Source organism: Danio rerio, chromosome 7 (genome assembly GCF_049306965.1).
Source record: "Danio rerio strain Tuebingen ecotype United States chromosome 7, GRCz12tu, whole genome shotgun sequence".
NCBI lineage: Eukaryota > Metazoa > Chordata > Actinopteri > Cypriniformes > Danionidae > Danio > Danio rerio.
The window spans coordinates 71,972,074-72,044,162 of record NC_133182.1 but is presented as its reverse complement, the minus strand read 5'-3'; the positions used below and the strand labels follow the sequence as shown (position 1 = coordinate 72,044,162).

General features: G+C 37.1%; 1 protein-coding gene across 4 annotated transcripts; it reads right to left on the bottom strand.

The window, feature by feature from the left end:
* Nucleotides 1-40,572: 40,572 nt before the first annotated feature.
* tmem176l.3b (transmembrane protein 176l.3b) lies at nt 40,573-51,169 on the bottom strand. 4 transcript variants are annotated; one of them, XM_009303594.5, is made up of 7 exons: nt 51,130-51,169; nt 47,403-47,630; nt 46,062-46,136; nt 44,750-44,806; nt 44,551-44,655; nt 42,374-42,481; nt 40,573-42,276 (listed from the first exon to the last, which is right to left on the bottom strand). In XM_009303594.5, the coding sequence occupies exons 2-7, from the start codon at nt 47,574-47,576 to the stop codon at nt 42,211-42,213; spliced, it is 585 nt and encodes a 194-aa protein (XP_009301869.1). In that variant the 5' UTR covers nt 47,577-47,630; nt 51,130-51,169; the 3' UTR covers nt 40,573-42,210. The 4 variants fall into 4 exon arrangements, with proteins under 4 accessions (XP_009301869.1, XP_073763634.1, XP_073763633.1 ...); XM_073907533.1 differs by having other exon boundaries at nt 47,403-47,627; XM_073907532.1 differs by lacking the exon at nt 51,130-51,169 and adding an exon at nt 48,602-49,101.
* Nucleotides 51,170-72,089: the final 20,920 nt, after the last annotated feature.

Below are 72,089 nucleotides of genomic sequence, written 5' to 3'. Positions count from 1 at the left end.
AAATTACAGAATTTTACTGTAAAATAACTGAAATTAAATTACAGAAATATACTTAAATTAAAATTTCTGGTAAATTTCTGTAATTCAACCTTTGTATTTTCAAAGTAAATTTCTGTGATTTATCAGCCGTTATTTTATTATTTTTTTCATCACCCCAGCTGCCGGAAATAAACCATAAAATTACAGTTTTTTTTTACAGTGTGGGTTCCATCTGGAAAGGCTTCAACTGTGTAAAACATCTGCCGCAATAGACAGCGGTTCATTCTGCTGTGGTGACCCCTGATAAATAAGGGACTAAGCCAAGGAAAATGAATGAATAAATGAATGTTGACCAGACCTAATGCCAATTACTCAAGGGTTTAATGGATGAAAACTCTGTTGATGCTCTGAATCCACCACATCTATAAATAAATGAGGACTTATATCTCATAGAAAGCCTCCACCAACACTACAGCGCAGTAAATGCTGGGCTATAGAGCCATTAATGGTTGCTTGTCTCCAAACCGGCTCTTCAGGAGACATAACAACAGATTTCACCTAAGCTGTTGTTTTCTATTTCAAGGACCTGGTTTCATCACCTGCCTCTCACACAGGTTCAGGTATGTGCCCTGTGTTCACTCAAACACTTGAGGTGGTTAGCTGTGTGAATTGCTCACCAGTGTTGGCAGTTGCCATACTTTCACTGTCGAGAGCACTTTATAAATATTAACCATTAGAAAGCTTAAATTACAGAGTCACGCTCTCTGTTAAAAGACAAGAGTGTTTCAGAGGATGTTTTGTTAAAAAGATATTTAAGGTCCCTCATATTCAAAATTAAAATTGTTATAGCATCAATGGTGTAGTCTAAATGATATCTATGCTTACTGTAATGAATTGCTGTAAAACAAAACAACTTTTAGAATTCGATTTTTAATAAATGATAACCCTTCATTTAAGCTTAAAAGCCCTATCATACACCCAGCACAATAAGACGTGTTTGGTGAGATTTGTTGTTTTCAGACCACAGCTGTAATTGTTATTTAAATAGCATCCATTTGTTGAAATAAATCCATTTGTGCCTCTTTGTGGACTTATGTGTGTGCTGGTCTGAAAAGGAGGTGTGTTAAGGCGCATTGTTGGTATTTTGAGAAACTGAAATAGATTGCACCAATGACCAAGTAAAAGCTTGTAAAATAAAACCCACAGTGTGAAATTATTATTTTTTGGTATTGTGAAAAAATAGGTAAACTACATGCGTATACATACATTCAGGTAGTTTACTGTAATAAAAAAACTGCATTTTTTAAATACATATTTTAACTGTAATCAGAGATAAAGCAGAATTCAGTAAATTTAATTACAGCACTAAATCTGTAACGATTACAGTAACTGCCTGGCAACCATACTGGAAGCTTTTTTTCGATAAAATTTACAGGCACACTGTAAAACCCAAAAAGTTAAGGTTACTCAAACTGTTTGAGGAAACTGATTGCAACACACCATTTAAGTTCAGAAACTAATCCTAGTGAGTACTGTAAACTTAATCCATTTAAGCTGAAGTAATGAGATATTTAATTCATTAAGAGTTTAAAACTCTCAACTTTTTAAATGAGTAGAATTAACTTTCAGTAAGTTTTGAGTGAACTACATTTCTAACTACAACTCATTTTATTTGATAAAGCTGACTACTGGGTTTGACAGTGTTATGTAGTTTTTTTTCAATCTGTGAAAAGAGTCACATTTAGAATATTTCAGCATTCAAGCATTCACAAGCATTTATACTTCATTCTCTCACTAAATCTAGTACCTGAAACATCCCATTACCTTTAAGATGCTTGAAGTCAGAAATATTAGCCCCATTTATTTTTTCCCCCTATTTCTGTTTAACGGAGAGAATATTATTTTCAACATTTCTAAACATAATAGTTTTAATCACTCATTTCTAAAAACTGATTTATTTTATCTTTGCCATAATTATAATATATATTTTTCAAGACACTTCTATACAGCTTAAAGCGACATTTAAAGGCTTAACTAGGTTAATTAGGTTAAGTGGGTAAGTTTTTGTATAACGATGATTTGTTCTGTAGACTATAGAAAAAATATATAGCTTAAAGGGGCTAGTAATTTGACCTTGAAATGGTTGTTACAAAATTAAAAACTGCTTTTATTCTAGTCGAAATAAAACAAATGAGACTTTCTCAAGAAGAAAAAATATTGTCAGACATACTGTGAAAATCTCCTTTTTGGGAAATATTTAAAAAAGAAAAAAAAAATCTATCTATCGATATATATATATATATATATATATATATATATATATATATATATATATATATATATATATATATATATATATATATATATATAGATAGATAGATAAAGAAAGAGAGAGAGAGAGAGAGAGAGAGATGGACTTTTTGAGTAAGACACAGGCAGTGATCCTTTTTATTGAATCTTGTCAAAAAGGTCTCTGCACTAGCTATTGATTTTATTTTCAAATAATTTATTGTGGCTGGCCGGCATATAGTGTCCATTTGGGCTCCAAATTGGACTCATCAGGTTTCACTGAAAGTAGTGCCAGACTATATTTAACATGGAGTGGTGCATTTGCCCACAGAAAGCAATTTACCATCTCTTTGCTTTTTATTATTTTTGTATTGTAACTTTCTGTTTGCCTCAAAACCCATCATAATTACCTCAGCGGTAAGTGCTTCTCAGTGTAAAAACCAAAAAACCAAAAAATATCCATCATCTTAACTAGATGCAAAGGAGGTCTATTTGACTCTACAGACTTGAACGATAAGTAGAGATCCAAGGAGGTTTTAAATGATCTCACATTTTATCTGTAGGAACAGATCATATTTATTTACTATTTGTTTATATAGGGTGACATGGTGGCTCAGTGGTTAGCACTTTCGCCTCACAGCATGAAGGTTGCTGGTTCAAGTCCCAGCTGGGTCAGTTGGCATTTCTGTGTGGACTTTGCATGTTCTCCCCGTGTTCACGTGAGTTTCCTCAGGGTGCTCCGGTTTCCCTTACAGTCCAAACACATGAGCTGTAGGTGAACTGAATAAACTAAATTGGCCATAGTGTATGTGTGTGAATGATTGTGTATCATAGCTTCCCAGTACAGGGTAGCTGGAAGAGCATCCGTTGTGTTAAACAAATGCTGGAATAGTTATAGAGATTCATTCTGCTGTGGCAACCTCTGAAATAGAGACTAAGCCGAAGGAAAATGAATGATTAAATGAAAAAATGTCTTCAGCCTGCCATTATCCGAGTATTAAGTCTGTGATGAAGTTGCCTGGAGATGTAGTTCACAGAAAGAATTTTTAATCTCGCATCTCACTGAAGTTTCCCGGCTGATCTGTAACATGAAACAAATAATACAAGGGTATCGTTTGCAAATGGTCGGGTGGTAAATTTCAACATTTGTATCATTTAATGTAAATATGTAGACATCTGGAATCACCGCTTATACCTCTGTACATGATTGAGGACTGAAGTTCAGGCTTTGTTTGCTCTGTCATCCATCATCTGAGCATAATGTCAGTGCATTTAAGTTCCACCTTAAATGCGAATCTTACCCTGATAAAAGGTCTGGGCCGTGAAAATGATCCTAGTGATGGATGACATTCCCTGCACCCTGCCAGTGAAAGACAGCAGAATGACAAATCCAGAGGGCTTTAATATTGCTCTGGAAGAAAAAGCGCACACCGTCTACCTCAATAACAATCGGACCGCTTCCATTTTCAACCATTAATACTTGACGCTTCAATCCAATATTCTTATGAGGAGATTCAGGATCAGTTGACTGAGCTGTTGTTACCTCTTTTCAACAGTCGGAATCCATTCAGCACTGTCACAAAGTGAAACATAATTGAGCCAAAATGGATCAGGGTTAAGCCAGGAGGGCATGTGTGCCATCTAATCAACAGGAGCTGCTGTGCACGCATTGACCATCCTTGTAACACTGGCAGTGACACTAATAACAGAAGTTTAGATCCACATGCAGGTTTATTCAAAGTCAGGCAAGCAAAGGTCAGCACAGGTGTAAACAGGTATATGCAGACAATCCAGAATCGTAGTCGAATAACAGGCAAGGAGGTCAGAAGGCAGGTGGCAAACAAGGACAAAAGGATAAGCTATGCTAAGGTCAAAACACAAAGAAACAAGACATGGAAAATGCGTTTTGGTGTTACTATTACAGTTAACAGGACTAGGCAATGTGAATGAATGTGCGTGCTGCTTAAATAGTGTGTGTAATCAGTCTTTGACAATCCTCAGGTGGTGAGAGTGTAATCAGTCTAAATGAGGAAGCAGGTGTGTGTGTGTGTGTGTGGCATGACTGAATATGTAGTCCATTTACAAGCAGATTTGTAGTTCCATGAGGGTGAATGTTTTCCAGCGACCTCTGGTGGTTAGAGGTCGCTGGTGATTGTGACAATCCTTTTCCCATAGCATAATTAACAGATTTTTCATTTGCTCTGCAATCTGTATTTCTTATGTTTTATATTCCAACAAATATATTTTTGTAAAATAATGTGCAGTATTCACTATATTGGTCATTAAAACTTAAACACTAGCAAAGGCATTTTATCCTCTGGGTCTATTAATTTATACAGCTTAGTGTCGTGATCTTGTTCCATTGGAGTGCACATTATCTTAAAGGGCACTTATTTTACCCCTTTTTCAAGATTTAAGATAAGTCCTTTGTGTCTCCAGAATGTGTCTGTAAAGTTTCAGCTCAAAACACCCATCAGATTATTTATTAGACCTTTCAGACTATTGGATTTTTCTGCTCTGAACTCAACATAGCTGTTGCCTGTGCCTTTAATGCTGGTTCTCCCCACTCATTGTTCCCACGTGCCTATCAGAGTGTGCCTGCATCAGATAAACAGCACAGTGACAGACACGAAGTAAGCAGATCTTATGTAACGTTTGTGAGAAATACTTCAGTGAGAACCTTCCCAATGATTATTTGATGTATTTGTTGTGGGGTTAATTCAAGCCTTTCTGCAATGATGAGTCACACACAGTGTTGTTTCACACACTCACACACAGTGGACCACTGAGCCACCATGCCACCATAAATTTCATCTCAATTATTATTATTTTTTTGCGTGTGTAGATACTTTCTCGCTTTCCTGTTCTTGTAGTACAGATATTTTTTCATGAGCCGTTCTGTACATATTCCGTGCTGTGCTGTCAGACATAAATCTCTCTACTTTTATCTTGCAAAAAATTAATGGAAAAATTATTACATTTCTTGCTGAAGCAGGAGTGTGTTTAGCCTCAAAAGTCAATTGGCAGATAAAAACGGAGAACGGTTAAAAATGTGTTCATTCATCCCTTCTGTTTGCTATCTGTTTTTTATCTATTTAAACAGACAAAAGATTTTGTGTAATTGAAAACGTCTAGTAATGTCAGCGTATCATGAACATGAAATAATTGAAGCAGTTTGTTCATAAAACACTTATTTATTCAAACCAGGCTCATTCAGAAAACGTATCCCTATATACATTTCTGCAGAGCACCAAATAGTTTTTTTTTTTGCAGTTTTTGTTTTCGTGACTCCACCAGAGGCTGCTGTGTACACTTTTCAGATCTCAAATTTCTCTCACTAGTGCCATTTGTGCCTGCTGTTCTCACATAAATCCACCAGAGGCCACAGTTGACTGACTGACTGACTGACTGACTGACTGACTGTCTGACTGACTGACTGACTGACTGACTGATTGACTGAGTAATCGACTGACCCACCCTCCTCCTTCCCTAAACCCAACCAATAGTGTTTTCAAAAGCACCGATTGACCTGCCCACTCACTTCCCTAAACCGACTGCGTTTAAAAAAAATAATAATAATAAATAAAAAATCCCAAATATAAAGAGCCCCCTGATTTTTCTCACTTTTCAGATTTTACCACATTCTTAAGCTGTTTTTTTAAGCTTTTGTTTTTGTCTTACCTACTTTCTGGAATCATTCTTTGCTGCACTCGAACCTTGTCGTCACAGTCAACTCCTCTCTGTCATGCTTGGGTCTCTGACAAGAGAGGTATAGGATCCAAGTGCAGCTTAATAATAATTTATTTAAGAAAGTATTCAAGCAGGTTATCGTGGACAAAAAAATGGAAATATCAAGAATCAAATATGACAATCCAAAATCATAGTCAAAACAGTCATAAGGTCATAAACAAGGCATCAATCCAAAAGTAAAAACAAACAACAAACTTAGACTAAGCCAAAAACACAGTCACAGGAAATATATGTGACGGGAAACAACAAAGACTCACTCCAGACAGTTTTTGTCTTATTTCTAATCCAAATATCTAATAATTCTTAAATTAAGAAACATTTTCTAGACAAGCAAATATATATATATATATATATATATATATATATATATATATATATATATATATATATATATATATATATATATATATATATATATATATATATATATATTGTCTTAAATTAAGTGAGATTTTCCTTAAAATAAAAATTGGTTGGAAATAATATTATTTTACTTACCCCATTGGTAGTATAACATGGAGTTGGGGACAACAGATGTGAGGATCCACATGCAGTTTATTTAACATATTAATCAGAAAGACAAAACAGAAGCATATACAAGGGGCAAACAGAAGCATACAAGAGATCCAAGGACACTGTCAAAAGCAGTCAAATGGTCAGAGCAGGTGGCAAAACAACAGGACGAGCTGGTGGACAAATTGGTAACAGTGGAAAAGCCGTCTATAGGGAGGTAAGCGGTCAGCTGGTAGTGTGAGAAAGAAAGCCGTCATACCGCACCTTAGCGTTAATTTTAAAGACGAAATGCAGCCATACGTTCCTCTGGCTACATAATTTGTGATCTCCAGAAATGTAAAAAGGGCTATGTTTTCAGATTGAGCCTATGTTGGTTTTATTACAGTGAGATCCAACTGACAACCCATATTTCCTCCAGTTGTTGTAATTACAACAAAATCCAATGCAAGATTCATTAATGAAACATACACACAGAAAATATTCATTGAACAGTTACCTCAGGCCTATTGTTGAATCAATAGTTTGGCTTTTATTTCAGTTGCAGTTTATTGCAGGAATATTTTATTTAACAAGAACTGGCATTGATCAGCAAATGGATAAACAGAACATGAAATCTCAGACAAAAAGGTGTCAAGGTCTTCTCAATGCTTCTGTCTTCATGTACGTCAGTTTTCTATGTAGTCTTCATCTCTCAAAACATCTTTGTGCAAGACAAATCGTGGCAAACATAGCCTCTCAACACTGAAAACACTGCTGAAAGTATATATTTAATAGTGTTATGAGCTTTTTAATAAATAACGTAATTAATTCATTCATTTTCTTTTTGGCTTAGTCCATTTATTCATCAGGAGTCACCTCAGTGGAATGAACCGCCAACTTATCCAGCATATGTTTATGGAACACATTCATGCATCATACCATACCACGATGCATTGTGTATGCTTTATTAAAAAATAGGTCTTTAATCTAGTTTTGAATTGAGTGTGTCTGAGCCTTGTACATTATCATGAAGGCTATTCCAGAGTTTAGGAGCCATAAATGAGAAGGCTCGACCTCCTTTACTCGACTTTGCTATTCTGAATACTACCAGAAGCCCCGAGTTTTGAAATCTTAAAGAGCGGGTTGGATTGTAGCGAGACAGAAGGTTGGTCAGATAAACAGGAGCTAGATTATTTAAAGCTTTATAGGTAGGAAGCTTTTTGTCAACAAGTTTTTGTCTTGTTTCTAGACATATATCTATTTTATATTTAATTATTAATTAAATATAATTGAAATACTAAATCAAGAAGCATTTTCTTGACAAGTAAAAAATATTGTCTTGTTTTCAGAAAAAATAAGTTAAATAAAGTGAGTTTTTCTTCTAAAATTGAAAAAAAGTCTACCTGTCATGATCACCAGTGAACTAGGCCTTGCATATTGCTGGAAAATCGGACTGCAATTCTGCCACTGAAATTAACTACGAATCAAATTATTTCTGTCCCTATCAGTCGAACGCAGCTTCGCCAGGCGTCGAAACGTTTCTGAAATGACCTATGCTTTGATTCACTTTAGTCATGTTACTTGGTGTTTCCCAAAACACTTTAGTCATATGACCTGTGTTTCAGATCATGATTCAGCGCAGTGTTTCGAAACACTTTGCTTAGGGATCTCGACACTGTGTCCAAATGTCAGTTTCAGCTATCCCTAGCTTTTGACTATGCTCCTGAATTTCTTGTATGCTTCTGTTTGCCCCTGTTTTGACCATTGCCTGTATGACTAATCTATTAAATAAACAGCATGTGGATCCTCACCTCTGTTGTCCCCGTCTCCATGTTACACTACCAAAGGGGTAAGTAAAATCATCTTCTTTCAAAGAAAAATCAAGTTTATTTTGCATATTTAAAGGAAAATCTCACTTAATTTTTAGATATTATTAAAAAAAAAAAAGACAATATTTTTTGCTGTCTATAAAATATTTTTTTGGTTTAAGAATTATTTGATATTTGGACTAAAAATAAAACTTTTTATTATTTTTATTAGAAATCAAGATATCTTCCACTTCAGCTTGTCTAATATGTAGATGTCCATTTTTTTAATTGAGACAGATTTAGAGAAGTTAGCTTTACATCATATTTTTATCTGTAGATCCTCATATGTGGCACTTTTGCAAAAATAATATATGACGTTGCTCCTTACACATTTCATAGCACTTTCAAAATAAAATATCAGATTAGTTTCACTAAAACATACACCTGAAGGTTTCCTCAATCCTGATCCACCAAGGCAACAAGGTTTAAAATCCTAAATGTCTCACAAAAAAACAAACATGGAAACTTGTTTTAGTTCATTTGTAATCTGAAAAAGTGCTAACAAATAAAATTATACCAATCTGTTTAATTTTTTAAAGCTAAAGTTCATCCAAAATTGAAAATTTCATGTTAATTTAAAAGAATTTTATCAGATAGCCTGAGGGTGTGTAAATTAATAGGACATTTTAATTGTTCTGTTATGATTACCAGCTCAAAATAAGCTTCCAATTTCACAAGCATTCGGTTTCTCTTAAAAAAAAGAAACACAAGAATGAAAATAACTACATAAATTAGCTGATAGACTTGAAAGGATAGCTCATCCAAAGAAAAGATTTGATGTTAATATAACAGAATTATATTGGCTTTCCTGCGGGTGAATAAATTAACAGGAAATTTAATTTTTTGGGTGATTTATCCATTTAAGTCTATCAGCTAATTCAAGTATAGTTTTTTTTCTTCAAATGCTTGTAAGAATAAAAGTTTAGACTGCTTTTCTGAACCAATAATTGAAAAAATAATTTCAAGGATAATATATTGTGTAAATATATATTGACTATATATTCTGACTCCTTTAAAGTTATTGATATCATTTGTAAAGAGAAAGGCGGCAACTTATGGACACTCAGCTTGTTAGTCAGAGTATTAACATATCGTCACAGCTAGATATTTAGCCTTTAAGGTTACACTGATTTTACTCTGCATGTAAAAAGATCAGTCTGCTTTCTGTCGGCTTAATATAGGTTGCTTATTACACATAAAGGGATGTGCAGCACAGAAATATCTTTAAATATGTAAAATGTAGTGGATTTTGCAACTGCACAGTTTAGACAATGTATTTAGATAGTTAAAATAGAGCCCTTAAAGTCCAAGTTTCACTTAGTAGCTGCATTTTCATATACTTGTACTGCAGCTAGCTCTCACATGGTTGCCCACTGAAGCTAAGCTGAGCCTGGTCACATGGGAAAGCTAGGTTGCTTTTGGAAGTAGTGTTAGTGAGACCAGCAGGAGGCATTCGATCTGTGGTCTGTGTGAGTTCTAACGCCCCAGTATATTGATGGGGACTCCATACTGCTTTGTGAGCGCTGTCTTTTTGATGAGACTTCAAACCGAGGTCCTGACTCTCTGTGGTCATCAAAAATCCCAGGATGTCCTTCGAAAAAGTGTAGGGGTTTAACCCCACCATCCAGGCCAAATTTGCCAACTGGTCTCTAATCATCCCCATATCATAATTGGCTTCATCACTCTGTCTCCTCTCGACCAATTAGCTGGTATGTGGTGTGTGGTCTGGCGCAATATGGCTGTCCTCGCGTCATCCAGGTGAATGTGCAGCACGGTGGTGGATGAGGAGATCCCCCCAAAAATGTCTACTGCACTTTGAGTGTCCAGAAAAACGCTATATAAATGTAAGAATTTATTTTTATTAATTATTAAACCACTGGAAACATCTGTTCCAATGAAGAAATAAACTACTCTACATTTGGAAACCTGACAGTGAATAAATTTTCATTATCAGGTGGATTTTCCCTTTAGAGACAGAAACATTTTTGCCACATCTGCCCAACTAAAAATAAAATAAGATACAGCATCAATCATCTCAGATGTTTTTAGTTGAAACTTGTTGAAAGGACAAAGCACGCGCAAACCTGCATCTCATAAAGCTGTCGTATAGATGCGTGTGGCGGCTGACAATATCTAGACTGCTGAAGCTGAAGAAGTGATGTGATGCCATATCTCAACGCATAATACGGCATAAATATGCAGCACAATTCATTTTAAACACGTAGCATGTCTAGTCGGCTTGAGCTGCTGGGGAACAGGAGCATGATAAGATCGCAAGAAGTTCAATGTTTCTTGAAAGGACGCACCCTTGGGATGCATAATCTCAACAGATTTTTTATTTCCTACATGATGCTGATTCAGGTTTGTCTGTTTGTATAGGAGGCTATTTCAGTAAGGCTCAGAATTCGTGAGCGTACATGTGTTTTACTTTCGAAGGAGAAAATAATATCTGAAGAGGGTTCGAAAATGTTCTCATTTCTGGGTCAAAATGTTTATTTCAGGTTAATATGCAGGGCATAATACAAGCATTATTGCATACAGTAGGGAAAATAAGTATTAAACACCACCATTTTACTCAGAAAACATTTTGAAAGGTGCTGTTGACTTGAAATTTTCACCTGATGTTGGTAACAACCAAAGATATCCATATTTGCAAAGAAAACAATGAACTAATGAAGTTATGTGTAATGAAATGAAATGACGCATGGAAAAAGTATTGAACACATGAAGGAAGGGAGGTGTAGAAAGGCATGGAAAGCCCAGACAGCAGAAACTGTCAGTAGTTCTTCAGCAATCCTCCGCCCTTTGTCATTGTATATAAGTATTACAGTAGCTGCTTCAGTCCAACATCTACATTATCAGGAGAATAAAAAATAAAACCAGAATGGACATTTCAGCAAGACAATGATTCAACTCACAGCTAAGAAAACTCTCAAATGTTTTCAGAGAAAGAAAATCAAGCTGTAGAATGGCCCAGCCAATCTTGAATCCAATAGAAAATACAAAATAAAGCTCAGATTTGATAGACGAGACCCACAGAACTGTCAAGATTTTTACACTCTGTTGAAGTCTGTGAAAAACGCACACCTGAGCAAAGCATGTGACCTCAAACTCTAATTGGGGAAACCATTTTATTAAAAAAAAAAAAAAAGGTTAATGTAATTTCTAGGGGTGTGAACCTACACTGGTCTCATGGTTCGATTCAGTTACGATTATCATGCCATCGATTCGGTTCAATAACAAATATCGGTGCATTGACGAAGCTTTTTATACACTCTATGATATTTTACTTAGCAACACAATAAATCTTGTGTTAAAATGTATCATTTATATATCATTTGTAATACATTTTTGTCCTTTAATATGAGCAGTCAGCAATATGTACTTTACCTTTAATTTTACCTGCTGAAAGAAAACACTTTTTTTATGTATCAAACAAAACTCAAATACATGCACAGAACAACTGTAAATATTATCCCACCTGCTTTTTGAGCATTGTCGTGCGAGTTGTTAAGCATTGTTTAAAAAGTTCCCACTTAGAAATGCTTAGCATTTATAGCAGGTTTGGCATGCTGTCCCGAGAGAGAACCCTGAGCTCGGAGATGCTTGAGCCCAAGGCTCCCGACCAGTCAATTAGCATATAAGGGGATCCGAGATCAGGTAGGTCTCGAGAGCTCCCCCTTAGAAAAGGGAGGAAAAGGAGGAGATGGGGTGGAGGGGGAGATTCTTCCAAAAGGAAGATAGAGCAGTAGGGAAGGTGATATGGGGTGATCGGTCAGTCAGTCAGTCAGTCAACAGCGGCCTCTGGTGGATTTACGCGAGAACAGCTGGCACGAATGGCACCCGCAAGAGAAATTTGAGATCTCAAAAAGTGGACACAGCGGCCTTTGGTGGATTCGTGAAAACAAAAACTGCAAAAAACATACCTCCTGGGATGCATTTGGTACTTTTTGGTAATGTGTATACGGGAACGTATCAATAATAAACCTGTGTTGGTATTTTTGGCCCCCTGAATTATTAGCCCTCCTGTATAATTTTTCCCTCAATATCTGTTTAACGGAAATAAGATTTTTTTTTAACACATTTCTAAACATAACAGTTTTAATAACTCATTTCTAATAACTTATTTATTTTATCTTTGTCATTATGACAGTAAATAATATTTGACTAGATATTTTTCAAGACACTTGTATTCAGCTTAAAGTGATATTTAAAGGCTTAACTAGGTTAATTAGGCAAGTTAGGTCAATTAAGCAAATTATCGTATAACAGTGGTTTGTTCCGTAGACAATCAAAAAAATAAATAAATAAAAATTGCCTAGGGGTCAAATAATATTAAAATAATATTAAAACCTTAAAATGATGAAAAAAAAATTAAACTGATTTTATTCAAGCTGAGATAAAACAAATAGGACTTTATCCAGAAGAAATAATATTAGGACATACTGTGGAAAGGTTCTTTGCTCTGTTAAACATATTTTTGGAAATATTTGAAAAGATAAAAAATTCACAGGAGGGCTAATATTTTTTACTTTAACTGTAGATACAACGGCAAGTTTCTGTGCTAGTGAATGGGTAGAGGTGAGTGAGGGAGTGGATTTCTTCTCTGGCTTGGATTACTGGCTCATGCCGCGGCTCATCTATGAGCTGTGCTGAATCTTCTTTCAGTCAAGGTCAAGCAGTTGGACAAAAACATCATTAAACTTGGACTAAAGTCAGTCTGCCCTCGCTGCTTTCCCTTTCGAACTCCCAATCTTAAAAAAAGATGCCTAGAAGTGGATCATTATTGCCCATTGATTTTGAAATCCAGTCCAAGACTAGGCTTAATCTGCGCCGTGATCCCTCAATCCTGCTTGTAAATTGCAAAAAACTTTTTCCTTGTTGGACTGCATTTTAGTTGACTGCATTTTTTATGTGTCTGTGTAAATGGTGAGGCTTTAACTATTAAAACGAATCAAATACAACAGATTGAAAATTAGCAACCAAACATTTATTAAAATAAACTTATAGTCACACTTTATTTTGATGGTCTGTTTGTTGAATTTGAGTTACATTGCATCTACATGCAAACTAATTCTAATTAGATTATCAGTAGACTGTTAAATTAGGGCCAGGGTTGGGGTTAGTGTACGTTGACATTTACTTGGAAAGTTGCTTATAGTCAGTTAAATGTATGAACAGTATACAGTTATACAAGTGTGTGATTGCGAAGGTTTGCTTTGGGTGCGCACAACATGATTTCTGCTGGAGTGCGCACAAAATTCTCAAATGACTTCAGTGAACAGTTTGCGCTCTCAGTATTTGACTGTGAAGAGATTTTGTCTGAATTAGGTACGCCTGTACAGACCTCTTTATGATCCGTCCATGCGTGATCATAGGGATAACCAGATGGCTAATAATTCTTGGCTAGAAATTGCAACAGCCATGGGAAAGGAAGTTTTTGTTTATAAATTTAGACAAACTTGAGGGATAAGTTTGTTATAACCAAAAGAAACACCATGGCAAAAGTGGAGACCCATATGGTTTTAATAAACAGTTACAATTGATAGGTTTTGCACTGATGTATATATTACAAATTTGAATTTAAAGCAATTTAATAGTTACAAAAATAAAATGAAATGCCAAATTATTTCTTTGACAACTGGAAAAGAATATTTGAACATATTGGTTTACAATATACTGATGCCCTGTTTTTCTATTCCTTATTGGTAATAATGGTCAGCAATGTTGGACCATCATTGGATTTTTAGGATATAAGTAGAGGACACAAACTAGCCAGACAGTAATGTGTGAGTTGTGGAGTGGGTTAAATAAAAAGAAAAAAAAAAGAATCAGTATTTTTTGGTAAGTGTAGTTTTTTGCTTTTGTGTTTTCCATAATATAAATATATTTGTAGAGCAACCCATGTTCTGTTGTCATTAATATTTTAATAAAATATAACAGGTGGACAATTATATGAAGCAGATATGAACAAAAGCAAGTGCTGCATCAAAGTTTGATTTAAATTTTTTTTTTTAAAAATTATTATTGTCACGACTCGGTCATTCCCCTCGCTGGCCAGCAGAGGTCATCATCACCGGACTATTGACATGACGTCATTCCCACTGACTGATTGGCACATACACCTGCAGCACATTTTCCAATCGCTCAGCTCACACATATAAGCAGCACACACACACACGCACACGCACGCACGCACGCGCGCACGCTGCTTCAGTGCGAAGTCTTGTTCTGCCCTGGCTAACACTACTGAGCGTTTCTGATCCTTGCCTGCTTTCCTGTTAATAACCTTGGACTGTATCTCGACCTTGTCTTGCCTGCGCTGCCTGCCTTTGACCCATGCCTGAATACTCACCTTGTTTGCCTGCCGCCAGCCCTCGACTAACTACAACTGTGTTTGATGTTAGTTCGCACACGCTTGACATCTGTGTGCTTATTGTTATTAAACTATAAATATACTGGAAATGGATCCCTCTGTGTCAGACCCTTTTTCACAATTATAATCATTAAAATAATTTATAAAAATGATAAAAATAATTTGTAAAAAAATATAGAATGAAATTAATGCTATGACATAATTCAGGAAACTTTCTACTTCTATGTTTCTCCGTCTGATTTTACGGTTGGGTTCTTCTGACCGCCCCCTGTCATTTTAAAGAAATATCTCAATGGTGAACGTGTCAAGTATAAGAGCACCGTCTGTTTATATGAAACCCACGCAAACATGGAAAGAACATGCAAACTCCACACAGAAATGCCAACTGACTCAGCCGGGACTCGAACCAGTGATCTTCTTATCGTGAGGCGACAGTGTTAACCACTGAGCTACCATGCCACCCATAACTACATCTATAAATAAATAAAATGCTCATTGGATGAAAAAGGTCTCTCTCCTGCTCTAAATACATTTATAAATAAATACATTTAAAGCACTTATATGATTTTCCGAGCAGCATAATACACTTTAGCCTACCTTCGCCCACACAAAATCTATATGAGGAAATAAAGCACCTTTCAAGTGCTTTTTCAGTTCAACCGGCCTTCAGCAATGCATTTACCATCCCTGTGTAATTGCAGAAATACCATATTAAAAGGTTTACACGTCCTAGATTCTGATGATCCACAGTGTTTTAAACAAATTGGTGTCAAAACATTAGCTTTTATTGACCGCACGACTGTTTGTCTTCAGGCTCAATGCCAAACCCTCTCTACAATGTCAACCTCCGCAATGCAGGATTGAAGATAGTGTCACAAATGACAATATATCCAAGGCCACAACCTTGCTTTAAAAACATTAGTTTCATTTTTCAGGAGACTGAAGCACATATCAATGAGATGGAGGAGTCTGCGTGGCTCGACTTAAAGATGGTCCCCTAAAACCAACAAACAGACCTCATTCCTAATTATTTGTGGCATCCATGTGTGTCATCCAATCTAAACACTGAAGTTAAGAGGATGCTGGATAGAAACACATTTGAATAAGCACCGTAATAAAAGCAGTGAGGCACAATGCAATCCGCACTCAATACAAACCCTTTTTTTTGGAGCCAGTGCAAAACATGGCAAGGGGCTTTGCTATATAGGAACAATTTTGTGGTTTTTAGAATCTTTTTGCGGGTTTGTCAGAGGTAGCACTGTCTTTAAGGTGGCTCAAAAGGCTTAGGCCAGATGTAAAATGTAGCATTTTTTCCAGATGTTAAAAATTGATGTGTGGGCCACTCAAGTTTGGCCTCACTTGACACACTTTTAAAATACATTTACATTATTTTTGAGTGAAAAAAAGGGTCGCTTCGAGAAAAAGTATGCCCATAATGTAACCCCTTACTCTATGCAAACCTTTTTTGTTTGGAGCCAGAGCAAAATATGGCAGGTACAATAGCTTTGCTACATAGTTGGGAGTTATTTTCTTGGTTTTCAAGCATTATATGATTTATTTTGGCCTGTTTTTGTCTGCCAGGCAAAAATGGTTTTATAGAAAATAAATATCTATTCTACCCAGGTAGCAAAGAATTCTGGCCCAGATTTGACATTAAGCTGGCACAGAAAGCATTCATACAGCACTAGCATACAGAATGTGTACCAAACATGGCCCGGGTTTGTCAGAGGTGGCACCATCTTTGAGGCAACACACAAGTTAAAAATCGATACGTGTGCTACTTAAGTTTGGCCTATCTTGACCCACTTTAAAATACATTTAGGTCACGTCAGGTCACTTTAAAAAAAAGTATGCCCATAGCACAACCTTCACTTTATACAAACCTTTTTGGAGCCAGTGCATAATATGGCGGGTACAAGAGCTTTGCTATATAGTTGGGAATTATTTTCTGTTTTTTTTAGCCATTATATGATTTATTTTGGCCTGTTTTTATCTGCCTAGCAAAAAAGGTTTTATAGAAAATACATTTCTATTCTCTACAGATAGCAAAGAATTCTGGCCCAGATTTGGCATTAAGCTGGCACAGAATTCATTCATCTGGCAGTGGCATACAGCATGTGGGCCAATCATGGCCCGGGTTTGTCAGAGGTGGCACCATCTTTAAGGCAGCACACAAAAGTTGGGCCAGATGTAAAATGTAGTATTCGGCCCAGATGTTAAAAATTGATATGTGGGCCACTTAAGTTTGGCCTCTCTTGACCCACATTTAAAATACATTAAAATTATTTTTGAGTTTAGAAAAGTCATGAAACACCACAATATCTGGCCCATTTCAGGCCCAGTTATGAATTATTAACTTGGCTGAAACTTGGCCCAGATATGGTCCTTGTCTGGAAAACAGACTTGGTCCAGTCATGTACCCTAATTTACTCTGGCATGTGGGCCAAGAAAAAAGCTGATTGTGTGGGTCAGAAAAATTTTGCTAAGTGGGTAGGGTGCATCGGTGCTCAGTGGTTAGCACTGTCACCTCACAGCAAAAAAAGTAGCTGGTTCGAGTCCCGGCTGGGCGATGGTGTCATTTCTGTGTGGAGTTCCGGGTGCTCCGGTTTCCACCACAGTCCAAAGACATGCGGTACAGGTCAATTGAATAAACTAAACTGGCCTTAGTGTATGAGTGTGTGGTTGTGTGGTTGTGTGTGTGTGTGTGTGTGTGTGTGTGTGTGTGTGTGTGTGTGTGTGTGTGTGTGTGTGTGTGTGTGTGAATGTGAGAGTGTACTGGTGTTTCTTAGTAATGATTTGAAGGCTAGAAGGGCCTCCGCTGTGTAAAACTTATGACGGAATAGAAGGCGGTTCATTCCACTGTGGCGAACCCTGATAAATAAGGGACTAAGCTGAATAAAAATAAAATATCTATCCTAAGACACAGCATGATATCTGTAGCACAACAGGCACATGCACTTGGAAATTATTGTCTGGTTCTTAATGCATTATATGATTTATTTTGGCCTGTTTTTGTCTGTGGTTTGATAGAAAATAAACATCTATCCCAAGACACAGTATGATACCTGTAGCAAAACAAGCACTTGTTTTGAAAAATCCTTATTCAATTATTTTATAGCTGAAGTAAACTATACTAAAAAATTTTTTGAGAGAGATTAAGGGATTTGTTTTTACTTTGTCTGAAGTATTGGGCAAATATATTAATATTTATGACATGGATAAACTTGTATCAGGGCTGAAAAAAAAGACAAGGGTTGGCATGTTGAACATTTGTAACTTAAATTATTCCTAGAGCTTTTTTTTTTGTTCAGAACAAGGTCACAAATGGGATTTGCTTCAGCTCTATTTTTTATATTTTAGCAAAGACCTTACCATTCTTTCAGTTTTCTTTTTCCTGCAAACACGTGGAGATAAGTGGAGAATAAATGCTTATTTTATTTTAAGGGTATTTTCAAGGGCTGTTTTGTGGTTTGATTATAGCATTCATTTTAAGTGCAAAGCTATTCAGGATCCCATTTACAATAGTATGGTGAGGTGGCAAAAATAATGAATCGTAATAAGCATTTCTGCATGGTTTGTTTCTGATGGAAGATTGCTTCCTTCATTTATTATAGAATACTGATAATTATTTTAAATGAAATTGCTTTTTTCACAATTCGGTCATTTTCCCCCTCACAATTCAGAGTTTTCATCACACACTTATAATATTTAACCCTAGAATTCTAAGTTTACATTTCATTATTATTATTATTATTATTATTATTATTTTTATTATTGGCTGGAACAGTGGCTCAGTAGTTAGCTGGACAAGTTGGTGGTTCATTTCTCTGTGGCAACCCCTGATGAATAAATGGACTAAGCCAAAGCAAAATGGATGAATGAATTAAATCCAATACACTTATTTGAGTTGCTTTGATTTAATTATTTTTAATAATATTATGAAACTATTAATTTGGGGCTAATTATCCCTTTTAAGGGTTAATAAATTGTTCCATTACAGAAACTAGTATATTTTCCCTTTTAAAATGGTAATTTGGCACAAATATATCCTTAATGAACTCATTATTAAACCCATCGGCTTTAGAGAACTCATTTATAAATCATGCGTACACAGATTGATCTTAGAGTATGTGTATGAAGCCAAATTGCATGCCAGTTTTTAGATTCATGCATATCTGAAATCCCAGTTCATATTTTTAAATCTTTGACATGGTAAAGTGCTTAGTATCACACAGGAATTTAAGCAAAAATGCACACGTCTGGTACGAGCTTTTCCCCCAGAGAATCCTCAGTCTATTTCGATCGATGATTGGCTCCTGTACTGGTAGGCAGTGCTTCATTCTCTATGTTAACCATTACACTTTTCCTCATTCAAAACTATATGTGTGACATGTCTTGTGTATTCTATAGTCTTTGATTTAGACCAGTGGGACAACCAGGATTTGGGTCCACTGGATGTGGAAGAGCAGAGACCCAAGCAAGTCTACCTAACTTGGAGCATGCGGAGGACTAGAAATGGCAGAGTAAGGAGCAATAAGATCACAAGGATAGGAAGTGCAGTACTTGGTAAACTTCGGAATCCTTTTTTTTATTTTTTATTATGTTCTGTACCTTTTACCTGGTACTTTTTAGTACCACCCCAATTGAGTGGTTCCATTACTAAAATCTCAAAATTGCTAATGATAGATTGTTCTGAGAGGATCATCACTTGCAAAGTCACTACCAGCGTCATTGGATTTTTGACACGAGCCACCAAACTTGCTATGTTTAAATAATATAAATAGCAGCAGCTATTTAGGAGGATTTCAGCAGAAGGACTTTTAATTTTGAGTAACTCAGTTCAAGCACTTCCGGTGAACGCACTTTTCCTTGTGGCAGAGTCAGAGTACACTGCACATATTAAAAATGTACTGTAAACAGTTCTTGCTGCTTGCAATTTTCCAGTTTTGTTTCTTGACTGGTGCTTTTTTTATGCTAAGGCATGCAGGTTTTTATACTGTATATTTTCATATTCTATTTCTACATATTTCATTTTTTCATTGCACTTATTTAGACAATGTCTGTCAGAACATTTGAGTTATAAACACTCTAATAGATCCAGAAATAGATGAGCTACTTGAACAAAACAACAACCGGCTGAGATGACTGTAATCACTATTGCATTGAAGCCTAAATCATCTGAACTGTCAGGAAACAAAACATAACCGTCAGGATTTAATGGCTTTTATTGAGCTTCTGCCAAAGTAAATAGTGGAAAACAAACATTCAGAATCTTTTTGTCAAAATACTGTCTGCATGAATCTGAAAAGTGGGATAAGCCACGACTAAGTTGTTTAGTTGGTAGAAATTAAGTGGAGGTTTGAAGTTTCTCTGTTCTGCCTTGCACAGTCTTCTACGTTCTCATTGTTAAATCATCCTGCCCTATCTGCCCTCTGTCAAACTCTATTTATGTTCCCTTTCACTTCCATCTACGCTTTCCTGCTGGTGATAGCTTCTGTTTTTGCTGTCATGGTGCACCATCAAATCTTAAATCTTCCATATTTTAAAATACATGTATAACAATCTCTAGCTACATTTGTTGTAGATGTGTGTTCATAAAGCATTCATGACTGGGGTGTTTTTTATGAATGTAAATTTTAATACTATGCTTAATATTATTATTATTTTTATTTTTTTTGTGGAAATAATGTTTTTTATTCTTCGAACAGAAAGTTTAGATTACAGATTGGGTTAAAAAGATTACAAGAAAACAATTGAGACAATCAAGAAATACCAATTTGAAATAATCTATAAAGGGCAGTGAATGCTGTGGTGGAGCCAGTGGAATGATAGAACTGGAGACTGCTGCAGATGACCTCACTGGTGTAGCCAAAGACCACTAGGACAGAGCAGAGAACTGGTGCTGCACTTGGTAATACAAGGACAAACTAGGCAATGATTAGGCCATCAGAATCAAATACATTAACTCTACTGGTATTAAGACGAAGTGCCTTTAAGGAAGTCATTTCATTTGGCTATACCATCTTTGAAATGCCACTCGGGCAGTATGCTCGGGCATTCTGTCTGAGTGGGGAAACATTAAATTCTCCAAAACTGTTTGCCAAGCTTATGATTACATTACATATTTGAATTAGAGCCAATAAAATGAAACAACAACTGTCTCATAAGTTTAGTTTCTAAGTGTCTGAATCCAACAAAATTTGCGTATTTTCGGGTTTCTAATGCGCATAGGCACTCTGAAAGAACAAGATCTTGGCACCAACCTCATTTATGGCCGTTCTATATATTATTATCCTCTAAATAATGCTTTGTCAGATCGGCTGGTCTTCAGAAGTAATTCACAACTTGTTCTTGATGGTGAATCTCCTCCAGAAATTACAGCGACTCTTTGTTTACAATTTTGTGAGTGTTTGAGTAGCTGCTTTTGTGACCTGCATTTAACAGGATGAACTGTACCATGCATTCATTTCATACAGATTACAAAATCAAATGATGTTTGTTTCCAAGTGTAGTTGGTTCATTTAAATGCACAGATGTTAAGCTTTATTATGATATATTTCTTATGTCTGTGAAGCAAGTATTCGCTGAGAATCCAGTGTTTTTGTTGACCACCAAACTGTAGTAAAAACACACGTCTGGTCCAAGCTTTTCCCCTAGAGAATCTTTAGTCTGTAGTGATCGATGATTGGCTCCTGTACTGGTAGGCAGGGCTTCATTCACCATTTTGACCATTACACTTCTCCTCATTCAGAACTAGTGACACGTCTTGAGTATTCTTCGATTTAGACCAGTGGGAAAACCAGGATTTTGGTCGACTGGATGTGGGAGAGCAGAGACCCAAGTCTAACTTAGAGCATGTGGAGCACTGGATTTGGGAGCACTGTCATTTAGAAATGACAGACTAGGGAGCAATGAGAGCAGTACTTGGTAAAACAAGATCCTATGGATCCTAAGGCTCTTTTCCACTGCATGACATGGTTCAGCTAGGTACAGATCCCTTTTCGGCGGGGTTTCTACCATGTTCTTTACCGAGTACTTGGTACTTTTTAGTACCACCTCAATTGAGCAGTACCATTACCATAAAACTTGCAAAATTGCTGATCACAGATTGATCTGAGAGAATCATCACTCCCAAAGTCACTATCAGTGTCATCAGATTTTTGACATGAGACACCAAATTTGCTATATTTAAATTAAGTTTTACAAACAAATTTCGAGAGAAACACAAGATATGATTGATCATGGCTGGTCTCTTATCTGTAATGAGCAATATTCCAATCAGATTGGTTCAAGCCTACAATAAATAGGCCGATTTCGCCCTACTACCTTATATTCGTTTTGGAAGGATCCCCCCTTCCACCCTATCTCCACCTTTACCTCCTTTTACCAGGGGGAGCTCTTGAGACCTACCTGATCTCAAATCCCCTTATATGCTTATTGACCAGGCAGGAGCCCTGGGCTCTGTTATCTCGGAGCTCAGGGTTCTCTCCCGGGAGAAACCTGCTAATAGTGTCAAACAATATCTAAGTGTGAACTCTTGAAATAGTCAGCATCAGCCACTGCTATATACAGTTTATACAGAAGGACTTTTAAGGTTGAGAAACTCCGTTCAAGTGCTTCTGGTGACCTGTTTACATAATCACTGCATTTAAGGTCTGTTTTCCTTAAAAATGAATGATCTTCAATGCCTAATTGATATACAATATAAAGTGGGTCTCACAATGTACAAAAGCACTGCATGTCTATAAAATACGAAAAAAATATTTTACCACAGTATTTTTAATTGAGTTTGCTCCTGACAGCACTTTCATTTTAACAGCTTTTCATCTGGTTTTACACATGAACAACAGAATGAATGCTTAAGCCTGTTAACAGTTTATATTTTAATTACATTTCAACATCGATGCTGTAAAAGGAACCTTAAGAAATTGAAAATAGTCACATTAAGCTTTCAACAGAAGGTTATTGGTAGGGGGAAAAGCACTGTGCATATACCCCATTGTAGGTTCATTTGTCTAAATCATAAAAATCATCTGAAATGGCAGCGTTCAGATGTACCTCTCATTGATAGCTTGCTGTGCTGGATGGGATGACCTGGGGCCTCATGTACGAAGACTTGCGTGGAAATCATACTAAAACATTGCGTACGCACAAAGCTGTAAATGTGCGTACGCAGAAAAAAATTCAGATGTATGAAACACTGCGTACGCCGAATCTCACGCATATTCTTTTTTACATCTGAATGAACGTGAAACTGAGCGCAACATGCACGAGCACAAAACCCCTCCCTGCCTCCTCCCCCGTATGAATATGCAAATGACTCTACGAAAAAGCAAAGGCAAAAGCAAGCTAGAAGAGAAACTTTGAACAGAATGTGAACTGGAGGTGCTGCTTTCGGAGATAGACCGGAGAAAAGCGGTGTTATTTGCAAGTTTGTTCTCCCGAATTAACAACAAAATAAAAAAATAGAGTGGGAGAGTTTAAGCTGATGCGGTTAACACAGTTGGGTCTGAACATCGCACTGAGTGAATTAGAAAAGAAATAGTGTGATTTATAGGTGTAAAATCTTGCAGTACCCTCAACAGTCTCAGTGGCGCAGCTCGTAAGATGCATGTGAACATATTTTGACACGTTCGAGCATAAACTCCGTTCGAATACAGCGTCTGATGAACTCATTCTTTTTTCCCCTGCTGCATATCAGATTTTGCCAACTATTTATCAGGAGAAAGACAAGTAGGAATCATCAATAAGTCTGTGCATCATATTTTATTTGCACATTTATTGAATGGAGATGTTTCTGATTCACGCTTGCAAATTCATCTTCAGATAGTGTCTATATAGCAATGTGTGTGCAGCAGATAGCTCAGATTACATTGGGAAAACAGGCGACCGCTGCAAATTGTGCTTTAATGTTTGGCTGGTCAACTGTATGGTATGGAAACCTTATATACCTGCTAGATGAACCCGTCGTATACAGCTGCCATTGAAAGGCTTAAAGACACTTTGTAGAGTGCAAGTTAACACAACTGCCTCTAGGAGTCGCCAATGGAAATAAAACAGACACGCACAAAAAATGTGCGTACGCCAGCTATAAAGCTGGTGTGGAGCTGCGCACATTCCCACGTTTAGTTCATCGTTAGTAAATCCAAACGTGATCGATTCTGAGCGTGAAACATGGCGTACGCAAAGTTTTTGTGCATACGCAGCGTTGATACATGAGTCATAGCAGTAGAGGTGGCGCAACTGTATCAATAATTCCACCCATTTTGTACTTGACTGCAGCTGAAGCATGCTGAGCCAACTGAGCCATACTGCACAATAAGGAAGTAGCTAAAAAGACAACTGGAATGGGGAGCATCAGACTACACAGCACTGAGAAGGAATCTGCCATGGCATTATGCTCTTTGTTTCATTGGACATCTTGCTGTGATCCTCTCCCAAAATGGAAATGCAATGTTGTCAACTGAAGACCTTACTCCACACATTCCACTAAATATCTCTCTAGGACAGGGGTGGGCAATCTCGGTCCTGGAGGGCCGGTGTCCTGCACAGTTTAGCTCCAACCCTATTCAAACAGACCTCCCTATAGAGTTCAAGTGATCTAAAACACACTAATTAGTTTATTCAGGTGTGTTTGACTAGTGTTGGAACAAAACTCTACAGGGACACCGGGCCTCGACTATCAAGTTTGCCCATCCCTGCTCTAGGACCATCAATGGAGAGCAAGCAGGCCCAGATTGGCTAATCGGGAGGACCGGGAGAATTCCCGGTGGGCCAGTCCGTTTTTTGGCCGCGAGGGCCGGTGTCCCTAGTTCCAGAATCGGTTGCTCTCAGCAGTCACACTTTTTAAAAATTATTTATTTATTTACTTGACCACAGCCTTCTTATTCATTATTTTACCGCAGCTCTGCTCTTTTTATCTATTTTCTCGTAGCCTCGTGAGCAGGATGCAGGTTAATGATGATATAACTGCATAAGTCACCATTAAACATACAGCTGTTGTGGTACAGTGGTTAGTACGTTAGATTATGATGTGGCCAACCTGGGTTCGGTCCTTGTCTGAATAACAATTTTTTTTTTTCATTTTTATTGTTAAGACATAATACTGTAAGGGTTGTTGAACATTTGAAGTTCTAAAAGTGCTGTTTTCTCAAAAAAAAAAAAGACGTGATAGTGTAATTAGAAACTGAATTGGAAATAACCTTATTTTATATAGTCAGTGGTGAACTGAGGTGGGCCGGTCTGAGGCTTGAAACTCCAGGGCTGAAAAAGAGTCCCACTCCGGCCCTGAGAGCAAGGATTTTAGTTTATAATATGATAACATGCAATTATATTGTTGTCCAGTTAATTTGTTGATAAGCTAAATCTAAGAATGATCAGCTTTGGTTGGTATATGGTGATGTTGCCTAAACACAGGTGAGTTTCCCCTTCTTTCTTTGCAGGCTGCACATTTCTCAGTGACCATCTCAGTCCCAGGTCTTATTTCCATTTCCAGCATGACCAATGCATTCACTTCTCCAGGGTCATGCTGTTTCTCAGAAAAGTAGCAGAAAAAAGCTTAAATTCTCATCCCCCAGCATGCAGCATGGCAAAGGCTACAGCCTAAAAAGTCAGTCTCTCAAATAATTTCAAAACTGCAGATGAGGTCCTTTCTTTGCTCAAACATGGTCTTGCAGCCAGCTGTGAGAGTTTCATCTAACATCGCTTGATGTTTGTAATCTATGACCCAGTGCTTTGTCAAGAACACCTTTGTTCCTTGCTGAAAAAAGCCGGCAAATCCTCAAAGGTCAGGAAAAAAGTTATTTCTTATGAGATGCGGACTCCATTATCAGACTGTGTGCAGCAGTGGATGTTGTGACCATTTGGGGTCTCATGCTTTGAACATCTGCAGTGGCGCCCTTCAACACACTGGCTACATTACATCAGCTTACTTTTCTGATCCCTAGGAAGGACAGATGCAAGCCGCTCTTTCAGTGCTGTGAAAAATGAAATCAACTGTAGCTGACTGCAAAGGGATAAACTCCAAAAAGTTTAAAGTACATTTGCTGCGTCCAAAATCACATTCTACTCAGTAGGTACTGCATTTTAATTTTAATGTACTACCATTAACGTTGACCGTTAGAAAAGTATGTTCTATACAGTATGAACATTAGTATGTGTCACATAACCAGCGATCGCTCTCCAGAGATCGCTGGTTCTCACACAAACACTAAGGACTACACTTCCGCCTTCCCCTGGACTACATATTCATACATGCTCTCCGGTTGCACTCACACATGCTCACTCATCAAGATTGATTACATTCTCACCAGCTGAGCCTTGTCAGAGACTGATTACACACCCTACATAAGCTACTCATTTACCCATGCAGTTTGCCAAGTCTTGTTTGCCTACTAGTGACATTACAACGCGTTTCCCCTTGTCTTGTTTTCTCCGTGTTTAGGCCTTAGCCTTGTTTACCCTTGTTCTCCTGTTTAGCTGCCTGCCTTTAGACCTATTGCCTGTTTATACGACTACGGTTCTGGACTGCCTGAATATACCCGTTTGCACCTGTTTGATCATTGCTTGCGTGACGCTGAATAAACCTGCATTGTGGATCTTACCTCCAGTTCTCTGTCACTCCCCCCGTCGTTACAGTATGAATGTAACTCGGACGTACTACATCTGCCATTTTGTCATTATCACGTGACTTACCTGCGTCAGTTGCGTTGCTTAACTCCCGTACATTCTCTCACGGTGCATCATGGGATAGCATACCGTCCATTCTATGCGCACTTCAGAATCTTGCCGGAAGTAGTCGGTCATCCAGATACTTCTCACATACTGTTTTTCGAATTCTATGAATTCGGACATACTCGGCTTGCATACTGTTTTTAGTGTACTATATAGTATGGAAGTATGCGATTTCGGACGCAGCCTTGGTATATTTAGACTCAGCACATTTACAAAGGCTATGGCTGTATCCAAAATGCACTGTGAAAGTTTCCACACCAAATAAACTTCCACAAATTATAACATGTAAGGGTAAAACTCATGCACACACACATGTACATTAAAGCAAACACAAAAGGCTGATTCATACTTCTTTGTCAAGCGCACGCGTATGCTACGCCGCAGCCTACGTGTAGATGCATAGCCCTCACCTTTGTGTAGATGACGGGCACCTCTCAAAAAATGTAACTGCTCATCACAACGACCAATAGCGATAGCTCTGTGATTGGTTGGCTTGGTAGCATTGACGAGTGTGGGCGGGACCGAGAGTCGCACAAGCCTGATGGAGCGGTTGTTTACAAGTGTGGAGTCCCGTGAAGGAGCTCTGGATGGAAAGTTTTGTTTTGTGTTTACCTCATGGTTAAAGTTGTTACATGTCCGCCATTTCCTGCCTCAAAATGAGCGAGTTTGAACCACTTATACATTAAGGAAGCGTTCAGAAAAAACAAAACACCAGCAAAGAAACTCAACACAGAGGAACATAAACACCTCACTGCCAACTAGCGTATCGGAAGTGTTATTGCACAGCAACAGAAACAGCGTGCAGAAGTATGAATGCACAGCTACGCACGTTCTAGCATACTGTATTTATTGTAGTATATAGTTTGGAAGTTTGCAATTTCGAATGCACCCTTAGTATATTTAGACTCAGTACATTCATATAGGCTAGGGCTTTATCCAAAATGTACTGTGAAAGTTTGCGCACCACATAAACTTCCACGACTATGACATGTGAGGGTCAAACTCATGCACATACACACATACAGTACAGCAAACACGTAGGCTGCGTCGGAAATCACCTACTACTCAGTAGGTTCTGCATTTGAACTTAAATGTACTACTCGACCATTAGAAAAGTATGTTCTATACCAAGGGTGTCAAACTCAATTCCTGGAGGGCCGAAGCCCTGCACAGTTTAGTTCCAACCCTGCTCCAACACACTTACCTTTAAGTTTCAAACAAGCCTGAAGGACTCAATTAGTTTGATCAGGTGTGTTTAATTACGATTGGAACTAAACCGTGCAGAGCTGCGGTCCTTTTGGAACTGAGTTTGACACCTGTGTTCTATACAGTATGAATGGCAGTAGTATGAATGGAACTCGGACATACTACATTTTGTCATCATCATGTAACCTACCCGCGTCAGTTGCATTGCTTTACTTCAATTCATTAATTCTCGTGGGGCATCATGGGATAGCGTAGTTTTTATTGGATGCACACTTTAGAATCCCGCCGGAAGTAGCAGGTCATCCTGGTATTTCTTGCATACTGATTTTTGAATTCTGTGAATTCAGACATTCTACTCGGCTCTCATATTGTTTTAAGCGTACTATATAATATGGAAGTATGCAATTTCGGATGCAGCTATAGTTTTTGCCGTCAATATAATATAACACAAGTTGCCACAGCACTGTGTGGACTTATCTTATAATCATTCCTATTTAGCATTAGCAAACAAGCTGTGATGAGATAAGATGCTCCATGATTATTGCTTTAACATTACTCTTGGCCCATTTTCAAAATAAGAGTCCCACATACCATTCACTGTGTAAAACATATGCCAGAGTAGTTAGGAGTTCATTCCGCTGTGATGACACTTGATAAGTCAGGGACTAAGCTGAAGGAAAATTAATGAATGAATGAGCCCCATACAGCTGAAGTCAAAATTATTCGCCCTTCTGTGAATTTAGTTTTCTCTTTTTCAAAAATTTCCCTAATGATGTTTGACACAGCAAGAACTTTTTCACAGTATTTCCTATAATATTTTTCTCTTCTGGAAAAAACTCTTATTTGTTTAATTTTGGCTAGAATAAAAGTAGTGTTTATCTTTATTTTTGTAGCTCATGTTTTTAAGGTGAATATTATTAGCCCCCTTAAGCAAATATATAGCAATATGTCAGGCAGACTATGTAGATTTTCTGGTTAATTCTTCATTGTGCCTTCTAATGTCAATAATCTAGTCTTCATCTAGCTATTCATCAGTATTGAAGGGATAGTTTGTTCATTCATTTATTTTCCTTCGGATAAGTCCCTTATTTATCAGGGGTTGCTACAGTGGAATGGACTGCCAACCTATCCAGCAAATGTTTTATGCAGCAGATGCACAGGAATAATTAATCCAAAATGAATATTCTGTGATCATTTACTCACCCTTTATTAAAAAAAAAACTTTATAATTTTTTTTAACACAAAAGAAGATATTTTGAAAAATGTTGCAAACCTGTAACCATTGACTTCCTTAGTATTTTTTTTTTTTTATATTTTTGGTCCAAGGTTTTTTATTTAACATTCTTCAAAATATCTCTTTTTTTGTGTAGAACAGGATAAATAAACTTATAAAGGGTTGGAATCACTTGAGTAACTATTGAGTACATTTTCTTTCTTTCTTTTTTTTTTTGGTGAACTGTGAACTATCTCTTTAAACCTTTAAATCTTGTTCCCCAGTTGTTGTCCATAATGCTTTGGGAACAGGACTTTGAGACTGCAAATCGAGAAACCAATAAAAATGCATGACTTGCGTCGCATTAAGCTCTGCTTGCTATAATAAGTGTCAGAGAAACCCTGGGTGTAAGTTCGACCGCAATCACTTGAGTACGGATGAATATGTAAATTGAGCCTGGCTCAAACTATTTTCTCACTCTATTGTTTTCTTCTCTTTTTTCTTTTGATGTAAATGCTTAAAAAAAATAAGGGTATAAAAAAAATATTTTGTGCATTAAATAAACTGTTACTTTATGCACATTGCTTACAATTTCCAGGAGAATCTACTGTTTCTTACTGGCAGCAGTTCACCAGTAACTTACTGTAAATTAATTACAGGAAAAATTCTGTTTTTACATTTAGCTGTACATGTATTTCAGTGCTTCCCAAAGGTTTAAAAAAAACTTGCAGTGGTAGCTGGATTGAAATACACCATTTACCCACATCACATAAATAGCATTTGCGACAAACAAAATATAATTAGATTTTTAACCATATTTTTATTTATTATGACACTGTTATACACTGTTACTTTTCAATGGGTTAAAGTTAAAAAAGACTGTCAAAGAGCCCCTATTATGGGTTTTTGAAAATGACCTTTCATTTATTGTGTAAGTGAAATATCCAGCTAAGGCTTAAATCTGAAAGTGGGGCGTGTTTAAAACTATTGATTCATCTAGAAAAGAGTCGACTCATCGTGTTTCAAATAAATCTTTAGCCGTGCTGGCGTGACATGAGTACAGAACTTAAGCACTGCCCACATTTGTTGCGCGCACAAAGCCAGGAAATTTGAAAACCCCCGGCCCCGCCCACAAACAAGGTAGCAAAGAAGAAGAACACTGTAGCAGACACCGGTTGAATCATGTCGCAAAGACGTTGAGCTTTGCTGGATATTATTGGGAGTGTGAGGGAAAATACAGTAAGTGTTATTTTCCCTACCCAAAGTGGAACAGTGAGTGTCAGCGTTTGAGGTTTTGCAAAAATACCTCAGCATTATAGCCGCAGCCTTGTGCTGTGTTCCCATCGTTTTTCTGACAAGTGCTTCAGCAATCTACACGCTTACAACGGAGGATTCATCAACTGTTTGTTAAAGGAAGGATCAGAAAAGGCTATTGACATATGATGGACTTTGCAGAGCGACGGTCAAGTTTTAAAATAGTGTGGCTTTTGCCACTGTGTGCATTAATACTGAATGTGTGTCACTGTTTAAGAATAGAGCAATATGCTGGTGTTTATCTTCATTGGTTTTATGCACTCCTGCATTGGGCTCAAACACATACCTGCCAACATTTGTCCATCAAAATCCATGAGACCGGAATGGTTAGGTAAGCCGTGGTCTGCATTTCTCACTGTCTCGCGCTGAACGCTGTCGATCAATTGCAACAGACTCTCATCGGTCCAATCAACGCAGATTAGCATGGCGGAATGGAGGGGTTTGGGAACAAATTAATCGCTGAACGAATCATATTAGAGTCGCTGGGATGATTAGGTAAAAATAATTGCATATTATAAGACAATGAAACAGTTTTTCCACCTTGCATGCATATCAACATGTTGTTGGTGAAATCAAAATATGACCCTTTTTAATGTATAATAGGGGCTCTTTGAAATAAATAAAGAAATCCACTAATTCTTTTACTTTTATGTTACTCAGGAGACATGTGCAGCCAATGATAGGTCTTCTCATTCATGAATACCAAAGAATTGTAGATATGTATTAAATATGTAATCAGCAAATTAAAAAAAATAAACAGCAAATGAGAGATAAATGACAGAAAATGGGAACAAAAATAGGCAGAAAAAAAATTTACAAGAATAAAACAAGGCGAATTAGTTAATTAACGATTTCTAATACAAATATTTTGTAGCCAGTTTAGGTATCATTTCGTGTCATTCTCTCCATGTATATAGTAAAGTTTTTCTGAGTCGTTTAGTTTGAATAATTAATTATTTAATGTTTCTCTCCCTCTCATGACGTGCAGTCAGTTGCGAAGCCAATTAAGCTAGAGTAGGCTTAAATAAGCAGGTAATGCAAAAACGCATACAATTAATGGCAGCTTTGGAAAGCAAAGGCAAATGTCAAATCCCAGATATTTTTAGGAGATTTAGAAACCCCGGCCACACAAATTTTTCCAAAAAAAAAAAAAAATGTGCGTCTTTGTTGGTCTATGTGGCATGTGAGATTGCTGGAGTGTTGACAGTTGTTGCGAACACAAAATGAACAGTATGAAATGGGTAAACGAGAGAAGATTTTCCACTACTTAGTGGATCGCAAATGTTTGGTTACATTGGGTGAATACAAAAAAAGTATAAAAGCATGTTAATAATGTGTCATTAAATAAACTTGGGTGGCCATTAATATACCTAAGTGGTCCGACCAAGTAAAGTCTATGTGTGGGAAGCACTGTTGTATACATTGGATATACTGTACTGTAAAATATTTAGTCATTTTCACAACTACAATACAGTAACTGAACTGTTCTACAGTAAACTTCAGTTCACATGACAGTTAAATACTGTGTTATTTACAGAAATTGTTATCAGTGTACAAACAGACTGAGCTGAAACCAGAATAAAGCAACAGTTTCCTTTAACATCCAGTCAGTGTTCCTGTTATAAAACATCCGAACACACCACCCACAAGCAGTTATGTATGAAAAACTACTATCCTGATTTAGATTTTTTTTCCAGAATGGCCAGAAAAAACCTTAGAAAAATACCAAGAAACCCTAATTTTTCACAGGACAACAGGATGCAAGAAAGCTGTGACATTTTCTGAAATAGAAGGTGAAAATTATGTCTGAAGTAATGCATTGTTTTTCAGCTGTCCTAATACTGTAGATCACTCATGCACTTTCCATTTAAGTCCACATGCTCTCAAAGCCAGTCAGTATGACCATTAAGCACTTTGATAAGTTATTTCTTTTAGAAAATGTACTGAATAAAAGTCTTCTTAAAGTTTCTTGAACAGAATATTCAATATTATTCAATACAATTATTCAACAGTCAGTTGTGTTGTTGTAGATCTAAGAGGTGATTTAATTTATTTTGCCATCCTAATTGTTGTTTGCTGACTTCAAACAGATAGGAGCTGGGTTTGGTCCCCCTAAACATTTACTTATAAATGTATACATACCTAATATTTATTTACTTATTATTATCATATTTATTTTATTATTATTATTATTATTATTAATATTATCTATTTATTTAACATTATTCATTTTTTTTATTTATTATTAATTTTTTAGTTATTTTTATTATTTCTTGTTATTTATTAATTAATTATTATATTTATTTATAATTTTATAATTTTATTTATTTATTTATTTATTTATTTATTTACTTAGTTAGTTAGTTAGTTTTCACATGTTGGAGTCTCGGGAATCTCTTTCAAAAATCCACATAGAAAACACTGCAAATTATGTATAAACATCATCTCCTTCTGTAAAAACCTTCTGAATGCGAATAAAAAAGGTTGTTTATATAAGTGCTCCTAAATTATCGCACAGGGAAAGGGGAAAACAACCTTTGAAAATGTGTTATAATTAAAGTCTACATACTGTACACGAATTGAAAAGTGCAATAAAGGAAACACTTAAAACCATATTTTGAATGTTTCCTTTACTTTATAAAAAACACTTTATGAAAAGCTAAAAAGTACAATAATTATTATTGTACTTTTTGTATTGTACTACCTACACTGAAAAAAATGATGTCTGCAAAATTGTTGCAAACAATTTATGAATTTTAAACACACAAATGAAAATTAGTAGTGTTCAACTTAATTTGTTTGTTTAAATTCAGCCCATATAAATCATTTACAACAACTTAAAATAATAGTAAATCCAAGGAATCATCTTTGAATCATTTTTTTTGGTGTGTAATGTATTTATAATGTAAACATATTATTATATTCAACCTCAAAATGTATGATTTGTAAACATTTTAAATTACAAGAATACAGGGCACGACCTCATAAACCACCTTAACATTGTAATACCTAGGTCATATCCATGTCATTATACAAATTGGTATGCTTATAAACCACCAAAACTAGTACATGATAAAAACACATTTAACTCCAATTAACATGCAATTAAGTGCATTCATTTGACCACCTTTTTGAAAGGGGTCTGGATGAAGACCTGGTGCAGTGCAATCTGCATCCAATGCATTTTAATGGGCTCACCTAACCCCATCCCTAACCATAACCCTCACAGTGACATCACTAGCTCCATTGGATGCATTGTGCCTGACATTGTATCACTGAGAGATGCAGTCTCAGCTTGTATCATAAAGCCTGCATTTAGATACTATTGACCCCCCCCCCCCACAATGACAAGCACTTTGTAATAAGTATTTATTATTTTATTAATAACCGTTTATTAAACACATTTGTTTTATTAATTCAGTTTTTATTAATAATAATAATAATAATAATAATAATAATAATAATAATAATAATAATAATAATAATAATTATTATTATTATTATTATTATTATTAACATTATTTATTTATTTGTTTATTTGTTATTCATTTATTATTTACTGTTATTTATTTTGTTTATTATTATATTTATTTACTTATTTATTTACTATATATTTATTTAATATAGTTATTATTATTTTTATTATCATCATTATTATTTATTTTTTATTTCTATTTATTATTTATGATTATTATTCATTTCTGTATGATAAATTTATTTATTTATTTATTTATTTATTTAATGTTTATTGTTATTTATTTAGTTATTATTATTATTATTATTATTATTATTATTATTATTATTATATTTAATATTATTTATTTATTTATTATTATATTTGTTTATTATTATTATTATTATTATTATTATTATTATTATTATTATTATTATTATTATTATTATTATTTATTGTTATTGAGTGAAATCTGCATCCAATGCTTTTTAATGGGCTCACCTAACCCCACCCCTAACCATACCCCTCACAGTGACGTCACTAGCTCTATTGAGTGCATTGTGCCTGACATTGCAACTGAGAGATGCAGTCTCAGCTTGCATCATAAAGCCTGCATTCAGATATATTTGACTTTTCCCCCTCAATGACAAGCACTTTGTTTGTAATAAGTACGCTTGTCGTCTTTTTTCTCAAAGGTTGATTTAATAACAGTAATAAATCAAGAATTTTTTACCTTGAAATTATGTTCATTTCAACACACATTCGATTTATTAACTAAATTATAATTAAATTAAATTAAATGGATCCATTTATTGAGCTATACAGCATATTAACTGTATATAAGCAGCTATATGGTCCAATTATTCATGGCCACTGGCTGAACATTAGTGCTGTTCACAGACTGACATTATCTCAAAGCAACACTAATTCTCTGAACATAAATAGCTGCCGATCTGAATACCTCTCTGGGTAGGGTTTCGTGCTTTTCTCTTACTCAGCTTTAGGGATGATGGTGGTTTTGTTGAAAATTTTCACAGCGTTAAACCGAGAACCGCTGAATGCATGTGAGAAATCAGCAGGTTTGTGTGTGATTCAGTCTGGGAGATTGACGGTCACAGCATGTTTTTCTCTTTGTAACGTTCCTCCTTGAGGATTTGCTTTTCTTTAGTTCTAAAGAACATCAGTTTGCATTGCTGAACACTTTTCAAGAAGATGCAGGAAGGTAATAAGAAATGAATAGGCAGCATATAGTCATTAATATCATTGATATACACTGGTGCATTGGCAAATGCCTGCAACAATTCTGATTTTGTTTATGTTTTTGAAAGAACTTTGCTTTCAAGGCTGCATAATTCTGAGTACAATAGAACTTAATTATATTATTCTAATTTAAAACAACGTTTTCTTTCATTTAAATGTATTACAGTGATGCATACTGAATTTTTTGCAGTTATTAGTCCAGTCTTAACTGCCATAAGAGCTTTCAGATATCAAAATATGCTGAATTTCTTAATTAAAATTAAATTTAAATTACATGAACATCATATATAATTGATTCCGGTGATTCCGCTATACACACACACACACACACACACACACACACACACACACACATACATACATACATACATACATACATACATACATACATATATATATATATATATATATATATATATATATATATATATATATATATATATATATATATATATATATATATATATATATATAATCTCATTATTGCTCATATATAGTGCCTTAGTGCCCCAACCAGTGCCGATATACAGCCATATCGCACTGCTACAAGTGGGATATTGCATTTATACAACAGTTTGACGGCATAATTGTGTATATAAAAACAAAATTAAACATGGAGAGTCTTAAAAACCCTTTTGTATGAGGAACTACTTTCTTCCGCGTTGGATTCAAATCATAAGCTGACAGTTAAACAGCTGGGCAAGCATCTTTTAAACTTTAGATCTGTAGTGTCTACTTTTTGCTGGCTGTATGTGGGCGGAGTAATACACAAAGAGTAAAGAGGCTGTACGGGTGCTGATAATACTTAAATATATCACTGCTATCAGCCAATCAGATTCGAGAACCAGAGAGACTGTTGTGTGTATATATATATATATATATATATATATATATATATATATATATATATATATATATATATATATATATATAAACAGTATATATATGCATATATATATATATATATATATATATATATATATATATATATATATACATACAGTATATATATATATATATATATATATATATATATATATATATATATATATATATATATATATATATATATATATATATATATATATAGTGCATCCGGAAAGTATTAATATCGCTTTACTTTTTCCACATTTTTTATGTTACAAAATGGATTAAATGTATTTATTTCCTTAAAATTCAACACACAATACCCCATAATGAGAATGTGGAAAAAGATTTTTTTGAAGATGTTGCAAATATATTAAAAAGAAAAAAAAACCTGTAAAATCACATGTCCAGAAGTATTCACAACCTTTGCCGTGTTTGAGATCCATTCAGAGTATATAATGTAACAATGATATAATTTTAGCTGTTTCCTACTCAGAATTATGCTTTGAAACACCTGGAATCAAATTTCCATCTCTGAGCTTTATTTTTGGGCTTATAAAAAAAGTGTCAGATTTTTCCCTAGTAAATCTCACACTCTTGAGCTCGTGAAAATGTGCTGTTGCTCAGGAGTGATGACAAAGTCTGGATCTTTTCTCATTTTAACTCTCTCACACATGCATAAATCAGAGGGAACAGTGAAAAAATATCTTTCTTTTAACTCACTTTTTAAACTTTCTTTTTATTGTTAATAGCAAAAATTTAGACCAAAATTGTGTTTTAATTAATGGAAATGCTAATCTAAAGGTTAACAAATAGAAAGTACAAGAGCTTCTTTTTAAATTGTAAAATGTCCAATAAAATCCAATCATAATCTTCATCTTTGTTTAATAGGAAGCAAAAGACACGCTTGTTATGTTTTCATCTACCTGCATGCGTTTTTTTTTTAAGTATTGAATCAGAAATGAGTGACAGAATGCAAAATATTAAACAAGAGTCCTACAAAAAGAGTTGATGTGAATAATAGAAGATGGAAAATTCTAATATAGTGAACATCAAACTCACTAATTGACAAAACTTACTAATTGAAGTACTGTAATTAAAATCATTCACATTTGTTTCTTTTTCTATTTTTTTTGTTGCTAACTTTGAAAATATTCAATATTCTACCACTGTTTTCATGTGTGTCTCTTTAAATTCAAATGAGCTGCAGCCCTGCCCATTTTCTAAAAGAAGGCGGGGCATTACAACTTGTGTCTCTGCGATGCTTTCAAAACAAAACTCTCTATTGCACATTGACTTCGTTTACATGGACATCAGTAATCAAATTATTTGTTTAATCTAGTTAAGAGAATAATAAAATTAAGGTGTTTACATGAGTTGCTTTTTGAGTGTAACTTTCATGATCCTGTTTTACATGTTATAGCACATAATTCGATTAACGTCATTGCATCACCACGCTATCTGCATTTCCGAGTTTCATGCAGTTTTGGGTGTTTAATTTTTAATTTGTGGACTTTAACTGCAGTTTGGCACTTTCACTTTCATTCAGGAACATTTCATGCATGCCCTCTGTGACAAATGAGATATTGGATGCAACTATGAACTGCTGGAAGTGTCTATCTAGCAGTTAGTTGACTATCCTGTCGTAAAACGTGGTGAAAAGTCCTACATGGCGGTAATAGTTTGATTAAGATATTTACATGTCTGTTCTGCACTTCAATATGTCGCAACTTCAATAATGCGACTAAAATCAGCATACTCCACACGTCTTAATTCCATTTTCTCTTTAGTTCGATTATGACCTTAATCTGATTTTATTATTCAAAAATCGCTGTTTAAATGGCTAACTCTTAATCAAAGTATAAAATCGAATCATTGGTGTTCATGTAAACATAGTCATTGACGTTCTTCATTATTATAAAACTACTTTATCTGCAGCACAGACTCATTGGAAATATGTGCCCCGTCATACATTCCTGCGAAACATAAAATACGTTGCTCCAGATACATTTTGTTGTACGTTTCAGATGACAAATCCACTAGAGGGCGTTGTGTACACTTTTGCGAATCTAGAATATGTTAGGGTATGTTTTTTGTATGTTTCAGAAACTCAACCACAAACAGGCAGAGCTTCTTTGCTTTCCTAAACCCAATGAATTCCAAATGTAAAAGAAAAGTGCACTGCAATTTTACATTGCTTTCATCTCTCATGTGGAAGTGTAAAAAGGAACAAAGATTGTTGGTGTCATACTAATTATACTCATTATTAATTATTATTAGAGGTTCAAGCACATAGTGCTGAACCCTTATTGTATTTGTTAGAATTTTTATTAGTATTATTATTTTTTTTTTTAGCCGTAATGCGGAACGGGCAGACCAAACCATAAGGCCTAGAGACTTGAAACTTGGTCAGATGGTCCGTATGGTTAACCGGTTAAATACATCTATAAATGGTCTCAAAATGCATTACTATTTGTAGCCACTAGATGACAGCACAATACCACTTTTTCTTGGTTCAAAGTAATTGAATTTGCAAGAAAGATCATTCTGGATCACATCTTGACACGGTCTGAACACTGTTATTGCATTTAAAAACAATTTCAGTCCAAGCTTGTAACTTAATTTTTTTACACTATATGGTTTTCCAATCATGTCCATCCTCGATGTTTAAAAGGCCTCAATCAAACATTTTAATACCATGTTAGTCATTAAAACACAGACTTTCAATTGTCACCTACCATTTAGCCACTAGATGGCAGCACAAGACCACGTATCATTTGATCACCTCAGGTACTGATTATGTGCTTTATTCTATTTCACTTCTGTCAAATAGTGAGTGTAAGTGTGAATACCATTTCACATGTCATTTATTGCTGTACTTATAGCGGCAGCGGCAGTTTACCTCAGAACTTGGAACTCGGACCAGTCACTCAGCTTATATTTAAATAGTTATTAATTAGATTATAAACCTGTCCATTTCATTATTGTTTTTGGTGTCGCGTCTGGGGCAAACAAGCAAATCTTGTCACGCCACGTGTTATTGGGACACAATGTTACAGATGCCAAACACCCAGTCCCTGACATTCTTAATTCCGGTTTTTGATGTCAATTTATCAGTTACTCTACAGTTTCTGTACGTGGTTTTAATTTGCCAAAGACCACCCTAAATAAACCCTGCCTTAATCCTTTTATGTAATGTTTATTATAACTATTACACTATATAAATGACTATTGGGCGGCATGGGGGCTTAGTGGTTAGCACTGTTGCCTCACAAGGTTTCCTCTGCGTGGTTTGGTTTCTCCCACAGTCTAAAGACATGCCGTATAGGTAAACTGAATAAGCTAAATTGGCCGTAGTGTATGTGTGTGAATGGGTGTTTCCCAGTACTGGGTTGCAGCTGGAAGGGCATCCGCTTTGTAAAACATATGCTGGATTAGTTGGCAATTCATTCCGCTGTGGTATGAAATAAAGAGACTAACCCAAAGGAAAACGAATGAATAAATGAATGAATAAATATACCACTATAATATAACGGTCACACAGCACAGCATAAATAAAGCGTAAATCATCAAAACATTTAGATAAGATGAAGACGAGGTAGACAGATGCACTAACACAGAATCTGCAGCATATAAATGAAGTGTATGCTTGTTCATAAAGTCTGTATTTTCCCATCTTGTTTGTTTGCCTAGGCAAGAGGCTCAGCATAATAATCAAGCAATACAGAAGACAAAGAACAGCCAGTTCTGTGTCAGGTTTTTACGAGGCATTCATTCATTTGAATTCCAGCTATATGGTTGAAATATACAGACTGAAACTTCTAATTGATTTTTCTTTCCCCCTAAAAGACTTTTGATCCGCAGCGTGTGACGGAAGACGATAACAGACACTTTAATGGGAATAAATAATGGTTCTCCTGCGACGGCTCTGAAGTGCAACATTGTTGTTTTTATGCATACCACAACAATTCCAATAGAGCAAAAATATAGCCTAAAATATGCGCAAAAAATGTTGACAAATATGTGGATTACATACAGTTCAAACCGAGCATCAGAATGGGGAAGAATGGTGATTTAAGTAGCTTTCTAGGGTCAGAATTAGGCATCAACAACATGAAAGCATGGATCCATCCTGCCTTGTATCAACAGTTTAGACTTGTGGTGGTGGTGTAATGGTGTGGAGGATATTTTCTTGGCACACTATGAGCCCATTAGTACCAACTGAGCATCGTGTCAACGCCACAGCCTACCTGAGTATTGTTGCTGACCAAATTCATCCCTTTCTGACCACAGTGTATCCATCTTCTGACGGCTACTTCCAGCAGGAGAGCACACCATTTCATAAAGCGTGAATCATCTCAGACTGGTATATGACAATGAGTTCACTGTACTCAAATGGCCTCCACCGTCACCAGACCTCAATCTCAACACAGAAATGCCAACTGGCCAGCCAGTACTCGAACCAGCAACCTTCTTGTTGTGAGGCGACAGTGCTAAACACTCCCTTAAAACAATTAATATATTCTAGTAATATAAGTTTCAAGCATGCTTTGTTCCAACTCTAAATTCAAAATCCTTTAAGACTGAATAAATAATATGTTGATTTGTGTTTTTGTTATTTACACAAGCTGACATGAGAGTTGTTTGCTTAAACTCAAGGTTAATTCTTTCTCTGCAGCACCAAGCAACCTAAAATATTCCAGTCTGGTTTTGAGAAGAAGAAAAAAATCTTAGAAATTATTCCGGAATGATTCAGAAGTCAGGCAGTCTAACAAAATTCTTGGATTTATTTTCATTCCCCAAAAGTAGCTTTTTCCAAGGTCAATTATGAGACACTAAGACATGCCTCTTTTACAAACAATATAAACACATCAACATTTCAAATGTTTTTTAGCCATTGCTTTAAAAAAAAGTAACACAATTTGACCACAATTTGCTAAATTTACCAAATCTCAAATAAAGTCGGGACAATGCTGAGATTTTTATGATCACCGGCGATCTAGCAGTTGCAGATCACTGGAGAGCTACAATTTTCTACTGAAAAAAGCTACAGATCCCATCACGCACCTCACACACACACCAGTTTCAGTACTTTTATTGAGTGCACACACTTACAGCTGGAAGCTCATTATCGTTTAAACCTCTCAGTTTCACACACACTTTGCTCAGTATTGTTTCTTTGTGTTCTCATGTTTGGCTTTGGATTCTTGGATTGTTTTTGGATTGTGATTTTCTTGGCCTGCCTGTCTCTTGGATTACTTATTTTTTTATTGCCTTTGCTATTAATGTTTTGTTCCTATTTTGTCCCCTGCATGCTAACTATTTTCTTAAAAATTAAGCTGTTTGTGAAACTCCACCTCTGTTGCCACACCTGCACCATTACAGAATATTGAGCCAAGCGTGTGTGAAATGGCGCGACCGAAATCGCATACTTCGCTAAAATCAGTATGCGAGCCTAGTATGTCTGAATTTTATAAAATTCGAAAATCAGTATGCGAGAAGAATCGGGATTACTTCTGTCGAGATTCTGGAGTGTGCATCCCATGCACCCCATGAGAGAATTCATAAATGGGAGTGAAGCAACGCAACTGATGCAGGTAGGTCACGTGACCATGACAAAATGTCGGATGTAGTACGTCTGAATTCCATTCATACGTTTTTATATTCATACTGTATAGAACGTACTTTCATAACGACCGAGTAGTACATTTAAATTGAAATGCAGTACCTACTGAGTTGTTGGCGATTTCAGATGCAGCGTAAGAGGTTTATGTAGCTCTGGAAATCAGTCTAAGATGAGCTTCCAGCTGTGTATGTGCAATCAAGTAGAGTACTAAAACTGGTGTGTGTATGAGGTGCATGATAGGATCCAGTGGTGAATTTAGGCATGGGCAATATGGGCGATCGCCCAGGGTGGCATTTTGCTAGGGGCGGCATGGAGGCACTACCACAACCCCACTCCCCATTCTTCACTATTGTCAGCTACAGAAAAGCCCCATCAAACCCCTATCAAACACAACCACCCAGCCCTGCTTTTTACTATCGTCCACAACACAACCACCCCCCTCAAAGCCCCCTCCCCTCTTCACTTTCGACACCTACCAAAGCCTCCCGCCCCAGTCTTCACTTTCATCTGCGATGACCACTTCAACCTCTAGCAACAACCGCCCTCCCTTTCACAGTATAGTCTGCGACCCTACACGACCCATCTCCGCTCTAACCCCTCTACGCCCCCACCCCCCGGTCTCAGTGTTCCGGACGGCATGATCGTCAATTGCCTAGAGCACCAGTTAGGCTTGCACCAGTCCTGATGGTATTTGTAGTTCTTTTCAGTGGCAGAATTGTAGTTCTCCATATATAACAATGTCGGTTGAATCAACAATGTGTATGTGGTTTTAATGTTGTTTCTCTAACACAAATGGCTGACTGTGAGCTCTTCTTTGAGTGGCTTGTAAAATTCCAGATGCTTCACAGTCTGCAAAACCAAAAAGAGAATTAATACACTGATTGTTAGCATCTCTATGGTCACTATAGTTTATCTGTTTTAATTATGGTGATAATTTTGCACTCACATTCTTTTCACATATTTCTTTCAGAGTCAGGACAGAGAAACTGAGGGTCACGCAGAACTGAAGGACTAGAAAGATGATCATAGCGATGTCCAGCAAAGCGCGGGTTATCTAGAGAAACGGAAGATCATAAAATCCATTACAAGTCTTAAATTCAGCTGAAAAACAAAAATCAACTGAACTGGAATTGTTTTCAGGGCATGGAATGATTGATGGAATGATGGAATGCTGGAATGATTAAGTGATGATTGATGGATTGATTAATTTATTGATTGATGATTAATTGATTGACGGAATGACGGATTGATAGATTGATTGAACAATGAAATGCTGGAATAATGGAATGTGTAATGGATTGATTGATTAATTAATTGAAAGAATGATGGATTGATTAACTATTAAATGAATGATTGGTTGATTGACTGATTGATTGATGGAATGACTGATGATTAATTATTGCTGAATTGATTGATTGATTGATGGAATAACGATGGATGGATTGATTGATTGATTGAATAATAATTGATTAATTGATTAATGATGTATTGATTAATAATATATTGATTGATTGATTGATTAATGATGTATTGATTGATTAAATGATGTATCGGTTATTTGATTGATTGATTGATTGATTGATTGATTGATTGATTGATTGATTGATTGATTGATTGATCGATTGATCGATCGATTGATTGATTGATTTATTGATAGAATATTGATTGATTCATGGAATGATAGATAGATAGATAGATAGATAGATAGATAGATAGATAGATAGATAGATAGATAGATAGATAGATAGATAGATAGATAGATAGATAGATTGTAATAATTAAATAATGATTGATTTAATATTGATTGATTAATGATGTATTGATTGATTAAATTATGTATTGGTTATTTGATTGATTGATTGATTGATTTATTGATTGATTAATTGATGCATTGGTTGATTGATTTATTGATGGAATGATTGATTTAATCATGAAATAAGGATAGATAGATAGATAGATAGATAGATAGATAGATAGATAGATAGATAGATAGATAGATAGATAGATAGATAGATAGATAGATAGATAGATAGATAGATAGATAATAATATAATTAAATAATGATTGATTTAATTATGATTGATTGATTGATTGATTGATTGATTGATTGATTGATTGATTGATTGATTGATTGATTGATTGATTGATTGATTGATGGAATGATGTATTGGTTATTTGATTTGATTTATTGATTGATTTATTGATTGATTGATTGATTGATTGATTGATTGATGGAATGATTGATTTATTCATGGAATAATGATAGATAGATAGATGGATGGATGGATGGACGGACAGACGGACGGACGGACGGACGGACGGACGGACGGACGGACGGACGGACGGACGGACGGACTGATTGATTGGTGGGTAGGTGGGTAGGTGGGTGGGTGGGTGGATGGATGGATGGATGGATGGATGGATAGATGGATGGGTGGATGGATAGATGGATGGATTGATTGATTGATTGATTGAATAGTAAAATGGTTGATGGATGAATGGATGGATGGATAGATGGACGGATTGATTGATTGATTGATTGATTGATTGATTGATTGATTGATTGATTGAGGGAATAATGATGTATTGATTGATTGATGGAATGATGCATTGGTTATTTGATTAATCGATTGATTGATTAACTTTTTGACTGATTGATTGATTGACTGACTGTTTGATTGATTGATTGATTGATTGATTGATTGATTGATTGATTGATTGATTGATTGATTGATTGATTGATTGACGGACTGATTGACGGACTGATTGATTGATTGAGCAGGATAAAACAAGACACTGCTTAAATAAACAATTCCTCTATGTTTTCAATTTCTAATACAGAGAGGTCTTGTTTTGAACTTTTATTAGTTTTTGCAGATCAATGTAGCAAAACTTTTCACACAAGCTTGCAGTTTCATTACATGCATTCGCATAGAAGTCAACAGGACAAAGGTCTAGTTTAACCATGGCTCAAAGGCAACAAGGTGTTAGTCATAACATGTTAGTTTTGAAAGCAATCTTTGTGCAATATTTTTTCCCCTCTCTATATTTCCCTACTGTTAAACCAGCATGAATAATATATTTTAAGGGGGGCACAAAACTAAAGAAAATTAGCAACAATACCCAATTATTATTGGTAGTGTCAGATGCCATATCACTTGCAGAAAATGCAAGACCCATCATAGCAAGCAAAGCACTGACTGTGTTCAGCACCGCAGCAGTGAGCAGCTGTAATACACAAAACACAATGAGAAAAAAAAAAAACTCACCAAACCAGAAATGTCTGAATGTAAAGTACAGTTTATGACTGTTCAGGACTTACCAGAAAATCACTTGGAAATCGAACAGCAACGACAGTCACTATTCCAACCATGAGGAACTAAATGCAAAAGAATGCTTAAAGGATTAGTTCACCCAAACATGACAATGATGTCATTAATTTTTGCACTCATGTTGCTCAAGTACCCTGAGAATTTATTCAGAATATAAATGAAAATATTTTTGATGACATTCGAAAGCTCCATAGACGGCAATGGTGATGTCCAGAAAAGAAAACAAAAACATTGTCAAAACATTCCATATGACGTCAGTGGTTCAACTGTAATATTACGAAGCTCCAACAATAATTTTGTGCACCAAAGATCTGTAAAAACACATTTATTTGACTACGTTTGTCCTCTGTTCAGCCACATAAGTACCTCTTGTGTGTCTATTTATTGCAATACAATAAATAATAAAATAAAAAATGAGCACAATGTCTGCAAAAATAGATGTGCACAAAGACGACCTAATCAGGAAAGGAAAACATTGGTAAACAAGTTATTTTAATAGTAATTTTAGTGCACAGAAGTCTTCTTGGAGCTTCGTATGATTATAGTTCTGCAGCACTGAAATCAGATTAAATGTTTTGACAATGTTTTTGGTTCCTTTTCTTAACTTCTGGTTAGGACTGGGCCAATAAACAATATTATATTGAATCACGATAAAATTAAACTCAGCAGAAATTTACAACGATGGTAATCTTAAAGTGTGATATTAGAGATATACCGAATCATCAGCCACCGAAAATTTATCGGCCGAAAATATGTTACTCTATATATGTTTAATGGACTCACTACATTTTGTGGCTTCAGTCATTGTTTGGGTACTCTTTTAATTTCGGAAGCATTAACAACTTATATAAAAATATATATCATTGTTGTTTTATGGCAAATAGTTATGGAGAGCATTTTTGCCATAACGCCCTGCCCTACTTCTGGTACTGTTGCTGTCTATGAAGCTCTTGGATTTAATTTCAAATTTATTGAATTTAAGAAATATATATATTTCTTAATTTTTGTATTTGTATTTGTTTTTGTATTCTAAAGATGAACAAAAGTCTCAGGAGTTTAGAACGACATGAGAGTAAGTAATTAATAACAAAATTAATTATTTTGGGTGAACTAATAGAAATCTTGATCAAAACAAGTTTAGACAAAGTGAACAATAAAAAGTTTACATTTTTATTAAATCCAACCAACCTTCATTCAGAAAATATATATGAAATTTAAACATATAAATTGTCAGACTTTTAAATTAATTTGGATTAATTTTGAAACACCAGTAAAAACATAAAAAAAAGCTATGATACTTACCACACTACCAAGCCAAAATCTCAAAAACTGATTCCCGGTCCCCAGACTGAGGATTCCCACTATAACCTGCACAATCTGTGGAATAAGACGACAATGCCATTTTAACACCATCACTGTATTGTAACATCTTAATGATTACACTGAGAAATAGTTTCAAGTGTTTCCGAAACTTAATTCACTCATTTCTCAAAACCATTTTCTCCTGCTTTTGAGGAAAATCTTCAATTAACAATTTGCTAGTTCAAATAGTTCTTCCTAACAAAGTAGATTTTATATATAAACTAATCATGCAGTTAAAATTACTCAAATTAAATCCCATGCATCTTCTAAAAACTATTATTATTATTATTATTATTATTGTTATTATTATTATTAAACTATTATTATTATTAAACTATAATAATAATAATAATAATAATAATAATAATAATAATAATAATTATTATTATTATTATTATTATTATTATTATTATTATTATTATTATTATTATTAAACTATTAACACAAATAGTAACAGCCTAAGAGTAATCTATTTTATAAAGTATGTTAATAGTTGTTACTACACATTTTTCTTATTTTAATATACTGGGCTATTTGATACTTTTGTTAGTGCCTTTACAATAAATGATTTCACAGACTATAAATAGACTATGATGTAGTCTAAATGGACTATAAATAAATATGATGTTACAATTATTTTTATAAACCATCACTCTTTTATAAACCATCACACTTTGTAGCCACAGGCCACAAAAACAGCTACACTGTCCCCAGACACCAAAAGCGGCAGATTCTACATTATATAATAAGTACTGTGATGAGTAGTTTGAGCTGAAACTTTACAGACACATTGTGGGGTCTTAGCCTACATCTGGTAAAATAGGTGGCGTTAATGAATATTAAAATAAAAATATAATATATGAATAAAATAAGTACTTCAACACGTTATTTGAAATTTTAAACAGGAAATTTAATCAAATATTTTCAAAAGCTTGATATCCTATGACTATCACTGTCAGATTTGATGTGAAATCTTTCACTTGTGAGTGCCATAAATTTATAAATATAAGTAAATAAATGTAAAAAAAAAAAAAGGAGATTGGCACTTTCAAGGATAAAATTGGTTCAAAATCATATACAAAGCTTCTTTATTTGCAATAATGATTCCTTAAATCCTTGAACTCTTCATAGCGGAAACAAATTGTCACTATATTTAGAAGGGGAGAAAATGTTAAAGTCAAACTGATTCATTACATTAATATATTAAAATTCCTTTTCTGAATCCTTCATTTTAACACTTTTTAATTTTTGTTCTATCGTCTGTTTATTTGTCTGTCTTACCCCGAGTGCTGTATAGTTGTTCATCATCTTTGTTTTGCTGTTTTGTGATTCGGAGCACACAGGACTGTAACACAAAGTGCCCAGAATCTGGCACAGTATTGGCCATTTGCTTTTGGGGTTTGTGCTGATGGTGATCACTATTGTTCCGTCATCTTGACACACTGAGAGTGACATCCTGAAGCTGAACTTTCCCACAGGTGATATTGACCAGTCCTTGTGTGTTTACTGCTGGAAATGTTAAAATAACAATAATATTATTAAAGGTCCCATGAAATAATAACAAAAAAGTTAGATGTTAGTTTCAGTATGTGAGTTTTAAGGACATTCACATGTTGATGTGCTCCAAAACAGTGACAAAATTTGCATTTAGGAGATAGAAAAGCGATATAAACATGTAAAGCTTGTAGTTTGTCACTTCGGTCTAAATGCATCGATATTTACACTAGATATCGCATAGGGACCCTGAGCATGCGTCAATAGCGTCGCCACATTGGTACAGTGCTCCCAGGACAAACGTCATTCAACCGCACTAGTCAAAACAGTGTTATTACGTGAAGATGCGGGACTTTATCGCTGTCTACGGGTGTAGTAAAGAGCGAACAAAGAAAACAAAGCACAAAGGCAGAACATTTCATAGGTAATATTACGTTTTTTTCTGTTTTTGTATGTTCTGAACTTTTGTGCTAATCAGGTAACGTTATTGATGATAACAGTCACTTACTGCATTCACTATACGGCAAATTAGCTCCAACTCGCACTAAACACTCGGCTTATGCTACTTTTGTTAAATAAAATCAGCAAACAATGCAAAAGAAATATGACAACGAGATGCTGCGCTGCCAAAAACTTGTATTATTGTCGGCTAACGTTAGTGAAAGAGTCGTTGGGGGGATTTATTTACAAACGAATCGCTCCCTCCGTCAGTATGAGAAGTGAAAGCAGGAGAGGAGGTGTGTTTCAGGACATGATTAGATTAAATTTAACAGGGAGGGTGAATAGTACATTTCTGTACACACAAACACAAGCTTTTTGTCAGGAATGCCCGTGCGGTCACTGATCCATAAATGTAGAAAAGTGATGTAAAATTATACTTTTCGTAATTAGAAAAAAAAAATTACATACTAACATCCAGGAAAAATCCCGATCAAAGATATATGTGTTTTTCTCTGGCTTTGGATGGCCACAGTCCTCCACCGTACCTTGGTCCTTGGCATTTATTTTAAGGAGCGCAACCGTGTAGCAAGATGGCGGCGCTATTGACGCATTCCGTCCAATAAACAACAATAGGCCAGGCGACATCTAATGTATATGTCTATGGTCTAAATGGATCAACGTTTTTTCACATCACCTCATACTTTAGTTTCTCATCAAAGCTTGACCAATCAAATGCTCTCTAGTATCTGACAGGCCCCGCCCTCTTCAAGACGCTTCTCATTTGCTTTTCATTTGGTGTGCTAGAGCTCAAACACTCTGACCGGCAGAGCTGTGATAAAAACAAAACACTATGGGCTACTCTGGGGCTACTCTACATCCCACCCTCTCTTCAGTTGTCATCTTCAGTTGAAGATGTCCAGAGGCGATATGAATGTAGAGCTGCTTATTGCTCTGGTGAACAATAATCATTTCTTCATCGTTAGAGCTGGAGCTGCTGCTTACCATCCATAACAACAAACGTGTCATTTTTGTCTTGTTCTTCTGTGTTACAAGCAGGTGTCAAAAGATTTATATAGGAGTTGTGTAGCGCCATCTAACATCAAGGAGTGATTTTGCATACTCTTCTGCTCGACGCCAGTAAAAATCGATTTGGTTTGTAGGGTCCACCCAGTTGGTCCAATGACGGTGTCCACAGGTGGATGAAGGTTCACTGCATGTTCGGTCTTTCCAGTGCACAATGTTGATTTGTATTAAACTTAACTCATATCTGACTCCAATTTTAGTATGAGGTGGTTTAGAATATTAATATATTTATCCTCGTTTTATCTGACTCCAATTATAAAACATTGAAAAGATTATTTTGTTTCCTTTTCGTTATTATAGATTATGAATGAATATTCTCTTCGGTTCATCATTTTATGTTATTTATGTTATTTTTATGTTATTCTCATATTCATTGGGATTCCTATAACATCCTGAATCTTGTACCGGCCGAGTATACAATTTCTTAAGCACAAGCATGTCAGTCTTGGTCACTAAACAGTGGCGATTGACCGCTATCCTAAAAAGGCAGAACCCTACTTGCTCAGATTAGGATATTTTTTATGCGGTCCCCATAGATCTGCTACCTTCTAAATCAGACAGAGCTATTTAGTCATATAATGATCATTACTATAGAATTAAGCAGACCAGTAGTACTTAAACTATTAGTAACTTTGAATAATCACTATACTATCTAAATAGTATTATAAGTTTAACAGGTGAAGGACTATCCCCTTAGATATCCTTTTACAGTCTAAGTATACATGAATTAATGCCAATGTGTTAGTCGGAGCTCTAAAGACATCGTATAGCGTGCCGCAATGCTCCGTCTACCGTGTTCTAGTCCGCTACTAACCTGTACAGGGGCTTGTGGTGCTATGAAATTACCACAATCTACTAGAGATAATAACACGAACTCTATTTGAATAATTTAAAACATAACAATTTGTTAGTCAGGTAATATGTATTATGCCAATTCATTCAGTCAATTCATAAACGATCAATACTAGACATCAAGTTATCAAAGATAAATCCAAGATTAAATGATACAGTCTTGACTTCAAAATATACATAACATGGAGCGTATGCTCCATGTTACGGGCTGATCTGGGTAAGCAGAATCGCGCCGAACGTTTCTCAAACCTTACCTTAAGTAATCCAAGAATCCCCTCAAGGAAAGGGGTGTGTGCATAACAAAAGACATTTGCATTTAGTGCTGTCTGTGGGAAAGTCACACCCTTCACAGTGAATCAAAAGATGCCTGAAGTTATATATTTATTGTTTTGATTATGTCTATTTCTGAGAGAATGAGACCATTGTACCAGTCGCACTGAGACATTTCAAATGATATCAAACATGATAGATAAAGTCACTTGGGTTAATTTAGACATTGAAATGACCATATGTGTGAGGTGGGGTGGATGAAGTCGAGTTTCAGCAACTGGTTCTTTCCCGCATTCCCACCTGCTGGGTTGAGAAGCCAATCGTCTCTGTTTTTGGCTCATGTTTAAATTGTCAAAGACAAAGTATTTGTGATATTTTACGCCTTAAAGGTTTGAATCCGGAAAAATGTCTTTAAAAAAATGCTGACGATAAACGCTGACGATTAACGCAAACGAAAAGCGTCCCGGTGTGTACGAGCCTTTAGGTGTGATTTCATGCAAGTTTAACAAACTTATTTGACAAAAATTCTACAATTTTGTAAAACTGAAAAACATGACCTATTAGTTACAATAGACAGAGGGACAAATGTGTGCAGTTTCAATACAGCTAAACCTGATTGGTCTTATACAGGGTTACCAAACATTTATGAAAGTTCTCACAATGTTTATATTATCAGCATGTAACCTACAGTTTTAAGTTGTTTTTTATTTTTATTGTAATTTGAAAGTATAATACAAGTGAACATTCTGCAGTTACAATAAGTACGATTCCTGACATTAAAATCAGACTTTTCACCTGATTTCACCATGGCACAATTATTATTTTGACCAGCTTTACGAATCAAATGGATAAGAAGTTCTGAACTCACCTTTATGTCACTCAGCAAGTCCACGATCTTGCTCTCTTTCAAATGCAGAACTTGTTTTCTTTTACCTGTCATCGGGTGAGTAAGGTGGAGTCTAGAGAAATACTGGATGGAGCGGTTTGTAAATGAGACTACTGTTACAGTATCACGTTCACGGAAGAGAAAGAAGCCCAGACATATTTGACTGATAAACATCCCATAACATGAAGAGAGAATGTTGTTTTTCTAAACACACTGGTAAAGCAGAACAGGAAGGTCACGAGAATGAAAGTAAGGACAATTTTAAAAAAATAAAGATGATATTACATTGAATAATGTAGACTAATGCACTTAAAGAGAAAAAACAAGTAGAAGATATGAAAAAGAGTTTGCATTTGATAAAAGTTTGTAGTGAACACATCAACCTGAACAACCATAGATGTATAGACATGCATTTTGGGGGAAAAGGGCGACAACTGAGGGTGTATGTTGAGAAGAAAGTTGACAACTGGTGGTGTCTGTAGAATGGGTGTCACAAAATACAGAAGCTCTTAATGAACAGACATGTTTTACAGTGTATTATTCCCCTTTTTATAAGATGCTAAATGCATTTCGGGTGCCCACAGAATGCTTCTGTGAAGTTGTAGTTCGAAATATCTCACAGGTAATTTATTAAAGCTTGTCAAATCTGTCCCTGTTTGGACGTGAGCACAAATCTGCTGTTTATTTTTGTGTGTCCCTTTAAATGCAAATGAACTACTGCTTTTCAGAAGTGGGCAGAGCCTGTACAGGCTGATCTGACACTTTAGAAACAACAGCGCCCCCATAAACAAATTTAAGGAGTGTGGGTTTTGCCAGAACAGTTTTCTTTCTTCTTGCACATCTAAAAAAATGAAAGGTGAAAAATGGTTAATGGTCACAAATGTAATGGGAATCTAGTCCCTTTATGACATACTGTGCAGTTTATGTGCAAATGCAACAATATATATTGACCTTTAGAGTGTAAAGAGTGTGAATCTCTATGTAGTGGAAATCGTTGTCCTGTGCTAATAATTTGAATGTTTCACTAATGGAAATTTTGTAAAACATTCAAATTAATACCTAACAATAAAATAATGATAATAATAATAATAATAATAATAATAATAAAAAAAATAATAATAATTATAAATTAAATAACATTTAAATGTAATTAAATATACAAAAAAGATAAAATGTGCCTACTCTTTAAGTTGACATTTAAATATAGTTAAAATAATTATTAAACAAATATAAATTAATAGTATAAAAAAAAATATAAAAAAAAAAAAAATATATATATATATATATATATATATATATATATATATATATATATATATATATATATTTTTTTTTTAAACTTAAATTACTATAATTAAAATAAAAATAAAATAATTAAAATAAAATATTTTATTATTTATTATTTTATTCATAAAAATAAAATAAATAAAAGTAATACAATTTTACAAAATAAAATAACAAAAATTTAATACTATATAATTTTATTTTAGTTTTATTTATTTTAATTAATTTTATTAAAAACAATAAACAAAAAATAAAATTGTCTGTGCTGTGTAAACTGAATGAGTAGGCACATTTTTTCATATGTAATTTAAATTTATAAATTTTTATTAAAATAATAAAATTATTTTTGTGTGATGGTGTTTCCCAGTGATGGGTTGCAGTTGCAGGGGCATCCGCTGCGTAAAACGTATGCTGGATGGGTTGGTGGTTCATTCCGCTGTGGCGACACCAGATTGAAAGGGACTAAGCCTAAAAGAAAATGAATAAAGAATTGTTTTTGGTTTGTCAAATGAATTAGTAGGCACATTTCATGTTTTTTATATTTAATTTAATTTAATTTAATTTAATTTAATTTAATTTAATTTAATTTAATTTAATTTAATTTAGTTTTTAATTTAATTTTTTGTTTTATTTTATTTCATTTTATTAATAAGACTTTGGTGGTGTCAACATTTTATTTTATTAATATGGAATTCAAATGAATATATATATATATATATATATATATATATATATATATATATTTATATTTAATTAATAAATTATGTAAAATGAAAAAATAAAAAGGTTATAAAATTAAATTAAATTAAATAGATAAATAAATTTACTCATTTTGTTAACAAACCAAAAGACATTTTATTATTATTTATTATTAATAAAATACAATAAAATTAAATAATTATATTTAAATAGTAAATTAAATATAAAAAAAATTAAATGTACTTTCAGTTGACACACGGAAAACCATTTTATTATTTATTATTATTCATTTATTCATTTATTTATTAATAATTTTTTTTTCGCCATAGTCCCTTTATTAATCAGGGGTCGCCACAGCGGAATGAACCGTCAACTTATCCGGCATATGTTTTATGCAGTGGATACCCTTCCAGCTGTAAAACCATCACTGGGAAGCATCCATACACACTCACCTATAGCACATGTTTTTGGAAACCCACGCTAACTGACCCAGCCGGGGCTCGAACCAGCGACTTTCTTACTGTGAGGTGATTGTGCTGCCCACTGTGGCACCATGCTGCCCTAATTATTATTAATAAACTAAAATAAAATTTAATTAAATTTTTATATATATATAAAAACATAAAATGTGCCTACTCATTAAGTTGACACACCAAAAAACATTTTATTATTTATTATTTTATTATATTTTAATAATAAAATTAAACATCATAAATTAAATGAAAAAAAAGGAAAAAAAAAATATTTTAATAAAAGATAAATCAATATAAATAAGAACATCAAATGTGCCTACGCAATTAGTTAACACACCATAAACCAGCATATCCAGAGCCACAAGAATCAAGACAGGTGATTTATTGAGCCATGTTCTGTTCGTGAATCAGTAAGTCAAAGACGAAAGATAACAACATTTAGAATGTGAAAAAAAATAAGCACTTGAATTGCTCTTTATGTAACACAAAATAGCATGTAATAAAAAAAAATCAGAGTTTTTGCAACAGATAGCAATTAGTGTTTCACAAAACTTGTGCACATCAGCCTGGCATTTAAGTGTTATTTAGTTCCTCTTTTGCTCAGCGGTTATGATGAAGCATGCCTTTCTTGTGACATTCAGAGCCGGCTTGAAGAATTGCGTTGTCATTTTAGTGGAACAAACACCCCAAACAGATTTGGCCTTACATAATAAGCCCGGAGAGCAGACTTGACATCATTTCCCCCACTCTGTGAATGCAGGGAGCATTAGCTATGGCCCCGAGTATCTCTATTTATTGCGTGTTACAGTTGAGGGTAATGGGATTTGACAGATTATGTGAGAAGTTATAAACTTTGTGTATGGGTCTCTGACACTCGTTTTTGGGCATTTTGATTTCAGCGGGGATCTAATTGTTCTGTGTGAGAGAAGCCTGTAGAGACACCATTTCCTCCTAACCTTGATAGACAGATCTGTGTGGGCCATATAGATTTTATTGAGAATGACAGATATCTTTTGAGCTTTTGTGCTCTTGAGTTTTATATATTCAACAGTGATCAATTCTTTGCTAATACTTAAATAATGATTAAAATAAAATAAATGTAATTTATTTTAAACATAAACGTGACTACGCTGCTTGTCTCTCCATCAGTTTTTCTAGCTAATGGTGGGAAAATTGATCATTTAATAAATTCATTTATTTTCCTTCAGCTTAGTGCCTTATTTATAAGGGGTTGCCACAGCAGAATGAACCACTAACTATTCCAGCATATGTTTTAGACAGCAAATGCCCTTCATAGTATTTAGTACTAACATAGTAAATTTAAACAATGTCAGTCCAGTTTCCAGACTTAAAATTCAGTTCAGTTCAGTGTGGTTTAATTTTCAGTGCTGAAAGTTCAAACACTAAAGAGCAAATCTAACGATGCACAGCAACAGTGGCGACAGTAGTGTTGAACAAACTTTGTACTTTTGATTTGATGAAGTGAAGAAAAAAAAAAAACTAGAGAGAAAACAGGCTCAGTTGGGCATGGCTATTTTCCTCTGGCCAAACTTCTGGCTGTAGAACACTGGACGTCCATCGTGGAGAAGCTGCAGGTGTGAGTATGTTACCGGCAAGTAATCAGGCTGGCCCACAAGATCAATGTTAAGACTTGTCTGTCACTGGGGTCTTTCAGGAATCAGTCTTATGCTTTCCTCTCTTCCATGACTACCACAGCATCAGCTCAGGATACGGCCTGGTCCAGGATTATGGAATTCTTGTAAAAAATATGTGTTTGTTAACAGTTTCCATATTTTGTGATTAACAAGTGTTTTCCATTTATTTACGGCTGTGAATTGCATCATGGGATGTTGATATTTGCTCAGTTGACTTTTGATGTTGAAAATTCAACTGTTTATTAAAAACTGACTTATTGACATTTTAGTAATTAATAATAATAATAATAATAAGATGATAATAATATTATTAATAATAATTATAATAATAATAATAATAATAATAATTATTATTATTATATTATTTTTATAATATTATTATATTATTATCATATTATATTATTATATTATTATCATATTATATTATTATTTTATAATATTATATAATAATAATAATAATAATAATAATAATTATTATTATTATTATTATTATTATTATTATATTTTTATAATATTAATATATTATTATCATATTATATTATTATTTCATAATATATAATAATAATAATTATTATATTATTTTTTATAATATTATTATATTATTATCATATTATATTATTATTTTATAATATATAATATTAATAATAATAATAATAATAATAATAATAATTATTATTATTATTATTATTATTATTATTATTATTATTATGTCTAAGAAATAATGTATAGAAAAATTAGTCTGTGAAATAACAGAAAATGTCCTGGCACTTTATCACGAGGTTTTTGTACCATAACACTCAGACAATATATCACTATATAAACAAATCAAATTGTTAATAAAAGTAACTAAGTAAATAAAAGTAAGAAAATCCCATAACGCAACTTAGAAGCATAAATAAATGGGGAAAAATAAAAACACAAATCACAAAATATGGAAAAACTGCTATGCTATGGATATTTCTTTACAGTGTATAGCCTTTCACACAAAGTGTTGCTCCCAGTAATACTAGTCTACGCAGATCCGCCAATGTCATCTTCCCCCAGCAACTGCACATAAAGTGCCATCTGCTGTGAGAAGTATCCGATTGGAAGAGCTTTTCTTTGATTCTTGATTAGTCATGAATTCCTCTTCCTGCACAATATGTTCTCGCATTAACCTTCCTCTCAATCTGTCGCTCCGAACAATCAGTTTGATCAGCCGATCGAAAGACTCACAGTAGCCTTCGAGAGCTCTTAGAAATTCATAGATCAAATAAGGCTGAATACACACAGTCCGCCTATGATAATTAACTGTACAACAGCTCCATGAAAAGAGCAACATTGCCCTTTTTATATGTTCAGTGCGCTGGAATAGTGGGATAGCGATGGTTCATATAATGAGTGGGCCATGCGGCGGCAAATGAAAAAGCGCAGTTTTTGAACAGATGAATCATCTGCTTCAATTAGGATAAAGGATTAGAATGTAAGAGGTGGAAATGAAAATGTTATGCCTCACAGGGTCTGTTCATTTTCTCCGTACAAGGGACAGAACAGTAACAGAGGCTAAAACCCGTCTGTGCTCTTTTAATAATGAGACCTGAGAGAACCTGAAAAGAGACGTGCTGTCTATTATTGCGACACATAAATTAAGCAAAGAAAGAGAGAATTACTGACAATAAAGAAGGAATTATTCATAAGGTTTTGAGAAAAGGTGGAGCAGTTATTACTAATTCAGATCTCTTTATTCGTTGCCGGTTTGGCTTTTTGATTCGCCTTTCTCTGCCAAATTGAAGTGCATGCAAATTTCTGACTGAGATCTTGTTTCTAATTGGCTGATGAACATTCTAAGGTGCAGTTATTAAATGATTTGGATATAAATTGGATAAATAGGGACATCCCAACTAAATGCTATTATTACAATAATTTGTATGATAGGTGGCTTAGCGGTTAGCACTGTCACCTAGCAGCAAGAAGGCTACTGGTTCAAGTCCTGGCTGAGTCATTTGGCATTTCTGTGTGGAGTTTGCATGTTTTCCCCGTGTTGACGTGGGTTTCCTCCGCGTGCTCCTGTTTTCCCCACAGTCCAAAGACATGCAGTACAGGTAATTTGAATGAGATAAATTGGCCGTCGTGTATGTGTTTGAATGAGTGTGTATGAATGTTTCCCAATACTGGGTTGCAGCTGAAAGGGCATTTGCTGTGTAAAACATATGCCAGATAAGTTGGCGGTTCATTCTGATGTGGCAACCACTGCTAAATAAAGGGACTAGGTCGAAGGAAACTGAATGAATGATTGAATATTTTTATGAAAATATTAATTAAATTTAGTTATGGGTTTAAATTTTTATAAGTCAGCATAAGTCAGTAAGAGTGCATAAGCCAAAATATTTAAGTTATTTTTCAGCCAACATCATTTAAAAATCAATAAGTAATCCAAATAACTTATTTTTTTTACAATAAAACAAAATAATACATGAAGTAATAGAATAAATAAGTAATAAAATTAATTAAAAATTAAAATAAATATCTTAATTAAATTAAAAATAAATAAATTAATAAATAAGATAAATGGCAGCGCAGTGGCACAGTGAGTAGCGCTGTCACCTCACAGCGCTGTTCGAGTCCTGGCTGGGTCAGTTGGTATTTCTGTGTGGAGTTTGAATGTTCTCCCCGTGTGTGCGTGGGTTTCCTCTGAATGCTCCGATTTCCCCCACAGTTAAAAGACATGCGATGTAGGTGAATTGAATAAATTAAATTGTCCGTAGAGTATGAATGAGTGTGCCTTGTTTTCTCCCCGTACTGGGTTGCAACTGGAAGTGCATTAACTGTGTAAAACATATGCTGGGTATGTTGGCAGTTCATTCCGCTGTGGCAACCCTAGATTAATAAAGGGACTAAGCCAAAAATGAATGAATGAATATTTATTATTTGACCAAAATGTGTGCTAAAACGGACAGAAGCCAAAATATTTAAGTAATTTTACAACCAACATCAGCCAAAAATGTCTCAAAATGCCGGCTGGGTCAGTTGGCATTACCGTGTGGAGTTTGCATGTTCTCCCCGAGTTCAGGTGGGTTTCCTCCGGGTGCTCCGGTTTCCCCCACAGTCCAAAGGTACAGGTAAATTGGATGAGCTAAATTGTCTGTAGTGGATGAGTTTCAACACATTTTTTTAACATAATAGTTTTAATAACTCATTTCTATATATATATATATATATATATATATATATATATATAATTAAAAAAAATAATAAACAGTTAATGAAGTAAAAATAGTGTTGTCTATGTCTGAAATCAGATTTTTTTTAGCAATTTAAGAGAAAAAAAATGCTGTACTATTGGTTTTTCATCAGTAATTTCAAGATTAAAAAGGTTTATTTTTACACAAATAAATATGCAGAGGTTTTTTATATATACATACTGTGCTCTGCATAAATTAATATTTTTATTCATTTCTCAGACAATATTGGTAATACAGTATTTTGGTGCTTGTGAGACAAAAAAAATATGTATTAAATGGATATATTTATTAAAATAACATTTTGGTCACCAAAAATCTAATGAAATATAATACATTTAAATGCATTCAAGTGGAATATTGTCAAAAAACAAACAAACAAACAAACAAAATAACGTAGAAACTGCAATTTAATATTTAACTAAATTTACTGTAAACTAAACTCTTCTTAATTTTTAAGATATAGACCTGAGTTTGTTAGATTAGCTCCAAGTTTGGCTCCAGTACTGACTAAAATATATATATATATATATATATATATATATATATATATATATATATATATATATATATATATATATATATATATATATATATATATATCAATAAATGTTTAGCGTAGTTTGTGTGCAGAGGACTGGTGAATCCGTTTTGAACATTTACATCTTGTGAATGTGTCTTGATTTGATTTATTAAACTATGTTTATTTATAATAACTTTAACTGTTAAAAGCTATTAGTAACTAGTTACTTAGTTAAAGTAATTGGTAAGTAACAAAGTTATGGTAATTATTAACCTTAAGTTTTTCGAATTCCACTGTAATTTGAAACAATAGTTATTGAGAATATAGCGCTATGTAAATAAACTTGAATTGAATTGAATTGACCCTGGGTTCAAGTGTATCTGTATTTCAGATGCTCTGCAGGAACCATCTAAAGTCTCTTCATCTAGAGTAAGGCCTGAGTTTCCAAATCTCAGTGTCTTCCCTGAAAATCAAGTAATAATCCAGAGCCTCATTTCTTTTTTCTCTGTTATGAAAAGGTTTGAAAGTGCAGCAGCTCTGTTCATTATCTTGCACTATTCCTCTGCTCATGTAATAGACCAATTAAAAGCCTCCAAGCCCTCTCTGCAATTTAGTCTTTTCACAGCTAAAATTGGGGTCAGGCTGTTACCGTGTGACCATTTCATGGTCATTGGCTCTCTCTGTACTGATGGCTGCAGACACCGCTGTGAGCCGATGGTCAGCACTAGATTTAATTCCCTCCAGGAACTTTCATGGAAACAGGGTTTTTACGTGACTAATTTAAAATCAGGAAGTAGAGACAATAATGCAGGAGACTTGTTTTGAAGTTCAAAGGAGTGTGATTGGCCATTCATGTTGTGATGAAATTTTTTTTTCTGTTTAAAATGTTTTGTTGTTGCTTGTAGAATATACAACTCGGCTGCTAAATATAATTGTAGTGTGTTTCACAATTCACCATATAAACATTAACTAACACTACTAGCTTATTAAACTACTACTGTAGCTGTTTATTAATAGTTAGTAAGGTAGAAGTTGGGTTTAGGTTTTGGGCGGGATTAGCAATCCAGAATAGGATCATACTTTATACTAATGAACAGTTCATATCTTAATAACAGGCCCCTATTGACATGAACAGCATGAAATGAAGCATTCACTTACCTCAAAAATTAAAATTCTGTCATTTATTCTCACTTTACTTATTCCAAACTAGTTGGAGTTTTGTTGTTGTTGTTGTTCAGTTAAAAACGAAAGAAGATACTGAGAAGAACTTTGAAAACTATTACCATTAACCATTGGTATCCATAATAGAAAAAACAAATGGAAGTCAATAGTTACAGGTTTCTAACATTCTTCAACATATGTTCTTTTTTTGTTCAACATAAGAAATAAACTAAAAAATGGTTTGGAAGAAGTAAAATGTGAATAAATTATGACAGATTTTTAATTTTTGGGTGAACTATCCTTTTAATTGCATTCACAACACAACATGTCCTCTTAAATCTTATTGTTCCTTTGTATGATTAGTGAACATTTGGAAATAATGTTTTGTTTGCTTGAGACTAAATGAGAATGTTAGCAAAATAGTCCTAGAACATATTTTACCAACCCAGGCACATCATGATTATGTACCCCTACACTAAAAAATATGTTTGCAAAACTGTTGTAAACTATTTATTTGTGTTGAATTTAAACAAACAAATTAAATTTAATAAAATTCAACTTAATTTGTTTGTTTAAATTTAGCCTAAATAAATTGTTTACAGTCATTTAACGTAAAGAAAAATGAGTGAATCCAAGGAATCATCTCTATATTTTTTTCAGTGCAAACATTTCTGGAGAGAGCAAAATACATCCCAGAAGCTTCTTTTTTTTTGCAGTTTTTTGCAGTTTTTGTTTTTGCGAATGCACCGGAGGCTGCTGTGAACTCTTTTTCAGATCTAAAATTTCTCTCAAGAGTGCCATTTGTGCCTGCTGTACTCACATAAATCCACCACCAGAGGCCGCTGTTGACTAACTGACTGATCAACTGACCAACCCACCGATCCCCCACTGTCCCCCTTCCCTAAACCCAACCAATAGTATTTGAAAAAGCACAGATTGCAGCCATACGTACCTCTGGCTCATACCTGTCAACATTGGGACCCCCCCCCCCCCCACCCTCTTAAGAAATCCCCAGATTACTAAATATGTTTATTTGTAGCTGTTTCATTGTAAATAAACAGTTAAATGGTCAGTAATGTAATGTAAAAGTGATGTTTTATTATTACTTGCAAAAGATAAGAAACAAAAGGTAAAATACAGGAGAATCCCGGGAAAAACGGGAGGGTTGACAGGTATGCTCTGGCTACATAATTTGCTGTCTCTAGAAATGTATATAGGGCTACATTTTCAGAATAAGACTATGTTGTATTTTATGTAGCTGTGGGTAAATTGTGCAGTTTTGACGTGTCATAAAGCAGGCCTCTGGTGTAGATCTGAGGTCAATACAGCCATTAATCATCGCCATCCATATAAAATAAAAGTTTACAGGTTTCCAACATTCTTCAAAATATCTTATTTCGTGTCCAGCGTAAGAAATAAACTAAATCTGAAATAAATTGTGAGAGAATTTTCATTTTTGAATGAACTATCCCTTTAACTGTATTCACAACACAGCATGTCCTCTTGTATCATATTGTTGCCTGTTTGTTTGGAGAACATTCGGAAATAATGGGCCCTATCATACACCCGGCGCAATAGTCTTTTGCTAGTTTCAGCTTGGCGCTGCTGGCGCGTTGCTATTTTGAGAAACTAAAATAGATTTTTCATTAGACCAAAACAAACCCGGTCTAAACTCCGGCGCAGAGTTGCGCCTCGCTTACACACTGCTTAATACGCACAAGAGAGCAATAGGCAAATATCTTTACATATGAAAAAAAATTAAATATTAAGGATATATATAGGATATAATAAGAATAGATATAGGATATAAATATAAAGGATTAAAATATTACAAAACATATTATTTTCTAGCCTACATAAATATGAAAAATCACTGCTTTTATGTCTTCATCTCGGGAGGCTTTTTCAGTTCATTCATAACAATTTGCTTTTGTATAATGTTATTATTATTAGCAGTTTTATTTATTATATCCATATTTATATTTGTTTTATTAAAAACAAGCTTAGATTTGCCCACCTGTCAGGTTTTAGACCATATGGGGCACAACATGTGTTTTAGGATATAACTCAGGTTTTTGAGCACTTTGTTATTTTTGTTCATTTATTCGTTTGCTGGAAATTAGAACTGAATTTAGAAATAGTTTTGAAACAAATGTTCCCCTTCGGTTGGGGAACTTCAGTGCCATGAATGGGAGGATTCGGATCAGAAGCCGCTTATCTGGAGAGTATTGAACGGGCCAATGAATGAAATTAATTGGCAGCGTAAGCTTGCGCAGGTGTGCGACATCTGCAATTATCTCAGCATATAAGCACACCTGAAGCCAGCAGACGCCATCCTTTTCGCTTCAGATCCTTTCTGAGTGAGTCGATGAGGGTTCCTCTTGCTGATCAGCACTTCAGAGCGAACGAGTGTGTCTCCCGGTCCAGAGTGGGTCTTCGCGGTGGCAGACGGTCGAGCTGGGTTACTCCCTTGCCTGCGGTTCTTTGGGTCCGGTCCTCCAGAGCGGTGCGTATAGTTGCAACTTTCCTAAAAGAGCAACACAGTCGTGCAGCACGTCCTTTTCAGGATGGCGCTCCGACTGTGCGTTTCTGGATGCGGGGGTTTCCTGTCTCCGGATGATGGACACGATCACTGCATTGCATGTTTGGGGGTCCAGCATGTTAATGCGGTGCTCGCGGGCGGTTCATGTCGTCATTGCGATGCCATGACCGTTGCACAGCTAAGATCGCGGCTAACTTTCGCAAGAGAGCGAGCCACCCCAGTTGCCTCCTGTTCTAAAAAAGCAGCGGGCGCTCGGGCAGATCTGAGGGTTTCAGCGGGAGCTAATCCGCCGCCCACGGGCTCGCGGACCTCTCGCTCCTCACGGCGCTCCATCCAAGCTTCGGGTGGTGAGAGTGATCCGTCTAACCAGATGGTAGCTCTCACACTCGCTGACACCGGAGATCAGATGTCCTCCGCGGCATCGGAGGGTGGGCTTTCACTGTCCGACGAAGATCCGGACCCGCTCGCCCCCTCCGGGCAGGTGAGCGCTGTCAAATCGGATCCTGAAGCGGACATGTTAGCCGTGCTTTCCCGGGCTGCTTCGGCCGTGGGGTTGGAGATGGTTTATCCCCCAGCTCCGCGGCCGGACCGACTAGATGGGTGCTACGTAGAGGACCAGAAGGCGAAGCCTTCGAAGCCTCTCGTCCCCTTCTTCCCGGAAGTGCACAGTAGGCTCACGCAGTCCTGGAGGGCACCTTTCTCTGCCCGTGCTGCGTGTGCCTCCGCCCTCACCGCCCTTGACGGCGGAGCTGCCAGGGGGTATGAGGCGATCCCGTCAGTGGAGCGCGCTATCGCGGTCAATCTTTGTCCGCGCGGCGCCTCTACGTGGCGGGGTTTGCCCCGCCTCCCGTCCAAAGCCTGTAGGTTGTCTGCCTCCCTCGGAGCCAGAGCTTATAAGGCTGCGGGCCAGGCTGCTTCTGCTTTGCACGCGATGGCCACCTACCAGCGCTACCAAGCGCAGGCGCTGGCCGAGCTGCACGAGGGCGGGTCCAACCCAAGCTTATTACATGAGCTGCACACCGCGACCGACTATGCTCTTCGGACTACTAAGTCCGCCGCGTGTGCGCTGGGGAGGACGATGTCCACACTTGTGGTTCAGGAACGCCACCTCTGGCTAAACCTGGCCGATATGCGCGACGTTGACAAAGTTCGCTTTCTTGACTCGCCCATATCCCAGGCTGGCCTGTTCGGCGACACCGTCGGTGAATTCACCCAGGAATTCAAGGCGGTGAAAGAGCAGTCGGATGCGATGGGCAATGTCATCTATCGGCGTGGCCGTAAGCCCGCTCCGCCCGCCGAGCCATCCACCTCCGCTGTTCCTCGCCGAGGGCGCCCGCCAACGAGTGCTGCCCCGCACCCGCCTGCGCCTCCGGCCAAGCGGGCGCGGCGTTCACCTCGAAAGCAGGCAGCCCCTCCTGCCCAGGGCGCCGTTAAGTCCGGTAAACGGACCGCGAAGCGTCCCTGAGACAGGCCATCCGGAGAAGAGGAAACTTGCTCTTTCCCCGCTGGAGGGCGGGGCCCCGATAACAACGGTACTTTTCAGTGCCACCAAAACATCAGTAAAAGAGCACTTTTTCCCTTCCCCGGATGTGACTGCACGAGTTCTGCCAGTCCGGGACGCGCTGCCTTCCGGCTCGCAGACTCTACGTGCTTCGCCAGTGGCTCACGAGCGCTGGGGGGACGGTCTCCCTTCCCTCAGCCCTCCAGCCCCCTCTCCGGAGTCAGGGTGCGGAGCCAGAGCGAATCGCTCTCCTCCAGCTTTTCCGCGGGACCCTGGTGCTTCCCGGATCAGCACACCCACTCCGCGCTGCCCCACCGCTGGTACGTCAGCGATTGTAGCGATGACTCCATTAGCGAGGGCTCTGCCTGCCTGGTTAGCGCGGGCCAGCCCCTCGCGGTGGCTCATACGCACAATCAGACTCGGTTACGCGATTCAGTTCGCGAAACGGCCCCCCAAGTTTACGGGCGTGTATTTCTCCAGGGTCAACCCCCTGTCCGCCCCTGTCTTGCGAGAGGAGATTGCTGCCCTCCTGGCGAAGGGTGCAATCGAGCCGGTTCCTCCAGCCGAGATGGAGAGTGGGTTTTACAGCCCATACTTCATCGTACCCAAAAAGAGCGGTGGGTCACGGCCAATCCTAGATCTGCGCGTTTTGAACCGCTGTCTGCACAAGCTGCCGTTCAGAATGCTCACGCAGAGGCGCATTCTCCAATGCGTTCGTCCTCGGGATTGGTTTGCAGCCATAGACCTGAAGGACGCGTATTTCCATGTCTCCATTCTTCCACGCCACCGCCAATTTCTGCGGTTTGCGTTCGAGGGTCGAGCGTGGCAGTACAAGGTCCTCCCCTTCGGGCTCTCTCTGTCTCCGCGGGTCTTCACCAAACTCGCGGAGGGTGCCCTAGCGCCCCTTCGGCTCGCGGGCATTCGCATACTCGGTTATCTCGACGACTGGCTGATTTTAGCCCACTCGCGGGAGCAATTGATTATGCACAGGGACGAGGTGCTTCGGCATCTCCGCCTACTGGGGCTTCAGGTCAACCGAGAAAAGAGCAAACTCGCCCCCGTGCAGAGGATTTCTTTTCTCGGGATGGAGCTGGACTCGATCACCATGGTAGCGCACCTCTCCGAGGAACGCGCTCGCCTGTTGCTGAACTGTCTGAGGGAGCTCGACAGCAAACTAGTGGTCCCACTGAAGTTCTTTCAGAGGCTCCTGGGGCATATGGCATCCGCAGCCGCCGTCACGCCGCTCGGGTTGCTCCATATGAGACCACTTCAGCACTGGCTTCACGATCGGGTCCCCAGACGCGCATGGCACGCGGGCACACACCGGGTCTCGGTTACTGCGCTGTGTCGCCGCGCCCTCAGCCCTTGGAACGACCCCTCGTTCCTACAGGCCGGTGTGCCTCTAGGACAGGCGTCCAGCCATGTTGTTGTTTCAACAGACGCTTCCAACACGGGTTGGGGGGCCGTGTGTCGCGGGCATGCGGCTGCGGGCCTCTGGAAGGGTGCCCAGCTGCATTGGCATATCAATCGCCTAGAGCTGTTGGCAGTGTTCCTCGCTCTCCACCGCTTTTTACCGGTGCTGGAGCGGCAACACGTGCTGGTCAGGACGGACAGTACGGCGGCGGCGGCGTATATCAACCGCATGGGGGGTATGCGCTCTCGCCGCATGTCTCAGCTCGCCCGCCGTCTGCTCCTCTGGAGTCACCCGCGGCTGAAATCGCTGCGCGCCATTCACGTCCCAGGCACGCTCAATCGTGCAGCCGATGCACTCTCACGACAGCTGTTACGCCCTGGAGAATGGAGACTCCACCCCGAGTCTGTTCAGCTGATATGGGCGTGATTCGGGGAGGCCCAGATCGATCTGTTTGCTTCCCCCGAGAACGCTCACTGCCAGTTGTTTTTTTCCCTGACCGAGGGCTCTCTCGGCACGGATGCACTGGCCCACAGCTGGCCTCGGGGCATGCGCAAGTATGCGTTTCCCCCAGTGAGCCTGCTCGCGCAGTTTCTGTGCAAGGTCAGGGAGGACGAGGAACAGGTTCTGCTAGTTGCGCCCCTTTGGCCCAACCGGACCTGGATATCAGAGCTCTCACTCCTCGCGACGGCCCTCCCCTGGCGGATCCCTTTGAGAGAGGACCTACTCTCTCAGGGACAGGGCACCATCTGGCACCCTCGCCCCGATCTTTGGAACCTCCACGTGTGGTCCCTAGACGCGAGGAAGACTTGGGTAACCTACCGACTGCGGTGGTTAATACCATCACTCAGGCTAGAGCCCCCTCCACGAGGCGCGCCTACGCCCTGAAGTGGAGTCTATTCACTGAATGGTGCGTCTCTCGCAGAGAAGACCCCCGAAATTGCCAGATTAGTGTTGTGCTCTCTTTCCTTCAAGAGAAGTTGGACAGCAGGCTGTCGCCCTCCACTCTCAAGGTTTACGTGGCCGCCATCTCCGCTTATCATAGCGCGGTAGCTGGCGGCACCGTGGGAAAGCATAACCTGGTCATCCAGTTCCTTAGGGGTGCTAGGCGAATTAATCCATCTCGCCCCCCTCTCATGCCCTCTTGGGATCTCGCCCTCGTTCTCACGAGTCTGCGATCCGATCCCTTTGAGCCACTCGAATCAGTATCTATAAGATTTCTGTCCCTGAAGACAGCTCTGCTGGTTGCGTTGGCCTCCATCAAGAGGGTCGGGGACCTGGAGGCATTTTCGGTCAGTGACTCGTGCCTGGAATTCGGGCCGGATTACTCTCACGTTATCCTGAGACCCCGCCCCGGTTATGTGCCCAAGGTTCCTACCACCCCCTTTAGAGATCAGGTAGTGAACCTGCAAGCGCTGCCCCCGGAGGAGGCAGACCCAGCCCTTTCTTTACTTTGTCCAGTTCGCGCTCTGCGCATTTATGTGGACCGTACTCAGAATTTTAGATCATCTGAGCAGCTCTTTGTCTGTTATGGCGGTCGGCAGCAGGGAAGTGCCGTATCGAAACAAAGATTATCCCACTGGATTGTGGATGCCATTTCACTCGCTTATTCGAGTCGAGGTCAGCCGTGTCCCCCGGGAGTACGTGCACACTCCACTCGGAGCGTTGCATCCTCTTGGGCGCGTGCACGCGGCGCCTCTCTAACAGACATCTGTAGAGCTGCGGGCTGGGCGACACCCAACACATTTGCAAGGTTTTACAATCTGCGAGTGGAGCCGGTTTCCTCAAGGGTATTAGGTAACCCTTTGGTGATTGAGGAGACAACTCGGTAGGGTGTTGAAACACGCTTGCTGCGCCATTCTCCCTAACACGGAGGTACGTGCGCCTTTTTTATCTGTCAGTAAAGTTCCCCGTCAGGTGAGCCCTGCAGATTCCTCCGTGGCCCCCAGCACTGACTCAGCGGAGGAGTCACTTGCTGGCCCACTATGTTGTAGGTCTGCCCGCTGGTCAGCCCGCGTTTTGGGTATAGGTGCCTGCTATGCGTGATCCCCACTAGGCGATCCCATATGCTTATTCCGCCACGGTTAAGTCCCCCCCCTGGGCGGACCCGTGTCTTCCCTCTCCGCTAACCACTCTTTGCTATGCGTACTCCTCCTTTTTAGGGCTAGTCCATAGGTAAATTCTGCCATCTATCCCCCCCTTGGGTAACGGATGGCCTCCGCAGCGTCCTCCCTATCGGGATTGCACGCTTCCCAACGTACTGTCGTATTTCCTAGAATTATCTAGATGCTCACGACTTCCCAAAAAATATATCTAAATCCGTAAAACTTCTGTTGAAGTAGGATAAATTAGGGCCAGGGACACGTTGGAGGACCGCGCCCCCCATGATGTGGGTGCGTCACGCTTGCTTGACTATCTCCTCATCGGGGGTGTTGGTAAGGTGCAGTCATTATGGCGCTTTCCATATTCTCCCATTCATGGCACTGAAGTTCCCCAACCGAAGGGGAACGTTCGAGGTTACAGAAGTAACCGTTCGTTCCCCGAGGAGGGGAACGGAAGTGCCATATTCCGTCGCCATAATGACTGTCCCTTAGCTGTTTGAAAGTCTCTTCAGCTTAAAAGGATGGCGTCTGCTGGCTTCAGGTGTGCTTATATGCTGAGATAATTGCAGATGTCGCACACCTGCGCAAGCTTACGCTGCCAATTAATTTCATTCATTGGCCCGTTCAATACTCTCCAGATAAGCGGCTTCTGATCCGAATCCTCCCATTCATGGCACTTCCGTTCCCCTCCTCGGGGAACGAAGGGTTACTTCTGTAACCTCGAACGTTTGCGCTTAACCAGTGGCGTAGCGGACGGGCCCGCAGGGCACGCACCGCGGGGGGGGGCCGTGTGATTAGGGGGCCCCACGTCGTCGCGATTTTTAATAATTGAAAATCCAGGAACCGCAATAATCAAACTCTTGGGAACAACTGTGGTCGGAACCAAAGTTTAAAGGTCTGTGTTCTCTGAACTCCGCTCAGGCGGTGGACTACTTCATTCTGATTGCTTGCCGCCGAACCGCGTCATAGCCAATGAAGACGCGCCGCTGTTTCTTGCCGCCGGTTCTCGTTAAAAAATGAATGACTTCTGGCTACTTTGACGCTCTCGCCACTTTCGGTTTGTGATCGATCGCTCCTCAGTTTGAAGGATTCCCCGCGTTGTCACGCCACTCCGCCTCCTTTCCCCGCTCCTCAATTTGTGACATAGATATATACACTAGATATCGCATAGGGACCCTGAGCATGCGTCTATAGCGCCGCCACATTGGTAGTCACTTACTGCATTCACCATAAGGCAAAGTAGCACCAACTCGCACTAAACACTCGGTTTATGCTAGGTTTGTTGAATAAATCAGCAAACAATGCAAAAGAAATATGACAGAGAGATGTTGTGGTGCCAGAAACTTGTATTATTGTCGGCTAGTGAACGAGTCGTTCATAACGGAGATTCATTCACAAACGAATCGCTCCCTCCGTCAGTATGAGAAGTGAAAGCAGGAGAGGAGCTGTATTTCAGCACATGATTAGATCAAATTTAACAGGGAGAGTGAATAGTACATTTACATACACACAAACACAAGCTTTTTGTCAGGAATGCCCGTGCGATAAGTGATCCATCAATGTAGAAAAGTGATGTCAAATAAAAATGTTAATCATTAAAAAAAATGCATAACATCCAGGAAAACTCCCGATCATAGACATATGTGTATATGTGTATATCTATGTGTATATCCCCCCCCCCCCCCCCGCCTTCAACTGGGGGCCCCGTCGGTGATCCCTGCAGGGGGGGCCTCCGCATTTTGCGCTACGCCACTGCGCTTAACAAACAAAATTAATTATTTATAGGCTAATTGATGTCTGTGCGTAAAGGTTTTCCTATCCAAGAGCGAAAGTGAAAGTAGATCCATTATCTCTCATTCTCACGCAGTAGATGCTCTGTTTAACAGTTTTCTGTAAAAAAAACTGTCAACTGTTAACTGTTTGCTTGTGAAATGCTCATTTTTTCCACTTAGACTTACTTTGCGTCCTGTAAATAGCGAAAGCACTCTTCGCGTGACGCAGCTGACTCTTAAAGGGAATGGGAGATGAGACTCTAATTGGTTTATTCTCAAAACACACCTATAACTCATTAAGAAAATAAACTCAACCCTTTTAGACCATGCGCCCCGGCGCAAAGCGGATTTTCCAGTCCTTAAAATAGCAAAAATGCATTCTGACACGCCCTGAAAGCGTTTGCGCCCTGCGTTTCGCGCTCTGCGCATGGACCGTCAAAATAGAGCCCAATGTTTTTAACTTAACGTAATGTGAATGTTAGCATAACGCTGGGGATAAATGTAGCCGGGGATAAATTGTGCACTTTGACATGTCATAAAGCAGGACTCTGATAAAGATGTGAGGTCAATACAGAAATTAACCATTGCCATTAATAGTAGGAAAAACAAATGCAAGTCAATGATTACAGGTTTCCAACATTCTTCAAAATATCTACTTTTGTGTTTGTGCAAGAAATAATCTAAAAATGTAAAAAATGATCTCAGAGTGTTTATTTTTTGGTAAACTATCCCTGTAATATAAGATACACTTGTATCTAATTCTCACTTTGTATATTAAGAGAACATTCGATCATCATGTTTTTTACTCAACTTAATGGAAATGTTAGCAAAACGCTCCTAGAACATATTTTATGTAGCTGTGGATAAATTGTGCAGTTTGGCATGTCATAAAGCAGGCCTCTGGAGAAGATCTGAGGTCAATACAGCCATCTATCCGGAGCGCAGTGACATGCCTCATGCTGCTGTCAGAGTCACACACCTGCTGAGAGACACTGAGCTCCAGGCTAAACTGCAGACGGGGCAGATCTCTGATTGAGCTGACAAAACTGATCAGCCGAAGTGTCCAGTGAGCTCCAGAGTAGAGGTCAGTTAAGGGTCGGGCCACTGTCAGAGTGGGAACTGGATCTTATGATCTGCACAGGTCCTCAGGGTAGATGCATATTCGGTTTGACGGAAATGGAAACAAGACTTCGAGAGATAAGACGGTCTGTTCAGTGGGACGCTGGATGGTTGTGTTCTGCTTCTCGAAAACTTTACAGCTCATTTAGACATTCAAAACAATTCAGAAAGAGTGTAATTTCATGTCGGGGTTATAATTTTATTAGATTTGCTGTTTTGGATTAATATTTGTAGGCGAAGGTGGTGGCATAGTAATTGTTTTGATTATACAATATATTCATGAAACACTCATCTAGGCCAGAATGTGGATAATAGCAGCGTCCAACTGTTTTTGGGATAATTAACATAAAAGACCAAATTAAATGTCATATCATGCTGTAAAATGCCCCCTTTATTGCACAGAAGCTAAAAACATAATATCAGTTTTTTTTCTTCTTTTTTAAAAATGTGCTGCTGCTATCTGACCTTACAACATCTTGTATCTTGTTTACTCCAGCAAAAATGGAAATAAATAAATGAATAAAATATTATTGATTGTTTGTATATATATATATATATATATATATATATATATATATATATATATATATATATATATATATATATATATATATATATATATACAGTGCATCCGGAAAGTATTCACAGCGTTTCACTTTTACCACATTTTTTATGTTACAGCCTTATTCCAAAATGGATTAAATTACATATGACAATGTGAATTTTTTTTAAACAATTTTTTGGAAATTGTTGCAAATTTATTAAAAATAAAAAAACCTGAAAAATCACATGAACATAAGTATTCACAGCCTTTGCTCAATACTTTGTTGATGCACCTTTAACAGAAATTACAGCCTCAAGTCTTTTTGAATATGATGCCACAAGTTTGGCACACTTGTCTTTGGGAATTTTTGCCCATTCCTCTCTGCAGTACCTCTCATGCTCTATCAGGTTGGATGGGAAGTGAGTGCACAGCCATTTTCAGATCTCTCCAGAGATGTTCAATAGGATTTAGGTCTGGGCTCTGGATGGGCCACTCAAGAACATTCACTACGTTGTTGTGAAGCCATTCCACTGATATTTTTGCAGTGTGCTTTGTGTCATTGGCCTGGTGGAAGATGAACCGTCGCCCCAGTCTGAGATCAAGAGCACTCTGAAGCAGATTTTCATTCAGGATGTCTCTGTACATTGCTGCATTCATCTTTCCCTCTATTCTGAATGGTCTTCTAGTTCCTGCTGCTGAAAAACATCCCCACAGCATGATGCTGTGACTGCATAGAATAAAATGTAACGCTTTTCAGTTTTATTCTATTTATTGCAGTAATTCTCCTGCATGTAGTTTTCTCTTTCTAGGGTTTTCAGTTCATGCCTATTGACCAGAGTGATGTTTACTGTAGATATTTTGCCAGATATTTTCCCTTAAAATGTAAACACTAACATTACTTTAGAGACATGTATATATATATATATATATATAGTTGA

Excerpts from the sequence above, each read along its gene's own strand:
- tmem176l.3b (XM_009303594.5), bottom strand. The coding sequence starts at position 47,576 with ATGTCACTCTCAGTGTGTCAAGATGACGGAACAATAGTGATCACCATC. Across the intron at positions 46,137-47,402 it reads ACAACTATACAGCACTCGGG|ATTGTGCAGGTTATAGTGGG; the intron begins GTAAGACAGACA and ends CTTATTCCACAG. Across the intron at positions 44,807-46,061 it reads GATTTTGGCTTGGTAGTGTG|TTCCTCATGGTTGGAATAGT; the intron begins GTAAGTATCATA and ends TTTTGCATTTAG.